This window comes from Dendrobates tinctorius, unplaced genomic scaffold (assembly GCF_039654945.1).
Source record: "Dendrobates tinctorius isolate UK_male_01 unplaced genomic scaffold, ASM3965494v1 ptg000111l, whole genome shotgun sequence".
NCBI classification, from domain to species: Eukaryota; Metazoa; Chordata; class Amphibia; order Anura; family Dendrobatidae; genus Dendrobates; species Dendrobates tinctorius.
In genome coordinates, this window is record NW_027361779.1 from 30,769,122 (window position 1) to 30,841,210 (window position 72,089).

Below are 72,089 nucleotides of genomic sequence, written 5' to 3' on the forward strand. Positions count from 1 at the left end.
CTGGACCAAATGCAACAAGTCAAACATTTGTGAACAGAGAGATTTGGCACCACAATACGCCCAGCGATGAACCTTTGGGACAGACATAGTGACCCCTGACTCGTGTCAATATCTCCGTTTTCAACTTGGCATATTCCCGGGCATCCTGCAAGGCCAAGCCAAAATATGTCAGATAGGGGGCCAACACTTCCACTAACTGCTCCAGGGGCAGCCTCTCTCGCTCTGCAACCCATTCAAAAACAGTCAAAAATGCCTCTAAATCATCCCCTGGGGTCATTTTTTGCATGGCTCGTTTTACTGCTTTCCGGACACGAGTCATCATTTTGATGTGGGGGAGGTGTGGTTTCTCTGCTGCAGACATCTCCTGCCAGGAGTCCCATCTGCCTTTGCTGTTGTTGCAGCTGTTGTATTAGGAGTTTATTTGTCTCCTGCTGTACCTGGTGCTGTTGCTGCTGGCTCATGGTCAGGTAAGCAGCTCCTCCATTTTGTCCAACTGCTGTTCTACGTGTTCCTGGAACGTTGCCCACATCCAAAACACCACTTGAGGAAGGTTGGCTCACTTAGCTGCTCCTCGAGGTAGACACCAGCACACATGTGGTTAAAGTGTCTTGGTGGTTTATTGCATCCTGAACAAAAAACCCCAAATGATAATAAAGAAACAGCCTTTCTGGCTCAAATGAAAATGAACAGTTCATACACAGTCCTGCTCAGGTCCTCTGGGACAACACATATGGCAGCTCTTGCAGGAGCTAGCAATCAGGATGCTTCCTACCTCCACACAACACAGAGAAAAAAGTGGCTGGACATTTAACTACCTCCAGCCACACCCTGGAGGTGGAGATATAGTGGGTAGTCCTCCCGCTCATCTCTGATCTACCCACCATAAAAGCCATGCCCATATAGCAACTGAATTGCTCTCAGCACATACAGTATCATGTTGGAGAAAACACTTTCACATCATGCAGGATAGCAACCATTGCAACCCATATCTGCCCTCATGTACAGCATCTACAGCAAAATGGTTTCTCATAATAACTTTAACCCCTTTCTGACCTGAGACCTACTATACCATCCATTTGCCCTTGGCCCGTATGACCATGGAAGGTATAGTACATCTCAGCGATTGGCCGGGTGTCAGCTGATTCTCACAGCTGACATCGGGCACTAAGTGCCAGGAGCGGTAACCGCTCCCGGCACTTCAATCCCCGGAATACTGTGATCGAACACGATCGCAGCATTCTGCGAGCAGGCAGAGGGCTGACAGCCCCTCTGCCTTTGGATCGGAGACCGTGCAGCGTGACGCAGGGTCCCGATCGCTGCCATGGTAACCCGATGTCGTCATGATACCGGAGCTGAGAAACTTCCTGTCATGTGCAGTGCATGTCAGGAAGTCTCTCAGCTCAGTGTACACAGACTGCAGCGCTGACAGCTTGTGTAGCATGCATATGCTGCTTCATCTGCATGCTATAGAAGTGATCAGCCTGCAAAAAATGAATGTCTCATAGTGGGACAAAGGGTAAAAAACAGAATGAAGTAAAAAAAATTTTTTTTAAATATTTTTTTTAAAAATAATAATGAAAAATCTATATTTATTCTATCACTAAATAAATATTTGAATAAAAAAAATCTAAATTATTAAAGTACACATATTTGGTATCACCGCATCTGTAACCACCCGATCTATAAAACTGTCCCACTAGCTAGTGGTATGATGATGCTTTATCATCATACCACCGAACAAAAAGTGCAATAACACGCGATCAAAAAGACGGATATAAATAAACACGGTACCGCTGAAAACGTCATCTTGTCCCTCAAAAAATGAGCTGCCAAACAGAATCATCAGCAAAAAAATAAAAAAGTTATAGCTGTCAGAATAAAGTGATGCAAAAACAATTATTTTTTCTATAAAATAGTTTTAATTATATAAAAGTGCCAAAACATGAAAAAATCATATAAATGAGGTATCGGTGTAATCGTACTGACCCGAAGAATAAAACTGCCTTATCAATTTTACCACACGTGGAACGGTGTAAACGCCCCCCACCGAAAAAAAAAGAAATTAATGAATTGCTGGTTTTTGCTCATTTTGCCTCCCAAAAATCGGAATAGAAAGTGATCAAAAAATGTCATGTGTTCGAAAATGGTACCAATAAAAGAATCAACTTGTCCCGCAAAAGCAAGACCCACACGACTCAGTGGGCCAAAATATGGAAAAATTATAGCTCTCAAAATATGTGATGCAAAAACTATTTTTTGCAATAAAAAGCGTCTTTTAGCGTGTGACAGCTGCCAAACATAAAAACCCGCTATAACGCCTCATTCACATGTCCTGATATTTCCGGTACCGGAGATGTCAGTGTCCGTGTGTGTAATATTTGCGGCACATGTGTGGCATGTATGTGCTGCATCAGTACCAGATGGACGGGCGCCAGGAAAGAAACATTACAGTAAGCGCTGTTCCCCGATGCCCGGTGCTGAACACGGCACTCATCATTCTCCCCTGCGATCGGCACAAGCAGGGGAGAATGATGAAAGTTACATTTAGCCCCTTAATGACCACCAAAGCGCGTTTTAACGGCAGCAGTTAAGGGTACTTAAACCACAGCGCCGCTTTTTAACGGCACTGAGGTTTAAGGTTATAATGCCACCCAGCGTTGGAATTTCTCCAGGGTCTCGGCTGTCGGGGGTAGCCGAGGTCCCAATGAACATGATTCGGGTTGGTTTTTACCGACCCCAGTGTTGCGGTCATCGTTATTAATGGTATAACGGCGACCACAAAAAAAGTCAGATTTTTCATTTAATTTCTCTTTCCTCTGATGTGATCGCACATCAGAGGAGAGAGAAATAGGGTCCCTCAGTCCCCCGATCACCCCCCCAGCACCTCCATTGTCCCTGCAGGCCCCCCTGAAGTCTCCCGGGCCATCGGCTTCTTCTTCTGGGAGAAAATGGTGGGCACATGCGCAGTGCGCCCGCTGAGATCTGCTGGCCAGCACTCGGCAACAATAGATTTTTTCCTATTGGTTCATTTTGATCACTGTGATAGGGTCTATCACAGCGATCAAAATAAAGAAAAGTGAATCAAATCCCCTTTATCACCCCTTTAGTTAGGGAAAAATAAAATAAAAATTTTTATTTATTTCCATTTTCCCATTAGGGTTAGAGTTGGGCTAAAGTTAGGGTTGGGGCTAAAGTTAGGGTTAGGGTTGGGGCTAAAGTTAGGGTTAGGGTTGGGGCTAGAGTTAGGGTTAGGATTACGGTTGGGATTAGGGTTAGGGTTGGAATTAGGGTTAGGGTTGGGATTAGGGTTAGGAGTGTGTTAGGGTTAGGTTTGTGGGTTGGGTTATGGTTAGGGTTGGGATTAAAGTTAGAGATGTGTTGGGGTTAGGGTTTGAGTTAGAATTGGGGGTTTCCACTGTTTAGGCACATCAGGGGCTCTCCAAATGCGACATCAATTCCAGCCAATTCTGCGTTGAAAAAGTCAAACGGCGTTCCTTCCTTTCTGAGCTCTGCCATGTGCCCAAACAGTGGTTTACCCCCATATAGAGGGTATCAGCTTACTCTGAACAAATTGCACAACAACTTTTGGGGTCCAAATTCCCCTGTTACCCTTGGGAAAATAAAAAATTGGGGGCAAAAAGATAATTTTTGTGAAAAAAAAATTGTTTTATTTTTTACGGCTCTATTTTATAAACTTCTGGGAAGCACTTGGGGGGTTCAAAGTGCTCACCATACATCTAGATAAGTTCCTTAGGGGGTCTACTTTCCAAAATGGTGTCACTTGTTTGGGGGTTTCCACTGTTTAGGCACATCAGAGGCTCTCCAAACGCAACATGGTGTCAGATTTTAATTCCAGCCAATTTTGCATTGAAAAGTCAAACGGCACTCCTTCCCTTCCGAGCTCTGCCATGCGCCCAATCAGTGGTTTACCTGCATATATGGGGTATCAGCGTACTCAGGACAAAATGGACAACAACTTTTGGAGTCCAATTTCTCCTGTTACCCTTGGAAAAATAAAAAATTGGGGGCGAAAAGATCATTTTTGTAAAAAAAAATATGATTTTTTATTTTTACGGCACTACGTTATAACCTTCTTTGAAGCACTTGGGGGTTCAAAGTGTTCACCACACATCTAGATAAGTTCCATAGAGGATCTACTTTTCAAAATGGTGTCACTTGTGCAGCGTTCCACTGTTTAGGCACATCAGGGGCTCTCCGAACGCGACATGGCGTCCAATTTCAATTCCAACCAATTTTGCATTGAAAAGTCAAACGGTGCTCCTTCCCTTCCAAGCTCTACCATAAAGAAAGAAAGCTTTTGGAACTTGGGTACTTTGAATCCTGAGGGTTTGAATTAAATGTGGCTAAGTAACAGTGGAAAGGATAAAATAAATGCACTGTATGATAATGATTAGCAAAGGATAGGAGGAGAGGACTGAATGTGCATTTCCTCATCAAATTGCAGATGCTAAGCAGGTTGATGCTCTGGGAATCCCTGTCTATGACATTAATAAAGAAATAAAAGATAAAAGGGACCAATCCATATTTCCTTTGTGTCCTTATAGTTTTTAAATAAGAATTTTATATGCTACAGTATAATCTGTTATTAGTATTTTAAGATTGTGTATGATAAATATTTTACAAAAAACATTTTGTAGGTGATTAGGTGGTTGAATCACTTTGAAATATATATATTATCTTTAGGTCAAATATTATATTTCATTTCATCATGATACGCTATATTTTACATATTTTTATATGTTGTATTTTATATCATTTTACTTGTGGATCATTTTTTAATTATTTTTGGATTTTTTAATTTTAGTTTTTGGTTTTAATTGCTGCATTCCTGATACCTAACCGCTCTTATACAAAGGGTTAATTGACATCATTGAATGCTTCCATCCTATTGGTCACTACCCCTAATGTGTCACTTACTACATGGTCTGTAAATCCACCTGAGGAAGGTAGCGGTCCGCTGCCGAAACGCGTAGTGGTCTAATAAAAGGTTTGTTTACCTCTAATCCATTGCACTGTGCTCTATAGCCATAGCGCTCCTTAAATTAACCACATGTATATTTTTTCCCAAAAAAAATTAAGTATTTTGACATATCTCTGTGATTTAAGGGCATGAAAATTCAAAGTTGGAAAATTGAGAAATTTTTAAATTTTTTGCCAAATTTCCATTTTTTTCACAAATAAACGCAAGTCATATCAAAGAAATTTTACCACTATCATGAAGCATTTAAGGAAACCAGGATGGATGAACACAGAACTTAAGCACATGCTAAAAAGGAAGAAAAAAATGTTTATAAAATGGAAAGAGGGAGGCATATCTAAAGAAGAATATAATGCTGTCTGCAGAACCTGCAGGGCACAAATCAGATTACCTAAAGTTGAAAATGAATTGAGGCTTGCAAGAGATGTCAAAAGTAATAATAAAGGATTTTGGGGATATGTCAAAAGTAAAAGAAAAGTCAAAGATGCTATAGGATTTTTACAGGATGAAAATGATGAAATGGTAAGACAGGATGTTGAGAAGGCTGAACTTTTAAATTCCTATTTTGCATCTGTTTTCTCTCAGAAAGGAAATGTAACATCAACTGTTATTCACTGTCCTATTAAGGGAATAGAAGAATCCAGGATATCTATAAACAGAAAGATAGTGAGGAAACACTTAGCTAACCTAAATGAATTCAAGTCTCCAGGTCCAGATAAATTACACCCCAGAGTACTGAAGGAGATAGCACAAGAAATTTTTGAACCCCTCTCCATAATCTTTGAAAATTCTTGGAGAACAGGAGAAGTGCCAGAAGACTGGAGAAGAGCAAATGTTGTTCCTATCTTCAAAAGGAGGAAGAAGGTGGACCCAGGCAACTATAGGCCGGTGAGTCTGACTTCTATACCAGGAAAGATCTTTGAACAAATTATTAAACAACATGTATGTCAATACCTGGATAAGAATGAAGTGATTAAACAGAGTCAGCATGGGTTTGTAACTAATAAGTCATGTCAGACTAACTTAATTTCCTTCTATGACGGTATCACTGATTGGGTGGATCAAGGAAATGCTGTAGATATAGTATATCTTGACTTCAGCAAAGCATTTGACAAAGTCTCTCATACAATCCTTATTGAAAAAATGACTAAGTATGGAATGGACAAGACAACTGTTAGGTGGATTCATAACTGGCTTAGTGATCAGACCCAAAGAGTGGTTGTAAATGGCTGCACATCCAGTTGGAAGAATGTCTCAAGTGGGGTACCACAGGGCTCTGTCCTGGGCCCTGTATTGTTCAACATCTTTATAAACGATTTAGATGAAGGAATTGAGGGTAAACTGATTAAATTTGCTGATGACACAAAGCTAGGAGGGATAGCTAATACTAGAGAAGAGAGAGAGAAGATTCAAAAAGATTTAAATAAACTGGAGAAGTGGGAAGCAACTAACAGAATGGTTTTTAACAGGGAGAAATGCAAAGTACTACATCTGGGCAATAAAAATGAAAAAAGCATATATAGAATGGGAGGAATAGGGCTAAGTGACAGCACATGTGAAAAAGACTTGGGTATACTAATAGATCACAGACTGAATATGAGTCAACAGTGTGATGCAGCAGCAAAAAAGGCAAATGCAATTCTAGGATGTATTAACAGAAGCATACAGTCTAGATCACGTGAAGTCATTATTTCCCTCTACTCCTCTTTGGTCAGACCTCATCTGGAATATTGTGTCCAGTTTTGGGCACCACATTTTAAAAAAGACATCAACAAACTGGAGCAAGTTCAGAAAAGAGCGACCAGAATGGTGACCGGTCTGCAAACCCTGTCTTATGAGGAAAGGTTGCAGGATTTGGGAATGTTTAGTTTGCAAAAGAGAAGACTGAGAGGAGACTTAATAGCTGTCTACAAATATCTAAAGGGCTGTCACATTGTAGAAAGATCAACTTTATTCTCATTTGCACAAGGAAAGACTAGAAGCAATGGGATGAAACTGAATGGGAAGAGACACAGATTAGATATTAGAAAAAACTTTTTGACAGTTAGAGTGATCAATGAGTGGAACAGGCTGCCACGAGAAGTGGTGAGTTCTCCTTCAATGGAAGTCTTCAGACAGAGGCTGGACAGACATCTGACTGGGATGATTTAGCGAATCCTGCTTTGAGCAGGGGGTTGGACCAGATGGCCCAGGAGGTCCCTTCCAACTCTACGATTCTATGATTCTATGATTCTAAGTACAATATGTCACGATAAAACATTGTCAGAATCATCGGGATCCATGGAAGCGTTCCAGAGTTATTACCTCATAAAGGGACAGTGGTCAGAATTGTAAAAATTGGCCTGGTCATTAACATGCAAACCACCCTTGGGGGAAAGGGGTTAAGCGGAGTCCATCCCAACTATGTCAAGAAGAATGACCTAGGCGGACTGCTCTAGAGTATGCCGTACCATTGGTAAGTCGCGTGGTTAGAAGACGCTTGCCCAGTACACCCAGTATTGCTTTTGTCGGCCACTCAGAGCGCAGTACCAGAGGTCAGTTACTTGTTAGATACAGACAGTAACTAGAAAAGGGTCTACCTGTCCTGTATATGTCAGTAAGACACAAATCTGTTATTTGAAATGTAAATATTTTACCGTTCACAACTTAGTAAGGACCTTCCTGCTCCCTCTATATAAAGTATTAAAGGGTGAGCATGGAGCCATAGACTCTAAGCTGGCCTCCCTCTACTAAGACTTTCGACCAAGTGGGTGTTGTGCCTGTCTTATTGGATTTCTTATGTTTACCATAGATGTAAATGAACAAGTTTCTCATGTGTTCAATATTTATAACTTATGCTGTGTTTATGTATCAAATTGGACTCGTGGACGTGCTAACTTTAAGAAGGAGGGAGTGTGGCACCCTGCAAAGTCAGGAATCACAAATGTCTGTGATCTCTGAGAGTGTAAGAAGCCAGCTCTTCAGCCATTCATAAACACACAGATGTAATTAGTGTAAGGGCCATTGTAAAGAAGCCCCTACAGAAAAACTGCGAAGCCCAGGAGAAGCAACCCTGCGCTTCTGGGACGAGTGGTGCTAGAGATCAAAGAGGCCAGCAAGTGTCTTTGCTGTGGGGACTCCAGTGAAATCTGTGCAGCCGCATGGAACATAGTGTCCTGCATTGTTCAAGAAGTGCTCAACTGCCAGATGCCGTTGTGGTGCCCCTGAGGATCCAGTCGCCACAGAGATGCTGCACCTCACCCAGAGGTGTGGTATCCCACAACCAGGTAAGGTGGAGACACCCAACCACATTCAATCCCACATCCCACACACACGTAGAATAGCAGAGCACCCTTTATGGCCCCTGCTTTGGAACATGAAGGGTATTGGGAAGTGGGCGGAGCAAAGTTTGAGAGCCGGAGAATTATAGGATGGGAAGAGAGTTCCCTCAGAGGGAGGGAAGGAGAAGGATGTGTCTTGTGCAGCTCCAGTCAGCAGGAGTTGCAGGACAGATTGGCTTATGTAGAAAGCTCCCTAAAAAGGAAAGGTGGTTCTTCTGAGACAGGGTTAGAGCGTACTCCCCGTGCTGCTCATTTCCACGCTGACAGACATCAGGTGGAGGAAGAAACTTGGTCACAAAGTGTCACGGCCCCTAGCCTAGTGAGAGTACTTCAAGGTGCTAATAGCAAGCTGATAGCTGTGGTGACTTTATGGACCACAGCCCCTACCACAGTTATTCCAACCGGAAAGGACGCTACATAGGATCACAGAAATGGAAGGGTATGCGTTGTCTGACAGGATTTGCAGCTGCTGGCCTGGAACGTTAACTGTGAAGTGCTGGAAAGGAAGGAAAGTGGAAAGCAGCATATTGTGTGGAGACGGCCAGGAAAGGGCACATACTGACAGGGAGTGCTGGAAGGGTGTACTTCATCTTACCTGGAAGTTGGCTGGACCCCTCAACAGGAGAGCACAGCACTGTAGTGGGCATCTGTGTGCACCAGACTGTAAGAAAAGCCTTGGAACTACATGCAATTGTGTCATCTACCTTCTTTCTGCGCTTTCCACCCAGCACTGCTACATCCTCCACTCTACGCTACATCACCATCTCCAAACTCATTTAAACTGCCCTAGGACTACAGCTCTGCCTGTGGAGAGCTTTACCAACTTTGCTGCATTATACCATCTGTCCCAGAGAAGCAACACTGCAGCGCTGGTCACCACTGACCAGAATACCACAGGTGGCGTCACGACTTATACCCAAACTTTATTCCTATTCAATTCCCTTAAATTTTACATGAACGCCTGGGGCCACGGACCGGGACACTGCCACACATCCCTTTAAGACAACCGGCACGGTACCGAGTAACCCACAGCCCCTGGGGCGCTTCACCGTCAGTTAGGGATCAGAAGAGGGATGTCTTGATACAATCCTTATTTGCCAGTGGTGGGAAGAGAGCCGAGGTACTTTCCTGTAAGCCTGAGGTGCCATGGATGCCAAGGTCCAGGCTGAGAGGAGAAGTTTTAGTGCACGGATAGTGCTATATGCAGTGGGAGTGAGAAGAACTGCTATACATTGCCAAAAAAGAGCTAGGTTCATCACACCATGAGGGGCTGTTGGCACAGTGTACTAAACAACTGTGAAGAGCTGTAAACATCATCATCATCAACTGCTCTAGTAAAAGCAAGTTGTTTTTTCTGATGCACTTGAGGTCTGGACATTGTTTATTGAGACGGACTGATACTACATCCCTTCCACAACTTCTCCCTTTTTACTCTGCGGAAGACGGCCCGCCCGCCGGTGAGACCACCATGACCATTGGCTGCAATTATGCCCCGACTCGGTGGAGGCTGACCTAGACATCAGCCTACCCTAACCTTGCTCCAAAAAAACGGCAGCCATGGGTTCTTCTAAGCAGCTGCCTAGCACTATGAAAATGACAATGGTGGAGGCCCACAAAGCAGAAGAAAACAAAGCATTTTCAAGATGCCCTTTCCTCAGTTTTGTAATTGAGAAATGTCAATTAAGGGCAGAGACACACTGCCGTATTTCTCGTGCGAGAATCGCATTGTAAAACTCATACTGGCTGTCGGCTCTCCTGACCTGAGCTTAACAGCTGCATAGTAATCCATCACGCTGTCATTCTCAGGTCAGGAGAGGTGCTGGCCAGTCGGTGCAGTGCGATGTGATTATCGCACAAGAAATACGACAGTGTGTCTCTGCCCTAACAGGAACAGTGGAAGTCAAGATAAGCTCTGGAAGACCAAACAAAATTTAAATAAGAGCTGCTGGTAGGATTGCTAGAGGGGCAAATATGAACCACATTTGACTACAAAAGTCCTTCAGAAAGATTTAGCAGACTCTGGAGCTGTGGTACATTTGAAATGTGGATGAGGGATGGCCACAGGACAAGGGGTACAGCAACAATCAGCAGACACGCACAAAGATTAGATAATATAATATGAATATTTGCTAACCAGTTTATTAATCAAACAAAAGGATGGTAGATAAACAATGTATACTGTAAGTAACAAATGCAATGACAGCAGTTACTCTCAATAACACTAAGAGTGTACGCTGGTACACTTAAACAGAATTAACAGTTATATGTGAGCAAAATATAACACGATTAACCCTTTCTATGCATATATCAGTAAAACAAAGGCGTTGTGCCAGTTCTTCGCCTACTCAGAGAAATTTTCGAAGTGTCTCTTACAGAAAATGAAAGATGGTAGCGGTACATTCTGAGACTGAAATAGAAGGGTACCTGCTGGGAATCAAAAACTTTACGTGTGAACATAGCCCAATGTGTGGAGGAGCATTGGTTATTTATTTTGCCTTACTGTATATACAAGTCTTTACCATGGAAAGGATGTTCCTTACCATATTTCCCAGGAAAATCCATTTTGATTTCGTTTTTGTATGTTTTATTGTGACTCTCTAAAAGTGGCGTATGACTCTGACAACATTGTTCACAGCAGTGACCTGGTAGTCAGAAATGCTTCCAGGGGTATTCCCCATGCTGTTCTCATGTCATTTGAGCACTGTTCCCAACGATTTCCACAATTTCTAGTCCCTCTAAAGAGCGCCTAGGTGGGCACACAAAATTGCTTGAGTTTCGCATAGACTTACAGTGAGCTCATTGCTCAGATCGAGCACTCGAGCATTCCAATTTGCTAAACCCGAGCTACGAGCACCCGAGCATCACTAGTAATAACCAGAAGCTCTAGGCAGCTAGGGCTCTGTCCTGCTAGATATGGCTGAGACCTATATTGCTGTCAAGTATGGCAGTATGAGTGCGTGTTGTCCAACAGGAGTAATTAGCTCTCTTTTCTGGCCAAAAGGATAGCATAAAAGACTACTTAAACTCTCTTCATTGATGATATTTTAATAATCTGGACGGAGTCTGAGCAACAGCTAAAGACGTTCCACGAACAGTTTAATCAATTTCATCCCACCATCAATTTAACACTCAACTACTCCAGTACCGAGATTAATTTTTTGGACACCATCATTAAGCTAAAAAACAATGAAATAGAGACATCCCTGTATCAGAAGCCAATCGACCGTCCAAAATACCTTAAATGGGACAGTTTCCATCCAAAACACATAAAGAACTCTATTATCTATAGCCAAGCCATCAGATACAATCGTATATGTTCCAACCCCATGGATAGAGACAAACACCTTGGTCGCCTCAAAAAGACCTTTTTGAATCAGGGTTACCATCCAAGAACAATTGAAAACCAAATTACAAGAGCCACCAGATTGTCAAGGAATCACCTGCTACATTACAAAGCTAAAGAAGAAAATAACCGAGTGCCTCTAGTAGTCACCTACAACCCAAATCTGGAGGTGCTAAGGGGAGCTGCACGGAAATTACAACCTTTACTACAAAAAGATGCCCGATTAAAATCCATTTTTCCAGACCCCCCACTGCTGTGTTTTAGGCAGCCCCCAAATTTAAGAAGCATCATTGTCAGAAGCTCCCTGTCCTCTCCAACAGCTGCAGGAACCTTTCCTTGCAACCAGAAAAAATGTAAAACCTGTCCATTTATAATGACCACGGACAAGATAAAGATCCCCAACTCACATCAGGACTACAAGATCCCAGGTACTTTCACCTGCATTACATCTAATGTGGTGTACTTAATTATTTGTACTAAATGTCCAACTGGGGGTCTGTATGTGGGGGAGACAGGGCAAAAGCTTAGAACAAGGATGAATGCTCATCGTCACACAATAAGAGAAAAAAGAATGGATCTACCTGTGGCAAAACATTTCTGTATCCCTGATCACAGCAGCATGGATATGAAATTACTGGTATTGAAAGGTAACTTCACATCTCAGAGAGAGAGACGAGTTTGGGAATACAAATTTATGACGAACTTTGACACTCTCAGTGCTGGAATGAATGTGTCGCATGGATTTATGTCTTTTTACATCAATTAAGGAATTTCCTTTTAAAACCTTGCGGGGCAACACAGAACTAGACCCCAATCAGAGGACCATAAAACATCCACACTCCTTATCTATGAACTGGTCCAATGTTTATATTTATGTTTCTCCCTCTCCCATATTGATAGTTCTGCTTCACGTCACTTGTCTTATCTATTGCATTTTTTCTAGGCTGTATTGTGCATAAATATGTGACTTCAGATTTTGTATTAGTCTAGCCTGATGAAGAGACCTGAGTAGTCTCGAAAGCTTGCAATGTATTACCATCTTTTCAGTTAGCCATTAAAAGGTATCAACTACTGAGGACTCTCAATCCTGAATACTTAAACTCTCAGCATACTGATGGAAGTTGACAGCTATGGTTCACCCCTGTAATTCATATCTTGCTCAGCCTGTTTGATTTCCATTTCTGAGCTTGGCCCATAGACAATGCTTTTCCCTGACCTCCTCTTAATGACTTTTTTGACCTCCCTCTGCTAGTTCGCTCCATCAGCCAGCAGTCGTTCTGAGGACCTAACCAAACGGCCCCTGTGCAAGTCCAGATACTTGTCCAGGTGTAAGCGAAAAGTCCAGGGTATTCCCTGGTATATGCTGAACTGTATGTAGCAGTTAGCACAAAGCTTGTCAGTGGAAGCACTATTTAATGTTCCCTGACACTCATCAGGACAAGTATTCTCAACTACCTGGCTGGCTGTAACTGCAGGAGCAGGACCGGGAAGATCAGCAGATTGGCCCAAAAGCAGAGTTTTTAAAGGGTTGCGCCTTGTTTTTAACAGTGTTGCATATAAATACATTTCGATCACTCATTTGCCTTCAACCATAATGCAGGGTTCTAGTACACGTACATGGGTAATTTATGGCACCTGTTTAACTCTAAAAATGAGTCTGGTACATTGACAAAATGACAGCAGGAATTTAGTTGGCTGCTTTGCACAACTATTCTACTTGTGCAATTTTAATACAATGTTTTACACTAATGGCTTTACAGTAACACGCTACTCTACCTTTCCACCATTGCTTATATCGTTCTTACAGCGTTACAGAACCTGTTACAACAAGGACCACTTAATTGCGGACTCTTTAAAGACAAAATTCATGCTACAGAATGAGCAGTCTTATACTACCAGCTTACGTAAATTGTTTAACCTAAACCTTCCGCAAGTAACACATCACAGAAAGGACATGATGCAAGCCGAAGATTCGGAAATTTATTCTGGGACTGTACATCTTGATAATAATAACCTGACACCGGTAGCACGATAGCAGGTACATTTAATATGAATTTTAAAAACACAAAATGATTAAAGGGATATAAATTTAATTACATCAAGAGCTACTCGGCAGCCAACAGACGGGGAGTTGATCCCCAGCTTATCTAGTGCATCTAGTGTTATAGGTGCAGACAGATATAAAAGGGAGAGAACAGACGTCAGTAACTGCAAGAGACGTCTGACATTAAGAGAAGTTCTGATAACTGGCGCACCGCTGCTCCAGAGGATACAGGTACAAAATTGCTTTTTTTATTCGGTGTCAAGCATATGTTGTATGTAGATCTCTCATTTTAGTTTGTAGTATTTACACTTTGATATATGCACGAAAGAGCTCATGCACACCGGCACAGAAAAGGATAAGAGATGGCAGGTGCATTAAGACTGAATTAAGTTTTTTTTGCATCAGTTATTACAAAATTGCACTAAAGAAAATCTTGCTTTGTGCAATCACATGGTTCACTTTAGCATTTGACAAGTGCAATTAACCCCACATTATGGCCGAGTGTCTTATGGCAGATGTAATGATGACCCAAACTGACGTGGCATGAAAATATACCAACATTACAGTCATATGAAATCAGCAATTGTCATGATTTCTCAATAGGTATGCCACAAAAACAAAATGTGTCTATATGACCTATGGCCTCATTCACATGTCCATTTATCAGGTACAGGTTCTAGCTGTGGTTAGCGCATGTACCCATTAGAGTCTATGGGGACGTTCAGAGGTCCATATTATTTTTTTGCTGTCCGATCAGAAATCACAGAGAAATGTCTAATTTTACTGGCAGCACATATAAAAAATAGCAGTACCAGTCGATGGGTCCATGAAAATCACGGACAACACATGGATGACATTAGTGAGCAGTCCGTGATTAGCATGGCAATAGATAGGAGACCCTTTGTAATTTATTTATTTTTTTCACATGTGAAAATCATTGATGAAACATTGATGGTAAAAATTGACACTGACCAAACACTAATGAAAATCGGATAAGTTTTTTTTTGCTTACGTGAGGAAGGACAGACGTTTGTATAAGGCCTATTCTCTAACCACCTAAAATGCTTTTCTTCTAGGCAGCAATATCTCCATAAGTAACACACACGGCAGAACCTAAAGAGCATTTTGCGGTGGCCTTGTTGGTCTATACTTAAAAGCCAAAAACTACCATGCGCTACGGTTTATATTCCATTTACATGAACCCTTAATTTGGCGCCCAATTTTCTAATAGGCCACAGATAAATTCAAACATAATATCCAAAATGATGAACTTAGATCTTTTTTTGTAGAAACAAGAAAAATTTAATTACAAGGTGTACGGAAAGGCAAGGTTCACACACGTGTGGCACCAAGAAGAGGAAGGTTTACTCTTTTAGATCATGATATATATATAATAAAAAAAATAGGCAGCACTCCAAATTAAATGTGAAAAAAGTGGATACTTTACTGATCCTCAGGTGGCGACGTTTCAACGGTGACCTCAAGCTGCTTGATAAAGACGGGTCACCGTTGAAACGTCGCCACCTGAGGATCAGTAAAGTATCCACTTTTTTCACATTTAATTTGGAGTGCTGCCTATCTTTTTAATTTTTTTATTTTATTAACTCGGCTGTTTGGACACTGCTGAATAGGTTTTGCACCAATTGTATAATTTTGGTAGTGCTGCCCTTTTTTTATATACTGTATATATATATATATATATATATATATATATATACATATATATATATATATATATATATTTAAACACACACAAAAATACACACTAATAAGCGCTCAAGATTTGCTTGTAAAAAGCCTGGCATTCTCTGCAAAGAAAATCTTGAAAAGCCTGTCTACAATGATCAAAGAGATCCTGATACTGTTTCACTTATATTTATGAGTGTATATTAGTTTGTGACCACTAGGTGGCAGCAAATCTCTTCTTCGCTGTTTAGGTGAGCGTAAAAAAAAACAAAAAACCTACAGAGTATTACTTTCTAAAGTTACAGTCTCCAAAGTCGATCTTTAGTGTAAATCTAAGGATGTAAAAATTATTTGGCAAACATTAGTCATTAGGCAACTTCTCAAACACAGAGATCATAGGACTTTATAAGCTGTTAGGTCTTTCTTCCCATGGATAGCATAAGCAGTAATAATCCTTATGCACAAACACATGATATTTGTTTTTTTATAGTTCAGAAATATATCATTTATTGAAGAAGTCAAACACATAAAATGGCACAATTCTATTTTGAATAGCACAGTAAAAAGTTTCTAGATGAATCATATAACGGCTTGCTATAATGCTAAGCGTTCAAGGATATAACATACTAGTTTGTCTCATAAACACATTGTAAAAGTGCGGCAGAGAAAGATCACAGGGCGAACCATACAGGGCCATAGTGATAAACAACGATCAGCCCGGTGTAATGTTGCATCAGGGTCCAAATTAATAATCAGTTGAATATTAAAGTAAAAAACTTTATTTTTATTCGTAAATATCAAACAGATTTTAATCAGAACAAAGTGCTGGAATAAAAGTAGGCCGAGCTCACATTCTTAAATGGCGAAACGGGCATAAAAACAAAGTTATAGAGGAAATGAAAAATTAGACCTATACGTTTTTTATATAGTCTATTATCTACTTAGAGCTCCACATAGCTATAGAAAAAGATGCTATACTAAATATAATATATATAAAAAAAGCCCGCAAAAATACAATGTGTCCTTAAAGAGTGTGCAAATATTCACCTCATTAAAGGCTAGAACCGAAGTTGTAAGCCATGGTCAGTTCTGCAGGTAACACAGGGCAGGTGACCAAGAAGGCAAACAAACCTCCCACCATATAGTATGGCTGCACCACCACAATCTATACGGACACATTGTACTTTTTGGCACTTTTTTGACATATATTATTACCCATTCTATAGCTATGTGGAGCTCTGAGTAGATAGTAGACTACTGTATATATAAAAATTTATAGGTCTATTTTTTCACTTAAAAAATGTTTGGCCCTGATGCAGCATTACACTGGGCTGATTGTCATTTATTGGTATGCTCCTAAGACATGTTTCCCACTAATGTAGTTTTTTGGGGGGACTTAAGGACAATTTTTGATATAAGGTTTTATAGTGAGGCCAAAGAACAGCGTATGATTTTTGAAAATAGGTAAAAAATATATATTTGATGTAACAAATGCAATAATATAATACTAGTACTATGAAGAACAACCCTTATATGCCATGAAGAGCAAATAGTTATAAAGTAACACCACTTCTACATGGCAGGATTTGGGGCAGGATTTCTCATCAGTATTTACAAGCCCAAACTAGGAGTAAATCCAAAACACAGAAGAGGTGTGAGTCATTACAATAAACTGGTTGTAAGGGTACATTTTTCTTTAAAAAGAACCTGTCAGCTGATTAATTCTGCCCAACCACTGGCAGCCTGAGTCGGAGCCTGGCTGAACAATTACAGACCGATATTTTTCTCTGAAATGCTGGAGCAATACAAGATCCTAGTGCCGTTCCAGGTGATTGACAGGTCTCTTACAATGGGACAGACCTGTCAATCACCTGGAGGGGTGTGGGGAGAAGCTGTCCAGGGCTTCACTGGTCCTAGTGACATCTCCGTCTATGGTCCCTGGCCAGATCATCTGTCTATATTTTCTCTAAAACACCAGAACTTTTCAGATAAAAATAAATAAATCAGTCTCCTCTCCATATATTGTCAATGAGACTGCTGAGCTCTGTATTTGGGACACAGGAGAGCCTTTCTCGGAATCTCTGGGGGTCCCAGCAATTGAAGCCAGAGTGATCAGCAAGTTATCTATCAGATAAGGGATAACATGCAACTTTAGGAGAACTCTTTGAAATATAACCAAAAAGAGTTTGAGTCACATTAACTTAAGCATGTCATGTCCCATTTTTTATTAACAATTCTTTAGGGCTATCCTGATATAGGGGCATGATGCCACAGACCTATGGAGGTGATCACCTTGAACCTATAGTAAAGAACAGTTTGAGATTTAGTAATGTTCAGTGTCAGCTTATTTTTCTCATATAACGGTATGAATAAATATTGCAGTCTAATTTTTGTCAAATTATAAAATGGTGAAAAACATTAAAATATTGCAAGAGGAGAAGAAGCCATAAAATGAGATTGCTCATCACCACCTTTCCATGTCCTTCCTTCCCATTTTTTCTGACTGAAAGTCATTTGCCTCTATGTTACATGTGAATTGAGTTTCTATTTTGTGAATGTAAACTCCATGATCGTGTACCATTTTTAAATATCATCTTCACAAGTCTGTTGTTTCCTCTCCTTAGTTTTATTACCATCTTCCAGATATTGTTCCTGTTTGTAAACCTTTGCTTATATTATTACTAATAAGGATTTATATACTTTTTACATATTTTTGGCTATATTCATTTTTTTCTTTGTAGGACATATTCATTTTTTCTGGTATTTATAGCATCATATAGAACATGTTGTTAATTGGTGCATTTGTACTTTTAGCCCCTTTTTTGCTGACTACAAATTGGTACGGTGAATTGATACGTCATATGAAACTGTTTGCTATTTTTTTTAAGGAAGAATATGGATTGGTATGGAAAACACATAGCAGTTGTCCTGGTGTTTTTCACAGTATGTATGCATGTCATTCATTCTATTCCTGAAGAGAATTTTCTGGCTCCAGGTAATGATGTCTGCTGTCTATTTCTTCTATAGTTAATGATATCTCCATGCACTCTTAAAGCTACCCTTCCCACCAATTTTTCCAGTAAAATAGAAATGTCAGCTTGGTTACCTAATCCCTACATTAAGTGCTGCTCAAGGTCTTTGGCAGATCTTTCTATAGTTGTGCTAATGAGATCTAAATTAGTACAAATAGGCAATACAGTTAGTAAGAGCAAAAATGCGTTTATTTCACTCTGCAAAGTTATATACAGTACAGCTTGTTATGGGACGCTGGCGCCCACATCGCCGGTGTATGACGTTACTGCCATGTGCCGGCCTGTGTGTGCCGCATATGGAGCAGGAAAAGGTCGCTGCAGGACCACAGACAAGTTAGAAGAACCTTTTTATTATTTTGTTACAGAAAAGCAGCAATATGGGGTACATGGGACCAGGATGGGGGACATATAGGGATCGGGATGGGAGACATATGACCAGAATGGAGGCTATAAGGGGACCAGGATGGAGGAGATATGAGGACCAGGATGGAGGCAATATCGGGACCATGATGGGGGACATATGGGGACCAGGATGGAGGATATACAGTATGTGGACCATGATGGAGGAGAAAGGAGGACCAGGATGGAGGCAATATGGGGACCATGATGGGGGACATGTAGGGACCAGGATGGAGGACATATGGAACCAAGAAGGGGGACATATGGGAACCAGAATGGGGGACAGATGAGGACTAGGATGGAGGCAATATAGGGACTATGTTGGGGGACATATGGAGACCAAGATGGAGGACATATGGGGACCAGGATGGGGGTAAATATGTTGACCAGCATGGAACACATATGGGGACCAGGATGGGAGGCAATATGGAGACCAGGATGGGAGGCAATATGGGGACCAGGATGGAGGCAATATGCGGCCCAGGATGGGGGTACATATGGGGACCAGGATGGGAGACATATGGGGATCAGGATGGAAACATGAGGTTCCCATATTACTTATATATTTGTGTTGGTTATGGGAGAATTGTATGGAAAGCACAACAGTAAAATTAAATAAGAGCATCAATTGTGCTAGATACATTTATAAGATTTATGTAGCACAGAAGAGCCAGCAATATACAAGGTGTATTGCAAAAATTCAATAACTCTGCAAATATGAAGAAGAGAAAATTAACAATAATACATAAGCAGAAAATAGAAGTAAATCTTTATAACATAGAGGAAAGGGGAAAACATGATCACTCCTGTATAGAGGTACAGACAGTTGGTGAACATAGAAAGGAAAGAAAGGAACCAGATGAATTTTTCAGTTTCCATTCTCATGTAAATAAGGAATCCAACACTTCTCTGTGTATCCTGCAGCAAGTCAGAAAATGTAACATTTATCATTAGTCAAGATGTACAGTATTTGAAAAGTTCAAAATGTAACCATTTTCCAAGATCTGGCAACTACTAGAAGCAAATGTTTTCTGACAGCATGACACATTAAAGATATTTTTCATGAATTGTGAGATATTTTGAAGAATAGGACTCAACGTGACGCTACTCAAATTAGTGACAGATTTCATCCCAGGCATGTTATTCAAACAAGGGCCCCATTGTTTTGTAATAGGAATATTAAAAGCTGAATTTGCTTTTGCTTTCAACACTTCTGTCATTTTTTTCTTCGCCAGGTTGTCCAGAATGCAGACTGAAGGAAAATGATTTTTTTTCTACCAAGGGGATAGGAAAAATATATCAGTGCAGTGGCTGCTGCTTCTCTAGGGCTTACCCTACCCCAATGAGATCAAAGAAGACAATGTTGGTGCCAAAGAACATCACCTCTGAAGCCAAGTGCTGTGTGGCAAAAACACAATACAGGGTAAGGGCTTTTGTAAATGTGAGAGGATGTTTTTATATGATTACATGGCTGTCACACAACTTGAAAGAAAATGGAGCATTTTGTTCCCGTTAGCTGCATATTTGCAGTGATCAATGTTAAAGGAGCCTAAGCGTCTGTTCACACGGACATAATACAGACCTGTGCTGTTTATAACAGCGATACCTTGCCTTTTGACTTGTAAAGGCCCATACTTAATTTTGATCTTACAGTTTCACACAGAATATGTACAGTAGCTGTGTAAAATAGCCAAAGGAACTTGGTGACCTGCAGTGCAGTCCTTAAAGGGAACCTGTCAGCAGGATTGTGCACAGTAACCTACACACTGTGTCAGGTCAGCGCCGTTATACTGATTACAATGATAACCTTGGTTGATGAAATCCGTCTTGTGGTTGTTGTTTAATCTTTATTTTCAGTTTGTAGTTATTGAGATTCTCGTGTCCTAAGGCGAGACTGGTGTATGTGTTCTCTAATGCAGACTGCTGACAGGTCACTGATCCCTCACTGACCTGCCCCCTAGTTTGCATAATGAATACCTAACATACTGAAGAAAGAGCCAAAAACCGCTTCTGCAGGCAGGTGCCAGCCATGGCACCTGCTTTGCAGCATAATCACATGTTTAGTGTGGCAAAAATACATGTTCTTGATGTTATCAAGCTAGGGAAAAAAAAACACAATTTGAAAATGGCGCCGCCTGCGAGGTAGCAGCTCTCGGTGTCTATAGCTGTCATCCGAGAGCTGCTACTGCATAGGCGCGGGTGGCTCCATCTTGGAGGAGGAATTTTTTTTCTTCTCCAGTAAGATGGCACTGTCGGTGCATGCGCAGTAGCAGCTATCGGATCAGAGCTAAACACCGAGAGCTGCTACTGTGCAGGCACGGGCATTGCCATTTTCATATTGTTTCTCCCCTCAGCTGGATAACATCTAGAAAATGCATTAGTGCCACACTAAACATGCGATTATGCTTCAGCGCAGGTGACACGGCCAGCACCTGCCTGCAGGAGCGTTTTTTTGCCTCTTTCTTCAGTTTGTTAGGTATTCATTGTGTAAACTAGGGGGCAGGTCAGTGAGGGATCTGTGACCTGTCAGCAGTCTGCATTATGAATATACAATCAGAGCACCACATACATGAACCCCGCCTTAGGGCGCGAGAATCTCAATACCTACAAACTGAAAATAAAGATTAAAGAACAACCATAAAATGGATTTCATCAACCAAGGTACCAATTTAGTCAGTATAATGGCACCGACCTGACACTGTATGCAGGGTACTGTGCACAATCCTGCTGACAGGTTCCCTTTAAAGGATTGTTATTTTTCGTATATGGCGCCATTATTTCCACGGCGCTTTACATTTGTCCCACTGGGGCTCCCAATTGAAATTGCCTATCAGTGTATTTTTAAAGTGTGGAAGGAAACCGGAGAACCTGGAGAAACGCAAACAAGGGAAGAACATATAAACTCCTAGCAGATGTTGTTCTTGGTGGGATTTGAACCCAAGACCCCAGTGTTTTAAAGATACAGTGCTAACTGCTGAGATTCTGTGTGGCTTATTCCTAAAGTCACAAGTTGTCCCCTATCAATGGAAGAGGGCATAGCTTTCTGAATGCTGGAGGTATGAACGCTTGACCCGTAAACGATATATTGATATTGGTGTTCTGTAACCCAGAGAACTGGACTTTGTAGTCATGCCTTGAATGCAGCAATGGTGTGCATGAGAGAGTAACTTGTGATTTTGAAAATATCACTTTAGTTACTGGGGAATTGCATTTTAAATATGTCCTTGTGCAAATCTCTCTTTTAGGGCAGAGACACACTGGCGTATTTTTCGTTCGAGAATCGCATTGTAAAACTCGCACTGGCTGTCTGCTCTCCTGACCTGAGCTTTACAGCTGCATAGTAATCCATCATGCTGTCATGCTCAGGTCAGGAGTGGTGCTGGCCAGTCCGCTCAGTGCGATGCGATTATCGCAGGAGAAATATGCCAGTGTGTCTCTGCCCTTAGGATTATTTTCACAAAAAGGTGTAATAGCCAACGCAATGTAAATTATGTGTTGTGAAAAGAGTCCAGCAGCATTTGGCTTGCACAGGTGTACTGACCTTGGCTACATCTGAGCACGGTGCATGCACCAGATGCAGTTGGCCTCTTTCCTGAACTTCTTTTAGGTGCAAGGTTACCTACGGAGATAATATGAGGAGACCTAAGACTAAACCCGACTGCGTTAGAAAAGGACAAGAGAAGCTAGCAAATGATACACTGAGTGAGAGAATTCACCATTTACACTGTACAATTAACATTTATTTCTTTAACTTTACAGGTCACATTAACGGACACTGTAAGGATTGAAAATCATACTGCTTGTCACTGCAGTACATGCCTATACCACAAATCTTAAATGCTAACATCTTATATGAAAAAGTCACTTCAAACATCTCTTTTGTGTTTTTTTTATAACTTCAGTAACGTTCCTAGTCCAATGTATCTGAACGTCAGTACATTTCTTCTTACTCACTATAATTACTGTCAGTGCATTAAAATAAATTGGTAAATGACTTTCTGCATAAAATAAGATAGAAGTGATATTTTATTTAGGTTTCTTTCCTTTATTGGGAATGTGATAATATAAGCATGTGGTGTGTCTTTTGTACATCTCCATAACCTGTCACTGTCTGCGATTGTAAATTGTAATACTTGTGAGAAACTCAAGATGATTCAGACTTTCTTCTCAAAGAAGGTGCTCAGCAAACATTTGGATATAATCACGTGTCTACCATTTACATATCATGACAAAAGGGTGTGCAACCTGTTGCAGAACTACAACTGCCAGTATGCCAGTATTCCCCTAAGCACTGGTTGAAGAACACTGATATAGATACATACACTATGTCATGGAGTCTGTACAAGCCATCCTAATGTTGTACATTTCTGTTTTGCATCACATTTTACTTCCCAGGCACACAAGGGACATATTCAATATGATCCATTACTAGGCTGCTTATTTTTTATCATTCTATTTCTTTTGGGATATTTGTAGAATGACTAGTCCAATATTTCCAATGGCACAACTATGCCTTAGGCAATGGAGTCAGCATTTAAGACAGAAATATCCACGGAACAGGGAAAAGCGATGAACTATTGCGATTTGGAGAAATATTGTAATTCCTCAATTTGCGACTTTGCAGTGCAAACCCTTACCTTAGCATGACCTTAAAAATATCGAAGCGTTTCCATATAGTTTAAGCCTCAAAATGCTGATAATTTACTCGGAATCATCTCAAGCTGCAGTATATACAGTATATAATGCTGGGTGACAGTGTCCCCCTAGCCTTGCATTTGCAAATCAGATTTTACCCTTGGGAGCATATATATATATATATATATATATATATAATTAAACATCATGTAAAATCATCATATGTCTTTGTTTTTTTCATATAAAGTATGAATAGTTGCAAATCAATAAGTGTAGTGTATAGGAGTCGCAATTCATTTTTGGATTTGTGGCAGCTTTGGTTCCGCTATAATAGAAATGTAGCTTTTCTCCTTTCGGGCCAGCAAGGGTTAATGTCAGTTTCCCTTGCTGGCAGCTGCTTCGTTGCTAGTCAGCTGGTGTGGGTGGTGACCACTTCCACCATCCTTTAAAAAGTCACAAGACCCATCAGCTGACTGCCGGTGATAGAGTATTCTATGTCGACCAAGCCTGGAGTAAAGAGTTCTTTGGTTGTAGTAGTGAGTCCACTGTTTTTGTGGAGTTCATTGTCCTGATGCCTTACCCTCTGCTGTGTGATGCTTTGCAGCAGAGACAGTTGTTAAGTATATTTTCCCCTCTATCTGTCTGTCTTGTGTTTTGTCACTCTTCCTGTGTTGTTTATTATCTGCAATGGTGATGCTAGCATCCTTGCCAGCCAGTGCACTAGCCAGGGATTAGTGAGGTGACAATCAGGGACTAGGCACATGACGGCGGCGGGGGGAAGGACCCGCTTAGCGTGTTAGGAGAGTTTAGGGACAGGCTCAGGTTGGAGTTCAAGAGGTATCCCCATCCCTCGTTCTCTACAGTTAGGGCCTTCCTCACCCCATTCCATCCCGTTGTAGGTATAAGTTGCATTGTCCGCTGGACTTTACCTTGTCGGTCGTGACAATAGGTACATCAAAGCGCCAGTTCGCCTTTACAACCATTTTTTGTTCAAATGCCTCTAAATTGTTCAAATGCATGTAAAATGTAAGGCTACTTTCACACAAGCGTTTCCTGGAGCTGCGGAGGGATGCGTGAAGCTCCGCCCACGGCCTAACCTCCTCCGGTCAGCTCCGCCTATGGGCGCATGACGCTGCATGCGACCTGCGTACCCTATTTTTAGCATTGGGTACGCAAGCCGTGCACAGGTATGCGTTTGCCGGCGCATGTGTCCTTTTGATGGTGCGCCGACCTGCGCCAAATGCACCGTGTTGCATTTTGGTGCGCTTGCATACAGAGAAAGACCATGCATAGAAATAGGATCACCACACAGGATACAAATACGTTCAAAAAAAATATTTTTATTGTTAACAAAAGCCAGAAAACACCACACAATAAAAACATTTAAAAACCATCAAAAGGTAAGACATGAAAACTCCTACAAAGATCAAAATGTCATATTCAGTGTTTAATAATAGTATAACACTATATCCACTTGCCGCTTATAATTAATATTGCACACAAAAAGGTATCATATATCACATAGAAATGCTGCTAGCATAGTACCCTGAGTAGATAACTAAGGGGAAAAAAAAATAAGGCAAAAAATGCAGCCCCTGTTCTCAAGAAAAATAATCTGCATATAAATGTGAGCCCAATAGGCACCATATATAATGCCCACTGCCGCTTGTAATTAATATTGCACAAAAGAGATATCACATATCACATCAAAATGCTGCTAGCATGGTACCATGAATGGATAACTGAGGAAATGCTCACCTTGAGAAAGACACCGTGTCGGGACGCGTGGGTCTCCTCCATGATCTCTTGATAACCTCTTTGACCGCACTGCTGCTATCTAGATGACGGGGTGACTGACTTGTTTCTCTGTCTGGACTTTTGTAGGGTGATGTATGCAGCCTGTTTAACCCTGACTCAGGTTAACCATTCCCTTACTATACATATATGCCATCTGCAGTGGCAGGCTGGGCCGGGTGGCAGGGATGCATTTGCCCCCCGGGCCGTTCCCCAGACTGTACTTTTTATTGCGGCCGCCAAAACTTCACTGCTCAGATACTCTCTGTGCACCTATGGCCCGAAAAGCGGCCACAAGCACTCCATTGTAACCCTTTGTGGATCTTTTGCTCACACACCAAAAGCATTCAGTACAATACAGGGTACATTGATGAAGGTCATAAGACCGAAACGTCACTGACTGTATGTACTATATCTTATTAAAATATCACCTTTCGCATCATTATTCCACGTGTGTGTGCCAAGTTTATATATTATTGATCACGGATTGGGCCCCTACTTGTGCACCACCTTTTGGAGTTGTGCCAACGTTTTTCATTACTAAAACTTCATTTGTGGCCGGGCTGGCAGACTCCTTCCTGATAGTGCATGAATGATGCATCCACATGTATTTGCGTCTTTGAGACGCGAATACATTTGAATGCATTATATCCGGCACAGAGCAGAGCATCGCTGTTGTTGCTGCTCCGCGGCCTAGCGTGCAGCAGAGTGATGAGGTCATCATGCTGCGACCTCCTCACACTGCTGCTGGCGACGCAGAGCAGGGCAGAAGAGGCAGGGACAAGGCAGCCGGCGGGAAGAATGGTGAGCAGCAGCGCTCCAATGAGGAGCAGGAGCTGAGCTGCTGAAGATTGGAGAGCTGTCATTTGCTGTGCATAAGGTATGGGGCATGAATCCATGGTGTTAGTCCACAAGGGCAGCCGCACAGCATTGTGTGTATGAGTGTGTGTGTGTATGAGAGTGTGAATATGAGTGTGTGTATGAGTGTGTGTGCGTGTTCAGACGGGCAGTGTGGAGGGAGGACATTATAGAGACTAGGGGCAGTATGTGGTGGACATTACGGAGACGAACATTATGGAGAGGGACGGTGTAGGTTGGATATTATGGGATGGAGAGGTATGTTTTGGAGAGGGGTGGTGTATGGGGTATATTATAGGGAGAGTCAGCGAATGGGATATTATGGAGATGGGTGGTGTAGCCAGGATATTATGGAGAGGGACATTTATCATGGGGAGGGGCGGCATGTGTGGGGGTATATTATGGTGATGGGCGGTGTAGGGGGTATATTATGGTGAGGGGTGATGTGAGGGTATATTATTGGGAGAGGAGTTGTGTAGGGGGTATATTATGGTGAGGGGTGGTGTAGGGGGTATATTATGGTGAGGGGTGGTGTAGGGGGTATATTATGGGGAGGGGTGGTGTAGGGGTTATATTATGGGGAGGGGGCTGTATGGGGTATACTATGGGAAGGATCAGCGAAGGGGATTTTAGGTAGAGGAGTTGTGTAGGGGGTATATTATGGAGAGGGGTGGTGTGGGGGTATATTATGGGGATAGGAGTTGTGTAGGGGTATATTATGGGGAGGTGCGGTGTAGGGGGTATATTATGGTGAGGGGCGGTGTAGGGGTATATTATGGGGAGGGGCGGCGTAGGGGGGTATATTTTGGTGAGGGGCGGCATAGGGGGCATACTATGGGGAGGTGCGGTGTAGGGGGTATATTATGGTGAGGGGCGGTGTAGTGGGTATATTATGGGGAGGGGTGGTGTAGGGGGTATATTATGGTGAGGGGCGGTGTAGGGGGTATATTATGGTGAGGGGCGGCGTAGGGGGTATATTATGGTGAGGGGCGGCGTAGGGGTTATATTATGGGGAGGGGTGGTGTAGGGGGTATATTATGGAGAAGGGTGGTGTGGGAGGGATACTATGGAGAGAGACAGTCTAGGGGGATTTTTTCTGTAGGAAGCACATTGATGGACAATTATTACAACATGGTAGATATTTATACTTTGTTGGCAGTATAATGATTTTACAACGGAGCAAAATTCTCCTGGTCACGATGAGAGCCACGCACGTTGTTTATAAAAGCTCGGCGGCTCTCATCGTGGCCAGGAGTATTTTGCTCCGTTGTAAAATCATAAGCGCACAGGAAAAGGGCTAAGCCTCCTGATGTACCCTAATATGATAGTGTAGGGCGAAACGCGTTGAAGCAACATTGCCGAGGTGTGAAGAGTTTAATATCACGGCTTAACATCTCAGGCACATTGTGGACATATGAATCCCATTATGAGTACGGGGATGAGGCAAAATTGCCGGGATGTGGTAGAGCCTTAAGTTTATGGCTCAGTATACTAGCAGACTATATTAATGTTACTCCCATGTGAATAAGGGGATAGCATGTGCATATGAGAGGTGACATCTACGGACTGAGTGAGTGAGATAAATCATTCGGTCACTGGCTGGCATCTGTTTCAATTGGGCAAAGGAGCCTTTGTGTAGTCAACGGATGACACTGTATTAGGGAGATTCCGTTATTCTATTGGGGACAATGTGCAATAGCATTAGCACTTTAGTCTACGGATATTGGAGTGCAAAATTGGCTATTAATGATTGGCAATGATGCAATGGTACAGTGGGGAAAAAAAGTATTTAGTCAGTGAGCAATAGTGCAAGTTCCACCACTTAAAAAGATGAGAGGCGTCTGTAATTTACATCATAGGTAGACCTCAACTATGGGAGACAAACTGAGAAAAAAAAATCCAGAAAATCACATTGTCTGTTTTTTTTTTCATTTTATTTGCATATTATGGTGGAAAATAAGTATTTGGTCAGAAACAAAATTTCATCTCAATACTTTGTGATATATCGTTTGTTGGCAATGACAGAGGTCAAACGTTTTCTGTAAGTCTTCACAAGGTTGCCACACACTGTTGTTGGTATGTTGGCCCATTCCTCCATGCAGCTCTCCTCTAGAGCAGTGATGTTTTTGGCTTTTCGCTTGGCAACACGGACTTTCAACTCCCTCCAAAGGTTTTCTATAGGGTTGAGATCTGGAGACTGGCTAGGCCACTCCAGGACCTTGAAATGCTTCTTACGAAGCCACTCCTTCGTTGCCCTGGCGGTGTGCTTTGGATCATTGTCATGTTGAAAGACCCAGCCACGTTTCATCTTCAATGCCCTTTCTGATGGAAGGAGGTTTGCACTCAAAATCTCATGATACATGGCCCCATTCATTCTTTCATGTACCCGGATCAGTCGTCCTGGCCCCTTTGCAGAGAAACAGCCCCAAAGCATGATGTTTCCACCACCATGCTTTACAGTAGGAATGGTGTTTGATGGATGCAACTCAGTATTCTTTTTCCTCCAAACACGACAAGTTGTGTTTCTACCAAACAGTTCCAGTTTGGTTTCATCAGACCATAGGACATTCTCCCAAAACTCCTCTGGATCATCCAAATGCTCTCTAGCAAACTTCAGACGGGCCCGGACATGTACAGGCTTAAGCAGTGGGACCCGTCTGGCACTGCAGGATCTGAGTCCATGGTGGCGTAGTGTGTTACTTATGGTAGGCCTTGTTACATTGGTCCCAGCTCTCTGCAGTTCATTCACTAGGTCCCCCCGCGTGGTTCTGGGATTTTTGCTCACCGTTCTTGTGATCATTCTGACCCCACGGGGTGGGATTTTGCGTGGAGCACCAGATCGAGGGAGATTATCAGTGGTCTTGTATGTCTTCCATTTTCTAATTATTGCTCCCACAGTTGATTTCTTCACTCCAAGCTGGTTGGCTATTGCAGATTCAGTCTTCCCAGCCTGGTGCAGGGCTACAATTTTGTTTCTGGTGTCCTTTGACAGCTCTTTGGTCTTCACCATAGTGGAGTTTGGAGTCAGACTGTTTGAGGGTGTGCACAGGTGTCTTTTTATACTGATAACAAGTTTAAACAGGTGCCATTACTACAGGTAATGAGTGGAGGAAAGAGGAGACTCTTAAAGAAGAAGTTACAGGTCTGTGAGAGCCAGAAATCTTGATTGCTTGTTTCTGACCAAATACTTATTTTCCACCATAATATGCAAATAAAATGAAAAAAAACCAGACAATGTGATTTTCTGGATTTTTTTTTCTCAGTTTGTCTCCCATAGTTGAGGTCTACCTATGATGTAAATTACAGACGCCTCTCATCTTTTTAAGTGGTGGAACTTGCACTATTGCTGACTGACTAAATACTTTTTTTCCCCACTGTATATCCATATATAGTATATCCATATATGCAACAATTGTTAAACACTTCCCTTAAAAAAGATGCCTAGTGAGATTTTCCCTCATTAAAGGGTGTCTTGGAGTCCATGAATACAATGTTGTATAATTATATTAGAGTCCTTTATGACCCCCTCTTGTGATAGGGGTTGATTGGACAGATTGCACACAAGCACGGTGGATGATTTGATATATTATTTATTCACAATTTATTAAAAGTTAAGTTTTATTATTTTTCCACCACAGTCAGTGATTTTTGCAATTATGGTAATTGGTTGGATTTGTATCTGGTGTAAGGGTGCCAATTCAGTGAAATCTCTAATACTGACTACATCTCATAAGTAGTGAGGTTCCTGTATGATCCGCTGTCTGATGATAAAGGTAGCAATAACTCCCAGTATCTTCTTACCATAGATAAGCACATACTGGGAGCTACATGTTCATGTCATACGAGTGTATCATGGGGCTGATCTAACACTGAAATTGACCACTGTAATAAGCGTGGTGCTGCATTCATCTACTGACGGTGGTTCTATTGTTACATTCATCTACTGACGGTGGTTCTGTCGCTGCATTCATCTACTGATGGTATTCATGACCCTGCATTCATCTACTGATGGTGGTTCTGTCCCTGCATTCATCTAGTGATGGTGGTTCTGTCCCTGCATTCATCTACTGATGGTGGTTCTGTCGCTGCATTAATCTACTGATGGTGGTTCTGTTACTCCGTTCATCTACTGATGATGGTTCTGACCCTGCATTCATCTACTGATGGGTGGCTGTGTCCCTGCTTTCATCTACTGATGGTGGTTCTGTCCCTGCATTCATTTACTGACGTGGTTCTGTTGCTGCATTCATCTACTGATGGTGGCTGTGTCCCTGCATTCATCTACTGATGGTGGTTCTGTCCCTGCATTCATCTACTGATGGTGGGTCTGTCCCTGCATGTATCTACTGATGGTGGTTCTGGCCCTGCATGTATCTACTGATGGTGGTTCTGGCCCTGCATGTATCTACTGATGGTGGTTCTGGCCCTGCATGTATCTACTGATGGTGGTTCTGTTGCTGCATTCATCTACTGATGGTGGTTCTGACCCTGCATTCATCTACTGATGGTGGCTGTGTCCCTGCATTCATCTACTGATGGTGGTTCTGGCCGTGCATTCATCTACTGACAGTGGTTCTGGCCCTGCATTCATCTACTGATGGTGGTTCTGGCCCTGCATTCATCTACTGATGGTGGTTCTGTTGCTGCATTCATCTACTGATGGTGGTTCTGACCCTGCATTCATCTACTGATGGTGGTTCTGGCCCTGCATTCATCTACTGATGATGGTTCTGTCGCTGCATTCATCTACTGATGGTGGCTGTGTCCCTGCATTCATCTACTGATGGTGGTTCTGTCCCTGCATTCATCTACTGATGGTGGGTCTGTCCCTGCATGTATCTACTGATGGTGGTTCTGGCCCTGCATGTATCTACTGATGGTGGTTCTGGCCCTGCATGTATCTACTGATGGTGGTTCTGGCCCTGCATGTATCTACTGATGGTGGTTCTGTTGCTGCATTCATCTACTGATGGTGGTTCTGACCCTGCATTCATCTACTGATGGTGGCTGTGTCCCTGCATTCATCTACTGATGGTGGTTCTGGCCGTGCATTCATCTACTGACAGTGGTTCTGGCCCTGCATTCATCTACTGATGGTGGTTCTGGCCCTGCATTCATCTACTGATGGTGGTTCTGTTGCTGCATTCATCTACTGATGGTGGTTCTGACCCTGCATTCATCTACTGATGGTGGTTCTGGCCCTGCATTCATCTACTGAGGATGGTTCTGTCGCTGCATTCATCTACTGATGGTGGTTCTGTTGCTGCATTCATCCACTGATGGTGGTTCTGGCCCTGCATTCATCTACTGATGATGGTTCTGTCGCTGCATTCATCTACTGATGGGGGTTCTGTTGCTGCATTAATCTACTGATGGTGGCTTTGTCCCTGCATTCATCTACTGATGGTGGTTCTGTCCCTGCATTCATCTACTGATGGTGGTTCTGTCCCTGCATTCATCTACTGATGGTGGTTCTGTCCCTGCATTCCATCTACTGATGGTGGTTCTGGCCCTGCATTCATCTACTGATGGTGGTTCTGTTGCTGCATGTATCTACTGATGGTGGTTCTGTTGCTGCATTCATCTACTGATGGTGGTTCTGACCCTGCATTCATCTACTGATGGTGGCTGTGTCCCTGCATTCATCTACTGATGGTGGTTCTGGCCGTGCATTCATCTACTGACAGTGGTTCTGGCCCTGCATTCATCTACTGATGGTGGTTCTGGCCCTGCATTCATCTACTGATGGTGGTTCTGTTGCTGCATTCATCTACTGATGGTGGTTCTGACCCTGCATTCATCTACTGATGGTGGTTCTGGCCCTGCATTCATCTACTGATGGTGGTTCTGTCCCTGCATTCATCTACTGATGGTGGTTCTGTCCCTGCATTCCATCTACTGATGGTGGTTCTGGCCCTGCATTCATCTACTGATGGTGGTTCTGTTGCTGCATTCATCTACTGATGGTGGTTCTGACCCTGCATTCATCTACTGATTGTTGGCTGTGTCCCTGCATTCATCTACTGATGGTGGTTCTGTCCCTGCATTCATCTACTGATGGTGGTTCTGTCCCTGCATTCCATCTACTGATGGTGGTTCTGTTGCTGCATTCAACCACTGATGGGGGTTCTCTCCCTGCATTCATCTACTGATGGTGGCTGTGTCCCTGCATTCATCTACTGATGGTGGTTCTGTTGCTGCATTTATCTACTTGTTGGTGGTTCTGGTGCTGCATGTATCTACTGATGGTTCTGTCACTTCATTCTACTACTGGTTCTGATCATGTTCACATGTAGCAAACCATAATGTGCTTCATGGCTATGTTAAAACTGAAAATTATATGGTTCCATATGTGATATTTGAGGTTCTGTAGGCATGTCCAGGTGTGACCAGTATAGAGCATTGTAAAAAAAAATCCTAGGTAATGATGAGAAGCATTGCATACTTTGCTTTACTACATATCTCAAAATGTATATCCAGTTTAAAATTAATAATACATGAGCATAATATGTGATTTGTCTGATCAATAGAAACGCTCATCTGAGCTGATCCAAGTACCATCAGGTTTTTCATTGAGCAGCTCTCAGACAGGCAATACAGTAGTAGGCATATAGCCTATGAAGCAGCCGGAGGTAAACATGTTAAAGGGGTTGTCCAGATTTAAGTTACAAGTCACTCTGTGACTGCAGACTCGTGAATCCTCACATTGCTCGCAGTGCTGTTGTGATTCGGCGGGCGTGTGACGGCAGGTATGTGATTTGCATACATGACAACTAGCCTTGCTCGGCCCCACTTATTACACCTGTATCGAGCAAGGCTAGACACAGTCTAGTTGTAATATGGCCGGGAATATACACATCACATACTTGATCACATAAGTGCCCGCTCCCACCGCCAGCACCAGAAAATCCTCACAGCGCACATGGTGTGAGGATTCACATATAGTGACTTTAGACTTGTAGCTTAAAATCGGACAACCTTTTTAACGATGGGCCGCAACTCATGGGCCACTTCTGTGTGCTTGCCCCCCTGGCTAAAATCTGCCAGCCAGCCCCTGGCCATCTGTGTTCTCTAGGCTCAATGAGCATTATATATGGTGCATACTAGGTTCACATTTATATGCAGATGATCTTTCATGAGAACAGGGGTTGTACTTTTCCTCAGTTATCCATTCAGGGTACTATGCTAGCAGCATTTCTATGTGATATATGATTCCTTTTTGTGTGCAATATTAATTATAAGCGGCAAGTGGATATAGTGTTATACTATTATTAAACACTGAATATGACATTTTGATCTTTGTAGGAGTTTTCATGTCTTACCTTTTGATGGTTTTTAAATGTTTTTATTGTGTGGTGTTTTCTGGCTTTTGTTAACAATAAAAATATATATATTTTTTTTAACTTATTTGTATACTGTGTGGTGATCCTATTTCTATGCATGGTCTCTTTCTCTGTATGCTAGTTCCTCATTTTTTCATGCATAAGTGATCCCCCAGTGATTATACATTGGATTCAATATTATTTGGATGGAGCCCACTTGATTTTGTTTTATTTGTATTTTGGTGCGCTCGGCGCCGTCAAAAGGATGCATGCACCGGCAAACACATACCTGCGCACGCTCTGCGTACCCAATGCTAAAGATAGGGTACGCAGGTCGCATGCAGCGTCATGCGCCCATAGATGACTGGAGGAGGTGCGGCCGTGGGCGGAGCTTCACGGCGGCCGTGCGCATCCCTCCGCAGCTCCAGGAAACGCTAGTGTGAAAGTAGTCTAAGAAAAAACACAATTTTACGTCTCCTGACGTTTTGTGTCTACAGTTCTTATGCAGATCTATATAATTCCATGGTAACATAATAACACGTTTGTGTTTTCTGTTCCCGCAGTTATGTTGTCATTTATCTGCATGATAATATTCACTAACATAAAATTGGTGGATTAGCAAAAAATAAAAAAAAATTTGGTGAAAAAAAAACAACAGACCGCAAAGAGATTATTTGCTGTCTGGTAGTACAGAAACCAGCATGCTTGCATAGGAGCCACAGACATAAAATGAGTTTCATTAATTTTACTACCAAAATTGCATTAACTTTTATGTTATACCCTGGATAAATAAAACTGTGAAGGTGAAGAAAGCCTTCATAGAGCAAATACAAAATGCAAATTCACAATACAAATAATTCCTTAGATTAAGATATTCACATATATATATTTAGACCCTGATTCATTAACACTGGCATTGTGCACGTCAGTATTAATAAGGGGTCTGATGGAGTAAGATGATGCAAACATATCAGGCGCATCTTTTAAATGCAGTGCAACTCTGCCATATATGTTCTCCAATCATGGACTGGAGCACATTTCTAGAATAAGTTATACCACCAGAGTGTTTGACATTTCATGAATTTAACCCCTTTGCAACATACGCTGTACTAGTATTGCTCTGTGGGAGGCGCAGCATCACACTGAGCGCTGTGACGATCGCGTGCGGGTGTCAGCTGTATGTGACAGCTGACACCCCGCAGCAACACCTATGATCGTGGGCATTTAACCCCTCAGTAGTGACAGCGGCATAGAGAAGCATTGCGCAGGGAGGGAGCTCCCTGCGCTCTTCCATCAAAACAATGCGATACGATCACGTTGTTCTGGTGGTCTCCGTGGAGACCCCCGGCATCAAGATGGCCGCGGGGTCTTTCTGGATCCTGCAGGGAAGGTGGCTTGTGAGCGCTTGCTGAGAGCAGATGCTGGCATGCTTCCTTCCCTGCCTGTCAGATACTGATCTGAAACTCTGCTGTGCAGAGTGTCAGATCAGCGATCTGTTGTAAAATAGTAATGTTCCATACTGGGAAAATGTAATTTAGTTAAAAAAAAAAATATGTGTAAAAATATATTTTTTTAAAATCCCCAAATGAAGAAAATAAAATAAATATTTTACCAATAAATACATTTATTTACTGCATGTTAATAAAAAAAACAATAAAAGTAGACATATTTGGTATCGTCACATCCATAATGACCCACTAGTTAACCCCTTCATTGAACATTAAAAAAATAAAAAGGAGGCAAAAAACAATGCTTTAACATCATACCACAGAACAAAAAGAGCAATAAAACTCAATCAAAAAGATGGATGTAAATAAAAACGGTACTGCTGAAATTGTCATCTAATCCCGCAAAAAACAAACTGCCATACAGCTCCATCAGAAGAAAAGTAAAAAAGTTATAGCTCTCAGAATAAAGTGATGCAAAAATAATTATTTTTTCTATAAAATAGCTTTTATTATGTAAAAGCTCCAAAACATAAAAAAAATATAAATAAGGTATCGCTGTAATCGTACTAATCCGAAGAATAAAACCGCCTTACCAATTTTACCAATGCAATGGTATAAAATAAAAATAAAAAAAGCAATTCATGAAGTGCTGGCTTTTGTTCATTCTGTCTTCCAAAAATTGGAATAGAAAGCAATCAAAAAATGTCATGTGCCCTAAAAAGTTACCAATAGAAACATAAGCTCATTCCGCAAAATCAAGCCCTCACATGACTGTCGGCAGAAATATGAAAAAATTATAGCTCGGAATAAAAAGCAATCAAAAAATGTCATGTGCCCGAAAATGGTACCAATAAAAGTCAACTCGTCCCGCAAAAAAAAAGATCTCACATGACTCTGTGGGTCAAAATATGTAAAAATTATAGCTCTCAAAATATAGTGATGCAAAAACTAGTTTTCACAGTAAAAAGCATCTTTTAGTGTGTCACAGCAACCAAACATGAAAACCCGATATAAATCTGGTATCGCTGTAATCGCACCAACCTGAAGAATAAAGTCGCCTAATCACTTATACCGCATGAGGAATGGCGTAAAAAATAAATAAAACCAATTCTTAACATGCTGTTGATTTTTTCATTCTGCCTCCCAAAGATTGCAGTAAGGCTTGGTGCACATTTATCCTGCTCTCTGCGCTGAGCGCTTACACTGGGGTTTCCAGGTAAATCTCTGAAATACATGATTCAGACAGAACCCCGGTGAGGTGAGGCAGAAGGAGGCACTGTGATCTGTGATCCGGCAGTGTCCGTCTTTTTAGGATTGCATAACAGTGCCGTTGGCCACAGTTTTGTGCACTTCTGAAAAGGGCACCGCAGAACAGAAGCCAGAGTTACTCTGCTGCCTCACTATAGTGAATGGATCCATCGGGGGTTTCATCTGAATCACATCACTCAGAGATTTGGATAGAAAGCCCAAAGTAAGTGGTCAGCGTAATGCGCCGGATAACTGTGATCCCAAACGTTATGTAAAATGTTCCCAATAAAAGCTTCCACTCAATCCACAAAAAAAGTAAGTCCCCAATCAGATTTGTCATATCTTAACGGAAATATAGGGGGCTTCCACATTACTGGTAGCACAAAGGCTCTGGAAAAGCAAAATGGCTCCTCACCCGCCCAAAAAAAATCAACAAATTCTCCGCTCCCAAATCCAAATGCCCCCCTCTCTTCTGAGGCCCAGTGTGCTTAAACAACATTGAATGTCCACATGTTTGGCATGTCTGCAGTGATGAGAGCCCACCTAATTTACAGATGTGTGTCTCCAGAAGCATAATGTACTGGTCACTACAACCTCAGTTTTCAATTTTCACTGAGCAACATCCACTGCTGCCTGTTTCTAGAAAACACCAATGGAGTCAAAATCATCACTACATCTGTAGATAAATTCCCAAAGGGTCATCATTTCCAAAATGGGGTCACTTGAGGGGGGATTCTGCTTTTCTAGCACTTAGGGACTCTTTATATGGAATCCACAAACTAGTCTAGGAAAATGTACTCCAGGAGGCAAAAAGCGCTCCATCCCTCCTGAGTCACTCCGTATGGCAAAGTAGTACAGTACAGCCACATATGGGGTATTTCTATATTTAGAAGAAATTGTGAGGCAATTTCTGGTGCCATTTTTATCCATTTCCCAGTGTGAAAATGTAAAACTTGGGGCTAACACACTATCTTGGTGGTAAAAATGTAAATTATTTTATCATCACTGAGCAATGGTATGAAAGTTGCGACACACCTGTGGTATCAATACACTGCACACCTAGATGAATTCATTGAGAGGTTTAATTGGTAAAATGGGGTCACCTTATGGGGGTTCTGCTGTTTTGGCACCTCAGGGGCTCTGCCAATGTATCTTCCATTCTGAACTTTGCACTGTGCCTCAAAAGTAGTTTTCAACCAGTATGGCAACAGAGTGGCTTTTAACAGGGAAAAATGCAAAGTACTACATCTGGGCAATAAAAATGAAAAAAAGCATATACAGAGTGAGAGGAATAGGGCTAAACAGCAGCACATGTGAAAAAGACTTGGATATACTAATAGATCACAGACTGAACACGAGTCAACAGTGTGATGCAGCAGCAAAAAAGGCAAATGAAATTCTTGAATGTATTAACAGAAGCATACAGTCTAGATCACGTGAAGTCATTATTGCCCTCTACTCCTCTTTGGTCAGACCTCATTTGGAATACTGTGTCTTGATTTGGGCACCACATTTTAAAAAAGACATCAACAAACTGGAGCAGGTTCAGAGAAGAGCGACCAGTATGGTGACCGGTCTGCAAACCATGTCCTATGAGGAACGGTTAAAGGATTTGGGTATGTTTAGGTTGCAGAAAAGAAGACTGAGAGGAGACTTAATAGCTGTCTACAAATATCTCAAGGGCTGTCACATTAATAATAATAATAATAATCTTTATTTATATAGCGCCAACATATTCCGCAGCGCTTTACAGTTTCAAACACAACAGTCATAGGTAACAATGTTAACGATACAATAATTAAAGCAAAATAAGACAACCCTGCTTGTGAGAGCTTACAATCTACAATGAGATGGGGGAGATACTAAGTACAGGTGTGTATTTACAATCATGTATTTACAATGATGGTCCAGCCATCTTGAGAGAGTTGGGGATAGATAGAGATAGTAAATTGGCTACACACACACTTACACATTAAATAACTTTGATTAGGGATCGTGATAGGCCGCTCTGAACAAGTGTATTTTGAGGGAGCGACTAAAGCTATGAAAATTGTGGATGGTCCTAATTTCTTTGGGTAGTGCATTCCAGAGGATTGGCGTAGCGCTGGAGAAATCTTGGAGTCGGGACTGGGAGGTATGGATTAGTGCAGAGGTTAGTCGAAAGTCATTTGCAGAGCGCAGCGGTCGGTTAGGCCGATAGACAGAAATGAGGGAGGAGATGTAGGGGGGTGCCATACTGTGGAGAGCTTTGTGGGTGAGAACAAGTACTTTGAATTGGATTCTATAATGAATGGTCAGCCAGTGTAATAACTGGCGAAGAGCAGACACATCTGAATACCAATTAGTTAGATGGACGACCCTGGCTGCTGCATTAAGGATAGACTGGAGAGGGCAAAGTCGAGTAATGGGGAGGCCAATTAATAGAGCGTTGCAGTAGTCCAGGCGGGAGTGGGTCAAGGCAACAGTGAGGGGTTTTGTTGTTTCCATGGTGACAAAAGGGCAGATGCTTGAGATGTTCTTTAGGTGTAAGCAGCAAGAGTGGGCAAGAGATTGTATATGGGATGTGAAGGAGAGATTGGTGTCAAACATAACCCCAAGACAGCGCGCATGCTGCCGGGGTGTTATTGTTGTGCCACCCACGGTGAAGGAAATGTCAGATTTAGGGAGGTTAGTAGACGACAGGAGCAGAAGAAGTTCAGTTTTGGAGAGGTTGAGTTTCAGATAGAGAGCGGACATGATGTTGGAGACTGCGGACAGACAGGCACTGGCATGCTGTAGTACAGTGGGGGTAAGGTCAGGGGATGACGTGTATTGTTGTGTGTCATCAGCATAAAGATGGTACTGAAAGCCAAATCTGCTGCTGGTCTGTCCAATTGGGGCCATGAAGAGAGAGAAGAGAAGGGGTAAATTTTCAAAACAAATTAACCTCAGTAAGGTCAAACAACTTCACTTGTATAAACCAGAGACCCTTACAACAATTTATGGATATAGATATGCATAAAAACTAAACCTTTAATGAAGCCTAAATAGTAGACAATACAACCAAACAAATACAAACAACTGTGTCACGTATTGTACCCTACTATGGGGTCCTGATATCAAAGCTGCCTAACAACGGAGGTTGGCACCCTAAACACAATCGAGATTGGCTCCACGGCGGCTGTACCCTAAAACTCCTAGATGGCCCTGAATATGTGCCACAAATAGTCAATCAATTATTCAGAAAAGGAGTGTACAGGGGTTGCCAAGTAGGTAGCTGAGTAGGCAACAATAGAAAAAGTGCAAAAATAGTGCAAAGAAGACAAGACAAAAAGTGACAAGTGCATTTAGAGTATCTCACTATCTGTCCCCTATATCTGAATACCTTCCTGTCAGCGGAGGTTGGCACCCTACTGGCCAGCGGAATGGCGCCCCCGCTCCATGATGGCTTACCTTGGGAATACCCTGATATAACCTTAGATACAACATCGGGTAGCAAAACCATACATATGGAAGGCCAAGTGATCCTTATTACATCAATATAAAAAACATTGTTGATAACAAATAGAGGGATACTCAGAATTTTGATGCAAGATAGGCAAAAACCTATCCAAAAAAGGTTTTTTGCCTATCTTGCATCAAAATTCTGAGTATCCCTCTATTTGTTATCAACAATGTTTTTTATATTGATGTATTAAGGATCACTTGTCCTTCCATATGTATGGTTTTGCTACCCGATGTTGTATCTAAGGTTATATCAGGGTATTCCCAGGATAAACCGTCGTGGAGCTGGAGCGCCATTCCGCTGACCAGTAGGGTGCCAACCTCCGCTTACAGGAAGGTATTCAGATATAGGGGACAGATAGTGAGATACTCTAAATGCACTTGTCACTTTTTGTCTTGTCTTCTTTGCACTATTTTTGCACTTTTTCTATTGTTGCCTACTCAGCTACCTACTTGGCAACCCCTGTATACTCCTTTTCTGAATAATTGATTGACTATTTGTGGCACATATTCAGGGCCATCTAGGAGTTTTAGGGTACAGCCGCCGTGGAACGGGGGTGCCCATCTCGATTGTGTTTAGGGTGCCAACCTCCGTTGTTAGGCAGCTTTGATATCAGGACCCCATAGTAGGGTACAATAGGTGACACGGTTGTTTGTATTTGTGTGGTTGCATTGTCTACTATTTAGGCTTCATTAAAGGTTTAGTTTTTATGCATATCTATATCCATAAATTGTTATAAGGGTCCCTGGTTTATACAAGAGAAGAGAAGGGGGCCAAGGACTGAGCCCTGAGGTACCCCGACAGTGAGAGGAAGAGGAGATGAAGTGGAACCAGCAAATAAGACACTGAAGAGCGGTCAGAAAGATAAGAAGAGAATCAGTAGAGGGCAGTGTCCTTAATGCCTAGTGACTGGAGCCTAGAGAGTAGGACGCGGTGGTCAACACTGTCGAACACTGCAGAATAGTCAAGAAGAATGAGCAGAGAGTGGTAACTGTTACATTTTGCTGTCAGAAGGTCATTGGTCACTTTGATAAGTGCAGTTTCTGTCGAATGTAGGGGGCGGAAGCCGGACTGTGAAGGGTCTAGGAGGGAGTGAGTGGAGAGGTAATGGGTAAGGCGGGAGTATACCAGGCGCTCCAAGAGTTTAGAGATGAAGGGGAGATTTGAGACTGGTCTGTAGTTGTTTGTGCAGGATGAGTCGAGAGCGGGTTTCTTTAATAATGGAGTAACAATGGAGTGTTTGAAAGAGGATGGGAAAATGCCTGAGGAGAGGGAAAGATTAAAAATTGTAGTTATGTGAGTGATGACTGGAGAGAGAGACTGGAGGAGATGTGAGGGAATGGGGTTAGTGGTACATTGTAGTCGGACGAGAAGAGAGGAGTCTGGAGACTTCTTCTGTGATGGGATCAAATGTGGAGAGTGAGTCAGGGGAAATGCAGAGAGGGATGGGAGTAACAGCACTTGGTGGTTGGGACCTGATTTCCCGATGGATGTTATCTATTTTCTCTATAAAGTGGGAGGCCAAGTTATCAGCACAAATATCTGTGGGGGCTTGTGCTTTCGGCCTGAGGAGGGAGTGAAAGGTGTCAAAAAGTTTCTTGGGGTTGTTGGATAGTGAGGAGATCAGGGTGGTGTAGTAGGTCTGTTTGGCGAGGTGAAGGGCAGAGTTATAGGTTCTTAACATAAATTTGATGAAGTCTTCTGGTGTGCGAATTCTCCTCCATAAGCGTTCAGCACTTCTAGAGCATCGCTGGAGAAGTCGAGTTTGCAATGTGAACCAGGGCTGTTTTACTCTGTGTTTGGAGGTTCTGAGGGTGAGGGGAACTATTTGGTGCAGGGTGCTTCGAAGAATGTCGTTCTAGTGATGTACAGCCAGATCAAAAACCGCAGCTTGCTCATTAATTTTGCGGAATCACGGCGATCCCGCACCCATAGGAATGCATTGTTCTGCTTACTTTCCGCATGTGGCAGTGCACACCATGCGAAAAGTAAGCAGAACAATTGCGGATGGTACCCACGGTCCGGAGGAGAGGAGACTGTCCTCCGGGCTTTGGGTACCATATCCCTGTAAAAAATAGAATTTAAAATAAAAAATCTTGTTATTCTCACCTTCCGACGTCCTGCGCAGCCTTCCCGCCTCTCTCCACGCTCTCGTTCCCAGTAATCCTTTGCGAAAATGCCCGCGATGGCGTCCGTTCTCGCGGGATCGCGAAGTCTCGTGGTCATTCGCGCGACGTCATCGCGAATGACCGTGAGTCGTCGCGATCCCGCGAGAACGTACGTCATCGCGGGCATTTTCGCAAAGGCTTACTGGGAACGACTGCGCGGGATGTCGGCAGGTAAGAATAACACCATTTTTTATTTTTTTTTACATTTTATCTTTTACTACTGATGCTGCAGAGGTGGCCTCAGTAGTAAAAAGTTGGTCACACTTGTCAAACACTGTGTTTGACGAGTGTGACCAACCTGTCAATCAGTTCTCCAAGCGATGCTACAGATCGCTTGGAAAACGCTAGCATTTTGCAAGCTAATTACGCTTGCAAAATGCTAGTTTTTCTGCGGGAAAATCGCGGGAATTTAAAATGCGATTTTCCCGCGGAATGGAATTCCGGAATTCTCGCGGTAATTTCCGCGAGAGTTCCGCTACGTGTGAACTTAGCCTAAGATATGTTGCTAGATGGTAAAGTGGCAGATGACAGACAGCAGACAGCAAGCAGAAATGGATACCATTAGAGGCTGCTTGCTGACATAGAATAGAGTGAAGACATGCAGGATCAGTTAGGCGTCTGGTTTCTGCGTCTGCTCTGCAGGAATCCAGAGCCTCACATTCTGCGGTCTCCTGCTGTCTATCTACTGCAGAGAAAATTACTTTGCAGCAGACCGATCCAGAGACTAAGTTCTTCTGTGCTCCTACTGGGCATGCTCACGAGGCGATCTCCCATTGGAGATCGGGAGTCATGTGCCCAGGTCCTGCTCCAGATCTCATTGGTCCATCTCAGAGATCTGGAAGGTCCCGCACGGCTATAAAAAGCGCGCATGACCGTTCGGCCATGCGCTAGTATAGACTTTTCAAGCTAATGTGTGAATGGTTACGGATGCATGACTCTGGTGACTGTCTCATTTGAAACCCCTTCCCTCTGGTATTACGCATGTGGATAGGGAATTAGTGCAGCAGTCAGCGCCAGTCAGTGGCAAGCCTTAGGCCACAGTGCACACCGCACCTCTACTCTAGCGTCCGACATTGCGCCTGCTTCCTAGCTTTGTCGACTAGCGGCCGTGCCCTACGCCGCACTGCAGTTGCAGCCCTCCTTGGCGTCCACGGTAGCAACGCCGCACACACGGTAGGTCTAGACGGATGCAGCTCCTCTGCCTTTGGTCCTGCTCCTGTGACCAGATACTGTGTGTGCATTTCCCTGTGGTCTGTGACACTAACAGGCTCAGCGTTTTCGTATGTTTATGTTGCAGCGCCTCTGTGTGTGACCAGAGCCAGCTTTGCGCACTTCGGGTGAAGTCTAACCCGTGCGCATTATTCCGCCATATTGCTCATCTGTCATTACCTAGCAGCGGTGTAACATCTACTGCACGGTGGACCCCGAGCGGTGAACACACTTTACTATTTATTTTTATTTAGTGCGTTCCGCCGTTCCTAACAGGATCAATGTAGGGGTTGAATGAGATGGATACCATTAGAGGCTGCTTGCTGACATAGAATAGAATGAAGACATGCAGGATCAATGCATGGGGTCCCCACAATATTTTTTTAATTATTTAAATAACTAATTAAAGAAATGGAGTTGGGTTTCCACATTTTTGACAACCACACCGTGTTTAAATTATTTATTTAAATAATTATAAAAACAGTGTGAGGACCCCTCTATTCCTGATATCCAGTCTTGCTGAAGCCGACACCTGAGGGTTGCAGCCTCCATCTGTCAGTTTTGCTTGGCTGGTTATCAAAAATACAGGGGAATCCACGCTGTTTTTTTTTATTATTTATTTAGAGTGCAGGAGCCGGCTGATGAATACTCTCAGCCTCTGCCAGCTCTCACTGTTATTGGCGGCTGCAGGCATCGGCTGATAGGAGCAGTAGTCTCATCAGCTGACCCCAGTGACCGGAGGTAAACTTTATAACTTTAATCACAGCTGTGGGCTCATGCTGTCATTTGACAGAGTGGGAACCACGGCTGTCTGACCGGTGGAAATGATTTTACCGCTGATCAAAAGAAGTGTTTGCCATGCTGTCATGCACATGACAGCGTGGCAAACACTGGATGCTCAGTCCCAAAATTCATCTGAATGGGGTCTGAGTTCAGGTTCGGTTTTGAGTACTGTTCTGGTAACCGAACCAGAACTTTTTTAACTGTTCTGCCGAATCTGCTGGACCCGAACATCCAGGGATCTGTCCATCTCTAATCATCTACCTAGACCTGCATAAGGTCTACCAAGTCACACCCTTGTGTCTAGGTATTAAGACTTTTAGTTAGTTTGTGCCCCATGACCTGATCACCACCTATTCCAGCACCTTTGCTACCTGTCTGTGGTCACCAGAACCTGTGTTGCCTGTCTGCAGCCTCAAGGGGCTCTACTACCTGTCTGCTTTCTCCAGGACCTCTACTACATGTCTGCAGTTTCCAGGACCTTTGCTACTTGTCTGTGATCTCCAAGACCTCTGTTACCTGTCTGCGGTCTCCAGGACTTCTGCTACCTGATTTGCACGTGCATCTACTGCCTGCTGCACAGACGCCCATCGGCCAACCCTGACCTTTTGCTTTGATGATCCACCTTTCCTGCTGAGCTTAACAGACCATTTTTGGAACCAGAAGCAGAGCAGAGGTTACTATGAATTCCTACCACAATGTAGTCCAGAGCTCATAGATTTTTTTTTTTTACTAGAAATGGACAAATACTCCCATGTAGTAACTTAGGACGGGGTCACACGAGTAATATGGATGAGTGCTATGTGATAAAACATTGCATAGCACTCGGACCAGTGTTAATCTATAGGGCAGCTTGCATAAACGTTATTTTTCTCAGCCGGTTTCAGCGTCCGAGTGAAATTGCAGCATGCTGCGATTTGCACTGACACTCGGCCGAGTCTCGGCGCACTCACACCGATATAAACATATAGGTGTGAGTGACACAGCGCACATCACTTGGATATCACCTGAGTGCTGTGCGTTATACGCCGACGCCGGCAATGGAGGAGATAGAAAAATTAGTTTCTCTGCCTCCTCCGCAGCTGTGCTCCAATCCTCTCTGTGCGAGAGGCTCAGAGCACTGTCGCATCGAATGCCATACGCAAGTGTGACCCCGGCCTTATAGTTACACTGCCGGGGTGCAATCAGATGAGATATTGATATACAAATTAAAAATCTGTGCATTAATAACGATCAAGCATTTTAAAGAGTTTCTCCATCCTTGTATCTTTAATACAAAAATAAAGTATACTCACATTACCAGTTTAGGCCTCGTCCAAGACTCTCTGCACTTCCAAATGAACATGTACCACTGAAGTCAATCATTGGCCACATGAGTCACCAACATGTCACTGTTGCTGTCACTGATTGGTTGCTGCTGACACATGTCTATGAAGTTGAAACAAGATGTACACAGTCAATCTCTGAACATACTGCTCTAAAAACATTAAAATTTGACCACTGCAGCCAATCACAGGTTACGGCGGTGACGGGTCTTGCTGCAGTGGTCACATGTCTATATTAATGGGTGTCCACAATATTGCATTGTGCCTAACAAAACAGTTTGAAAGAAAAACAATTTTGTTACATTTAAATCTTAAAATTCATATTTGAAAGCAATTGTTCTGTATTGAGAAAATAAAAAGTGAAAATTGAGCAAAACACTTTTACAGTCAGAGTCTATTGAAAAGGCAAGGAAAATATCACAGGCACAGACTTATGGTTACTATGGAGACTTGAGAAGTTTTTTTCTGCAGTCGATATGCATTAATCCCACATCTGTAGCCTTGACTTGTACTCTGTGATGCTTGGGTTATTTACTAAGTCACATACTTTAATATATACAGTGGCTAAAATAAGTATTTGATACAGTGCCGATTTTGCAAGTTTTCCCACCTACAAAGAATGGAGAGGTCTGTAATTTTTATCGTGGGTACACTTCAAACGGTGAGAGACAGAATCTTAAAAAACCCCCAGAAAATCACTTTGTATGATTTTTACATAATTAATTTGCATTTTATTGCATGAAATAAGTATTTGATTCAATAGAAAAACAGAACTTAATATTTGGTACAGAAACCTGTTTGCAATTACAGAGGTCAGACAATTCCTGTAGTTCTTGACCGAGTTTGCACACACTGCAGCAGTAATTTTGACCCACTCATCCATACAGATCTCCAGATCTTTCAGGTTTTGGGCCTGTCGCTGGGCACCAGTGAGTTTCAGCTCTCTCCAAAGATTTTTAATTGGATTCAGGTTTCAGGTCTGGAGACTTTCTTGGCCACTCCAGGACCTTGAAATTCTTCTTACACAGTTACTACTTACACAGTTACTACTTAGTTGCCCTGGCTGTGTGTTTAGGGTCATTGTCATGCTGGAAAACCCACCCACAACCCATATTCAATGCTCTTACTGAGGGAAAGAGGTTATTGGTCAAAATCTTGCGATATATGACCTCATCCATCTTCCCTTCAGTTTGGTACAGTCGTCCTCTCTCCTTTGCAGAAAAGCACCCCCAAAGTATGATGTTTTCCCCATCATGCTTCACGGTTGGAACGGTGCTCTTTGGGTTGTACTCATCTTTCTTGCTATAAGCACAGCGAGTGGAGTTGATACCAAAAAGTTCTATTTTGTCTCATCTGACCACTTGCCCTTCTCCCATGCCTCCTCTGGATAATTCAGATGGTCATTGGTGAACTTCAAACAGGCCTGGACATGTGCTGGTGTGAGCAAGGGGACCTTGTGTGCACTGCAGGATTTTAATCCATGAAGGCATAGTGTGATACTAATGGTAATGTTTGAGACTGTGGTCTCAGCTTACTTTAGGTCATTGACTAGTTCCTCACATGTAGTTCTGGGCTGATTGATTACCTTTCTCAGAATTATCCTTACTCCACGAGGCAAGATCTTGCTTTGGGCCTCAGACTGAGGAAGATTGACAGTCATCTTGTGTTTCTTCCATTTTCTAATAATTGTGCCAACAGTTGTGTTCTCACCAAGCACCTTGCCTATTGTCCTATAGCCCATCCCAGCCTTGTGCAGGTCTACAGTTTTGTGCTTGGTGTCTTTAGACTGCTCTTTGGTCTTAGCCATTGTAGAGAAGTTGGAGTGTGATTGATTGAGTGTGTGCAAATTCTCTCTTCAGAGAGGAAGAGGACTAAAACTCTAATGCCATCTATAGGAAGTAGCAATTCTAGATGTCAATGTTGATCCTTTAACGAGCTTTGTCACATGACTTAGGATAAAAGCCAAACCAGAATCTCATTTTTCAGACACTGTGTTTCAGGGTGCTGCCCTTCATCAGTGCAGTGTGAGATCTACTATGGCTGGGTGAGAGGCGTCTGACCGGGATCCAAGGGGTAATGTTTCTCCTTACTGAGAGACTGAGTGTGTGGACAGTTGTCTTTTACACAGGTTACGAGTTCAAACAGGTACAGTTAATACAGTTAATAAACGCAGAGTAGGTGGGCTTCATAGAAGAACTAATAGGTCTGTGAGGACCAAAATTCTTGCTTGTTGGTAGGTGATTAAAGACTTGCCATATTTTTCGGACTATAAGACCCATCGGGCCATAAGACGCACCAAAAATTTTGGGGTGGAAAATAGCAGAAAAAAGATTTTTATAAGATGAGGGTCCGTCTTATTGTCTGAATTTAAGGTATCTTACCTGAGGGCCAGCGGTGGTAGAGCGGGGAAACAGGAGGCATGGTCCCTTCCTCAGGATGCCGGCAGAGGCAGAAGTTTTGCAATGCTGCAGTCCTGGTGTGCGATGCTGCGGGTCCAGTGTCGGCGGTGAGGCAAAGCATAGAGCAGGGTTCCTTCCTCAGGATGCTGGTGGCCGAAATGCGGCGACACCGTGGTCCAGTGTCCACAGCGAACAGAACTGAGTGCATCACCGGTTTCTCGATGGCCATCTTCCTGAGGCCGCCCGTGCGCAGATTGAGATCTTGGCGGCCCTCATCTTCAGGAAAATGACCGCCTAGATCTCAATTTGAGCGCGCACGGCCTCCGGTGGCCATTTTCCTGAATCCAAAGGCCTCAGAGATCTCAATCTGCGCATGAGCTGCCTCGGCTCCAGGAAGATGGCCGCAGGGAAATCGGTGATGCATTTGACTCTGCTCACCGTGGACACTGGGCCGCGGCGTTGCCACATTTCTGCCGCCGTCATCCTGAGGAAGGGCCCATGCTCGGGTGCACTCCGCACGACCCACCACCGAGCCTCAACATCGCCACACCTCTGCCGCCGCCGGTTCTGCTGCTACACCACTGCTGCAACCCCCCTGCTTTCGGTCTATAAGATGCACCCCTCATTTTCCTCCCAAATTTTTTGTGGAAAAAGTGCGTTTTATAGTCCGAAAAATACGGTATTTAATGCAATAACAAGCATTTTAATTATTTAAATATCATACAATGTAATTTTATGCTTTATATTTTTCGATTCTGTCTCTCACAGTTGAAGTGTACCTACAATAAAAATGACAGACCTCTCCATTTTTTGTAGGTGGGAAAACTTGCAAAATTGGCAGTGTATCAAATGCTTATGTTCTCCACTGCAGCTTATTCCTACAAATTTTGCTCTCCATTCATGAATCTAGCTTAAAAAAACAACAACCCTATAATAAATGTGTTCTCTAGGAGAAGAAAAAAAGTGTGTAGGGTTATTTTTTAACACTAAAAACAGCACTTGGCATCTGGTTTTGCTGCTAAGCTCCCGTTCAGATTTAGCTCAGCCACACATATACTTTTGGACTTATGAAGCATGGCAGTTATCTTTACTAGGGTCTAGGAATATAAAGTTATGCTAACATTTTCAATCTAAGTACACCAGCCCTCTCAAACCTAATTTTTTTGTATTTTATATGTACATTTTGTATAGTAAAATCTGGGACAGATCCCCTTTAAATTTAACCAGGGGCTACATCTGCATGGAGCTTCTGAGTTCAATATGCTCGTTTCCTCTCTAAATGAAGAGCTAGAATATAGACTGAGCACTGCTCTATAATCATGCTGTGCATTCAGCAGTAATGATAGAGCCTGGGCAGGAAAGGATGCATGCTTCATATCTTTTTAATGTTGATTTCATGACCTGCCATTTCAGTGTGAGTCATTATTCAAATGTCAGTTCATCCTGCACATGTCTCAAGAAGTACCACTTACATTCTTTGCTAGTATGACATCTTGCCAGCCATGAGATCTAACAGATTTTTGGAATTCATCTATTTTTGACGGAAAAATGCCATGCAACAATGCATTGTACAAAGTGTCAGTCAAAATTGGGTTTCCACAATCAGGCTTTGCGCTGGCTAGTCTGTGTAGTGGAGACTAAGAAGTGCCATAGTGTTCACCTTTTATCTCCTATGCAGGGAACTAGTCTTTGTTGCAGGGGCCTACAAGCTGCATCTTGAGAATAGTTGCTGACTGGTGTGGATGTGTGAAACACAAGCAAGAGCAGAAATGAATCAACAACAGTCATGAATGGAAGAATCAGGACCCAAGGGGGCAGGCAGAAGAAAAACAAAGAAGAGTAGTAAGATAGGCCAAGGTCAAACCAGAATGGGCATCCAGGGGTTCATCTAGAACAGTGGTTCCCAAACTTCAGTCCTCGCGGACCCCAACAGGTCATGTTTTCAGGATTTCCATAGTGTTATATGTGAGAGAATTCCTGATGCCTTGATGATACTTCCATCATCTGTGAAATACTAAGGAAATCCTGAAAACATGACATGTTGGGGGCTGTGAGGACTGGAGTTTGGGAAACACTGATCTAGAAGAATCGTCATGGAATGAGCCAGTTTTGTACACTAAAATAGTCCAAAGGAGAACACAAGCTGGCACAACTTCTACTCCTAGAGAAGTTACATTGGGAGCTAGAACCACTGGATTGCTATCGAACCTGCCCTGCATTACAGTGAGTCTGCTAATTGGCTCCCCTGATTGATTGGTGTGTCAGTCGGACATTCAAATTGCTGAATCGTCAGATGCAGTGTGCCAGAGCTGCCCAGCTTCTCTGCCAGCAAGCCTGAGAAAAAGGGATTCTTGGCGGGGATAATCAGCACTGACATATTAATTTTTTCCCATACACATAAAGACTTTAGTCTAAGAGATATTTGGTAGTGTTAGGTCCTGAAAAGCGAGAATTGCCTTAACGAGGCTTCCAGGTACACATGGATTGGCCAATTTATGCGCTATGCATTCTCAATTTTTCATATTTCTAATGCAGTTATGCAGTTCAACTTTCATATTTCAAGTTTGCAAGCTATGGCGCATTGACATATTGCCAGGCAGCTTTGTGGCACCAAGGTGCTGCATGTGATACTGTTTAATATGATTCAATGACCATGTCAAATGTGCACGGGAAAGACTGTTCTCATGCTGCATTTTTACAGCAGTTTTTTACTGAAATTGAAGACTGCTTTTTACCGTACCAGCAATATCTGTGAGATTTCAGAAATCTCATGCACACTATTGTTTTTTTTTTCTGGTTGAATGTGAGAACTGCTGAGTTTTTAAAATTTGTAGCATGTCAATTCATTCAGCATCTTTCACTCATAGAAAGCAGTGAGAAAGTGAAAAAATCAATGTAAAGAACGCAATTCCGTTTTTTGCAGCAATTTCTTGGCGTTTTTTAAGTGTTTTTTGTGAATAAAACTAACTTTATTATTCATGTACAGGAAACGAAGTACCTGTAATTTCTTTAATTGGTTTCTTTGTCCTCTATAGTTCAGCAAAATGGAGGCCGCAGTAGTCCCCCATTTTGCTAAATTTGTGTGACGCAAATTGCACAGACATCTGTATTCTGGAGAAAAAGGATTTTTGTAAAATTTGAGTAGAATTCAATTCTGCTTTGTATAAATTCAAGTAAAGTGCTGAAGGGGAGACATGTTTCATTGCGTTTAATGGCGTCAGTGATGTGAAGCCCAGAGATTTTCCTTCAGCACACCAAGTGCTGTGAGGGGTTAACAGATAATTTACATAATGGCCTGGGCTTTTGTGGACAACCACAGAGTTGGTGGGAGGTTGTCCACCTTATCTCCAGCCCAGGTTGTGGTTTGGGGCTTAAATAACTGAACTCCAGAAGCAGTCTTTGTTCAATAGGGCTGGAAAGAGGATCTCCAGTGGTTCATGTGCTGAGGAGGTGTGGTAATTGCAGGTACGCAGGATGCAGTGACGAGTCGTGAGACAATGCTTTCTATAATAACGTTTATAAGACTAGAGGGAACTTTCCTCAGTCACGGCTTGATCACCAAAAGGGGTAACATGGGTTGCCCTCGCTGGGGCTCTAGAACAAGCAAACACAAATGGGTAGAACACGACTACTTCCGGCAATAGCTGCTCACTATAAGGCCGCGGTATGGCCGACTACGGGTCCGTAAATATATAGTCAATTTAGCCGTCCAGACGTCCCTCGCCGTTCAGGATGGTGGTCTTTCGGCGCAGTAGTCGCTGGGCCCAGTTGCTGAGGCGTCGGCGAAGTCTTCGCGCGCTCCGGCGCGCTGATGACACTGAAGCCCCACAGGCCCCGGCGGAGTCCTTGGACAGGTGGGCCGCAGTCCCCGGACTGGGGCAAGCGGCAGCGATGTAGGGTGGCGAATCACAGACCACCTGTGCAGCTAATGGCTGCGACGGGGAGTCCACGGCCAACAGAGGCTCGGCCCCTGATGCGGACCGGAGGAGCGGGACAGTGGTGGCCGCCAGCGGCACTGTAATTGCCACGGCCACTGGTGAGAGCAGGGCAGCTGCGGGTGGCAGGGAACAGGCCGCAGCCGTGGGCTGGAGCGGGATGGCAGTAGCCGGGGGCGACCGCTGGTAGGCCGCAGCCGCGGGCTGGAGCGAGATGGCAGCGGCCACGGGTGACCGCGGGTAGGCCGCAGCCGCGGGCTGAGGTGGGGCGGCAGCGGCTGCAGGTCGAACTGGGGCCGCAGTGCCTGCGGGCTGGAGCGGGGCAGCAAATCTCGGATGATCGCCCTGGCGCAGTCCCTCTGGAGTCCACAGTCGGCGTCTTCCCTGGCACTGGTAGGTCACTACTACTTCACTGGCACTCTGTCCCGGTCTGCTCACTCATCGTATCGGGGATTCCCCGCCTCCTTTAAACTGGTCCCTGCCAGCCCATCTGTCTGTCACAACGGTCTGTCCTCGATTTCTGTTCCCCAGATGATGGCTCCCTTGGTTCCGGCCTGGACACTCGACGGGGGCCGTTCCTCCCACACTCCCCCGCCCTGTATGCTCGCCAGTCCTCGGGCGAGGGTTTTCATAGACTCGGGTTAGTTTTTTGGGACGACAGTCCTTGTCGCCATACGAACTGGTCCTGTTCGTAACATTCAGGGGGTTTGCCAGCTGTTGACCGCCCTGGAGCGTCAAAGCTCGGGTGTAGTGGAGTCTTCAGGGGTGGTGGAGGGTGGTCGCATAGTTGGTTCTGGTGGAATTCCCAGGTCTATTGTCGTGCCACTACTGGGGCGACCCGCAGCTGCGATGGGGAAGTCCTCTTCGTCATCCAGGTCCCAGACAGTGGGCGGGGGGGTCGGGGACCCAGAGGGTCGGTTCGAGCTGTGGGGGATCGATAGACGAACAAGGCCGTAAGATGTTACGGTGCACAACCCGAGTGAGGGGCGCGTTGCTTCCTTCAGATTGTATTTCATACACAAGCCCGCCAGGGCTTATTCAGCGCAACACTCGGTATGGGTTCACCTCCCACCGTGGTTCTAACTTGTTTTGGGGACGTTGATCAAGTACGAGTACCCGATCCCCAGTCTGAAAGTCAATGGGCGGGGGCAGTGCTCCCCCTTGGTGTTCTAGATCCTGGAGCTTCGTATGGACGATACAGTGGAGGGTCTGCAGCCGGTGCTGGTGGTTGCAGAAACACGAGGATACCCCGGTCCAGGGTTGGGGCTCCTCTGGGTTCAATTACACTTCTGTAATTCATTTGCCTTCCCAGCCGAACAGCAATGAGTAGGGGGTGTAATCAGTCACTCGATGCACCCAATTGTTATATATCCACACCAACTTGGGGAAATATTCAGGCCAGCGGGCCTTGCGGTCGCTCTCCAGGGTGCGCAGCATTTGGATTAGCGTGCGATTGAATCGTTCGCAGGCTCCGTTTCTCTGCGGGTGGTACGGCGTAGTCCGCGATTTATCGATACCGTAAAGATGGTGTAGCTCTTCCATGACTTTTCCTAGGAAGCACGCTCCTTGGTCCGAATGTATTCGTTGTGGACAGCCATACACTTGAATAAAGTTCTTACAAATCGCATAGGCGGCCGACTCCGCTGTTAGGTCTCGAGTGGGGGTGACCACGGCGAACTTGGTGAAATGGTCCACCATAGCGAGACAATGTTCATATCCTTGATAGGCAGGACCTATGGTCAGATAGTCCACCGTAAGAAGCTCCAGAGGAGCTGATGTTACGATAGTTTACATCGGGGTTCATTGCGCGGGGGGTTTAGCGAGCTTGCACGAGCGGCAGGTTCGGCAAACTTCTTCTACAGCAGCGTGCAAGCGTGGGTGGTATGCTATCTGCTGCAACCATTGTAAAGTCTTTTGAGCCCCAAAATGAGCCCCCTTCTCATGGGTTCCCGGGCCAGTTGATTGAGATGGGCTCCCGGCACGATCACCTGCCATATCGTAGCTGACGTGGTTCGTGACATGGCTTTTCGATATAAAAGTCCCTTTTTGATGATTAGTCTTTCCCACTGGTGCAACATTAGCAACATATCTTGGGTCAAAGCCTGTCTCTGTGAGCCCGTGGGCAATTTACCGGTGGCCACCCATTGGTGCAGGAGTCCAACTTCTGTATCTTCCTGTTGCTGCTGAATCCATTTGTCACTGGGCTGTTCCAGCATCCCTCCTAGGAGCCCCGGATGAGGCACTTCCTGCATGTTGACTGTAGGTGCAGCGGTGGTGAGGGCGAACGGCGTCTCGTCTGCTTCTAATTCGTCATCTCGACTTCTTCCTGAGGTGGTGTGTCGGATTCTGGAGAGTGCGTCGGCGTGCACGTTTTCAGCACCCCGTTTGTAGATGATATTATACTTGAATTTGGCCATCCGAGCCACCCACCGCTGCTCTAGGGCCCCCAGTTTGGCATTCTCCAAATGGGCTAACGGGTTGTTATCGGTCCACACTACTACTTCGGAGTCCGCCAGGTACTCTGCGTACCTGGCGTAATTGTCCGGATTACGTTCTGAGTCGTGCAGCGACCGGCTACCGTAGGCGATCACTTTCTCCCGGCCATCCTGCACCTGTGACAACACAGCTCCTAGTCCCTGGAGGCTCCCGTCGGTATGCAGGATGAACGGTTGCAAGAAATCCGCATACACCAGTACCGGGGCGTCCGAGAGAGCAGCTTTAAGATCTTGAAACGCATCCTCTTGCGGTTGCTGCCACTGAATCTTCCATCCATTCGCCCCGGCGGGAGCGCCCTTCAGCAGGTCTTGCAGGGCTCGAGCTCGGAGTGCAAAATTCTTCACAAATCGACAGTAGTAGCCGGCCAACCCCAAGAAGGCCCGCACGTCCTTTACCGTTTCGGGGGTAGGCCACCCCTGGATGGCAGCGACCATTTACAGGGATGGTCGGACGCCCTCTGACAAGACGGTGTGCCCCAGGTATTCTATCTGGGTGCGGAACAGGTGGCATTTCTGGGGCTTTACCTTTAACCCGTACTTCTGCAGCCGGCCGAGCACCTGCCCCAACCGCCTCAGGTGGTCCTCGAACGTGGCGGAATAGATGATAATATCGTCCAGGTATATCAACGTGGCTTCAAAGTTGAGGTCTCCTAGACACCGCTCCATCAACTGCTGAAAAGTTCCTGGGGCGTTGGCCAACCCAAATGGCATCCGATTGAACTCGAACAGTCCCATGGGAAGGATGAATGTCGTCTTGGCTCTGTCTTCCTCCGACATCGTCACCTGCCAGTACCTACTGGCCAGGTCTAGGGTTGAGAAGTATGTCGCGTTCCCCAGGGCGGACAGAGACTCTTCTATGCGGGGCAATGGATACGAATCCTTGATGGCGCAGGCGTTCAACTTCCGATAATCCACGCAAAAACGCAGAGTGCCATCTTTTTTCCAAACCAGGACAATAGGGGCCGCCTAAGGGCTCTGTCTTTCTCATATGACCCCCTTCCGGAGCATTTGGGCTAATAGAGTCTTCACTTCCTGGTATAGCTGCAGTGGTATTTGCCGATATCGCTCCCGGATGGGGGCCGCTCCTGCCGTGGGGATCCCAATGCGTGATGGCCGTGGTACATCCGAAGTCGTCCTCGTGGCTGGCGAAAACACTGTAAAATTGTCCAAGAAGTGTCTCTACCTGGAGAAGTTGGGCTGGCGCTAGGCCGGAAAGTTCGGCCCGCATTCTCTCCAGGATGGCTCGACCTTTCTCCTGGGTCGAGGATACGGCAGTCTGTTGGGTTCATACCATTACTGCCCAAGGATCTTTGGGCTGCACCTTCAACTGGACCGCGGGGTCCGGCAGCATCTCCTCCAAAGGCCTCACTAGTTTGGCCATTTCGGCCCGGGGCTTCAGGGCGATATCTTGGCCTTCCAGGTTGACACAATGCACCAGGACGATCCCCTCCCGCACCGTGGCCAGGGAGCAGGCTACCAGTATGCCAGGGTGCAGGCGCTCCGAGTAACATGGTTCCACCTGCACCTCCACGCCCTCCAGTGGCATCGGGGCGCGGATCGGCAGAGCTACTACCGTCTGCCCTGGAGGAAGCACGAGCGCCTCACCCTCCTGGCACTCCTGGAGCACTCGCACCTCCCGCACCAACCGCTGGAAGACCTGCCCTTGGGCCGTGCGAGAACCCCAGTGGCTCAGAGTCTCTTGTGTGGGTTCATTGAGGAGGAGGTTGCCGAACTCTTGTAGTATGTTCATACCCAGAATAACCGGATGTTTGCTGTTTGTGTCTCCCTGGGTCAGGACCATTCCCCAGCGGCCCGAGTGATTTGCCGCTTATTGAAATCTGCATCCAGGCTACTCTGATGACTGGAACTGGTAGCTGGTTGGCGGCTACCAACTTTATCACTGTCCCCCACTGAGGTCTCACTGCTTCGGGAAAATGCTGCCGCACGGCACGGCCTTCGATCTCTGCCCATACCACTGGGCACCGCATGACCAGGTCTTCGTGACTTCCTCCACCCCGTGTGATGAGCTCCAGGTCCGGGCAGCGTCCCCACGGCTCAGGGTCCTCTGCTCCTCTTGGCCAGCGGGGCAGGCTCCCCCTGGAACGTGGGCACACTCAGGCGGAGCGTCCCAGTTCTCCACAATCGTAACAGGCAAATGGTCGTGGGGACTGACTTGGGTGGGGGCCGCGATGGTTCATGACTCCTTTACCCGGCCCTGGCCGACTCCTTGTGGCCACTTTCTTGGCTTCGGCCAGTTCACCCTTAATACTCTGTATCTCTTGCTTCACCTCTTGTACCCAGTGGGGTTCGCTCAGGGCGCTTACGGATGTTTCGATACTCCGAGCCATCACCACGGGGACTTTCACCTCTTGCTCCTGCTCCCGAACCCGTGCCTCCTTCTGTATCTCTGAAAAGGTCAGATGTGGCTCCACTCGCACCCGCTCTTACAAAGCCTGTCTTGTCAGGGTGTCTCGTAACCTAGTCACTAACAGGTCACGTAATGTTACATCCACGGTCCCCACACCGACTCCATGCTTCCTTTCAATTGCTAAAAACAGTTCCTGCAAAACATTCATATACTGGGTCACTGTTTTCCCCTCTTTCTGCATGCGTCTAAACATCTGGGTTCTCAGTTCCCCCACATCGGTCGGGTCCCCATAGGCCTCTTCTAAGATCTGTAACACCCTGATGAAGGTGTTTCGCTGCCCCCGGGGCCTCAACATTACAGTATCCCAGGCTTCCCCGTCCAATGCCATCAGGGCCACTTCTGCCTCTAGGTCAGGGGTAAGTGGATGCATCCTGAATAACCCACGCATTCGCTCCGTCCAATTCCACAGCATAGTATTGCTGCCGGAGAACCTGGGTAGATTGCTTAGCATGGCCCCCAAAGAAATGCTGGGCCGGGGGCCCTTGTTGTCCGCGCTCGGAGACTGCATCCTGCCGACTACGCCAAATGTGGTAATTTCAGGTACGCAGGATGCAGTGACGAGTCGCGAGACAATTTGGTGCTTTCTATAATAACGTTTATAAGACTAGAGGGAACTTTCCTCAGTCACGGCTTGATCACCAAAAGGGGTAACACGGGTTGCCCTTGCAGGGGCTCTAGAACAAGCAAACACAAACGGGTAGAACATGACTACTTCCGGCAATAGCCGGTCACTATAGGGCCGCGGTATGGCCGACTACGGGTCCGTAAATATATAGTCAACCCTCGCCATTCGGGATGGTGGTCTTTCGGCGTAGTTGTCGCTGGGCCCAGTTGCTGAGGCGTTGGCGAAGTCTTCGCGCGCTCCGGCGCGCTGATGACACTGAAGCCCCACAGGCCCTGGTGAAGTCCTTGGATGGGTGGGCCGCAGTCCCCGGACTGGGGCAAGCAGCAGCGATGTAGGGTGCGACGGGGAGTCCACGGCCAGCAGAGGCTCGGCCCCTGCTGCGGACCGGAGCGGGACAGTGGTGGCCGGCGGCGGCACTGTACTTGCCGCAACCATAGGTGAGAGCAGGGCGGCTGCGGGTGGCGGTGAACAGGCCGCAGCCGCGGGCTAGAGCGAGATGGCAGCGGCCACGGGCGACCGCGGGTAGGCCGCGGCTGCAGGCTGGAGTGAGATGGCAGCGGCCGTGGGCGAGGTGGGGAGGCAGCGGCAGCGGGTCGAACTGGGGCCGCAGTGCCTGCGGGCTGGAGTGGGGCAGCAAGTCTTGGATGATCGCCCCGGCGCCGTCCCTCTGGAGTCCTCAGTCGGCGTCTTCCCTGGCACTGGTAGGTCACTATCTTGCAGTCGCTCCCACGGTCTCCTGCTGCCACTGTCCCGGTCTGCTGACTCATCGTCCCGGGGATTCCCTGCCTCCTTTATACTGGTCCCTCCCCCAGCCCATCTGTCTGTCACAACGGTCCGTCCTCAAACTCTGTCCCCCGGGGACAGTTTTCCCCAGAACCCAGATGACGGCTCCCTTGGTTCCAGCCCGGACACTTGACGGGGGCCGTTCCTCCCACAGAGGAAATACTGAACCTGTACTATCCCTGTGTTGCTGAAACGCAGTGCGTGGACTGGCCGGCAGCTCTCCCGACCCGAGTGTGACAGCTGCATAGAAATACATGAAGCTGTCATGCTTGGATCATAAGAGCTGGAGCTAGTCCTTGCACTGTATTCTATTCTCGATCCAAATTACACGGCCATCTGACTGCGCCCTTAGATGACAACTCCGTCTTGTGTTGTAATGAATATATGTAAAGTGTACATGAAATATCGGTCCTAAAAGAGAATAGCGTTAGATGTGTATGCATTAGAGGAGGATTGAAATTTGTACATGGTGTAAGGTAGCGCTCACTGAGTGTATTGGGGGACACTCACTTGGCTGCAGATAAACCAGGTCCGGCACAGGCTTTTCCACAAAAAAACGTCCATACGGTTTATTATAAACGGCATAAACCATAGCAGCATGAACAAACGATCACAGTCTTACAGCAGACCAAACAAATATTCACAATGGAGCTCCGCTCCCTTAGCCCTGTGTTCACACAGGCGGTGCTTTGTCCAGCAATCAGGCTCTACAGTCTCTCGGTTAATTCCCCCTGTCCCCTCCTGGGGACTGTACAGTACTCACAGGCTATTACATACAGGCCACACACAGTCAGCGGCATCCACATGTGCGCTTCAGGAAGGCAGCACACCTTCTAGCACATCGGCCTTTCGGGATCTTCCACACAGACCAATCAGTTCCAGGCACTCACTCATGTGACCTACCCTGGTCACCTTATATGGTTCGTAGCCACACCCACAGCATCACATGGCTATGACCTCATTGCAGGTCCTTCAGATTCACAACCACACACATAGGCTTTAATTCAGACACACGCCCCTGGGTGGGTTTGTAGGTGACTGGTCCCACCCGTCTCACCAGCCACCTGGAAGCCTTCCCTGATACACCGAAACAAAAACCTCAGCAGTACCTCTGCTGATTAACACACATTCAAGCTTCTATCCCATGGCCACCCACCCTGCGATACATAACGGTCATTTACCATCCTATCTCCATTGCTGTAATGTTAAGATATGTCGGTAAAGTATGATGTTTCTGGAACATTCTAGAATCTCCCATTTGACACTACTGAGGTCATTGTGGCCTGTCCTAGCTGCAGCATCCCCCCTTCCCCCCTCCTTAACAGCTCTGTGTCCGCATTGGTAATAGGACACTTCCTCTACAAGCATTTGGCCCCTCTCCACAGCTAGGAATGTTAATTAAGCTGAGTGGAGAGCATGTCTTTGTTTAAAACCAGGGGCTTGAATTCAGCTATGGGAAGTATTAAAACAAGTCATATTGCAAAAACCATACACTGCAGAGATATAATAATCACATTTCTGCGTAGGCAACGAAAACAGCTTTCTAACCCCTAATTTTCATGGTTCTAACTCCTCCAGAAACTGAGATATGGATTGCTCCCAAATGGAATGTCTTAATTATGGCATGTTTGATGTTGTTTTATTGTATTCGATAAACTACAACCAATGAGACCCTCGGCATGTCTATACGAGCTTCCCTAGTTAAGATATGGTTATTATAAGTTTTTAGTTAAATGGCAACTTGGAGAAAGGGGGGTGGAACGTCTGCAGACTGCCCCTTTCGTGATGTAACCGACCCTAGGCTATAAGATATCCCTTCCTTGAAATTCCTCAGTTAAGTTGGAGTTTGGATGCTGAAAAGACCTGCAGATGTCTGGGGATGTGTGGCTCCGCCTTCTTTCCCCACATGGCTTGCCTAAAGACCATTAAGCAACTGTAAGTGTTGATCTATGTTAATTCCTTTTATGGTATACTTGCATTGTACATATTTACTGTCTCAACTATGTAACAACTTTTTTCTATGTAATCACTGCCCACCTTTTGGGAATAAATGATGAAATTATCAGTTTGTCTCCATGCTCTAAGAAACGAACTATGCCCTTTTTTAGATAATCGCTACTAATTTGGGGGTTTGCCACTGACCCTCTTAATTAACTCTTTGATTAAGTGAATCGTGGCTGGTGGCAGCATGGTATGTTCGGTTGGTTGGGCTAGTTGGCAGGACGGAAGGGTCTTATATGCTGAATGAGTGGCGGTAGCCAAAGCATTGATAATTCCCTTACTGCAGTAGTCTAATTGCCCGTGCACAGCAAGCAGCCCATCTGGCGACTAATTATCCTAGGTGCGGTTCCCTGACTTACCTGAGGATAAAGGGGGCATTTGAGAGCTGCGAGCTCCAAAGTGGAACTGAGAAGGTGGGATATCCATATATCCCCGCAGTTCTTGGAAGGTTGTTAGCAGTGGTGGGGCATCCAAAATAACCCCCCTGCGATAAATTGTTAGAGCAAGATTAGCTTGCTGTATATTTTTGTCACATGGTACCAGTAGCGGGATAACTAAGATAAGCCCCCACTGTGCCAGTGATAGCCGTGGGCCGGCAGTGCGTCGCATCCCTCCGTCCACTGACATACCCGTGTCAGTGATGGGATCGTGACATATTGGTGGCATAGGGTGCCCTTTCGTCACAATTACCTCAATGGATATGCCTGTGTGCATGACCCATACAGCGCCCTGTTATGATTGGGTCACCGAGGAGGAAAACAAGACCAAGTTAAGCCACAGAAAACCAGAGAGGTTGGTAACTAAGCGGATTGCAGACCCCTGATCCTATCCACACAACTAGCAGTAACCGTGGAGCGTACCTGCGATGATTCTAGATGCCTCAACACAGCCGGAGGACTAAATAAGCCTAAAGCAAGAAAAGGGGAAATCTAAACTGCCCCAGAGCAGACCCCTAAGGAATAGACAGATAGACAGCCCCCAAACATATATTGTCGGTGAGACAAGATGAAAACACAAACACAGGTAGGAAAATAGGCTGAGCAAACGATGGGACCCACACTAACTAGAAAGGACAGGGAAGGAAAGATACTGTCTGCAATCACGCCAAAAAACCCTGCAAAAATGTCCAACACTTCTGATAGCAAAAAACCCTGAAGTCACTAGACTTCACCCACTATATCAGCACTCTGGCATATTCTGAAAACAGCAAAAAGAGGCCAATCTAATAAGGGACAAAAAGCAAACTGGCACAAACAGTAACACAAGAATGGAAATTCAGCACAGCCACAGCCGGGGCTGGCTGACCACAAAAAACTGAATAGACAAAACCAAATCAAATGTGAACAATAGCAAAGAACACTTAGCTTGAGAATGCAGGGACTGAACTGGAAACTAAGACCTCAGGAGGCAGGAAAAATCACCAGCAGGGATACAGGGAGTCGGCTGTCTTAAATCCAGTCAGAGACTCCAGATGTCCAATTGTCATCCTCATTATCAGGTGTCAGGTCTCTTTTAATTAGATCAGCTTCATTACCTCCTGAACCACCAGAGGGAGCCCGGAAAGAGAACTCACGATTCCTCTGTCAATACAACCAGCTCCACCACCCTCACCAGCAACCAGAGGCAGACCAGAAAGTGAATTCACAACAGTACCCCCCCTTGAGGAGGGGTCACCGAACCCTCATCCACGCCACCAGGCCGATCAGGGTGGGCCCGGTGAAAAGCGCAAACCAATCTATTGGCATGTGTTAGGAGTCTGATTTCTTCCTTCCCTATGATGAAATCTAGACTCTTACATTCTGCAGTCTCCTGCGTTTCATCTGCTGCAGAAGAGATTGCAGAGGAGAGTGCCTTGCGGCAACTCTCTCCAGAGGCTAAGTCCTCTGTTCCCTCCACTGAGCATGCTCATGGGACGAACTCCCATTGGAGTTCGGGAGTCACATGCTCAGGTCCTGTGTCTAATCGTATTGGCGCCTCCTGGAGCCTGGGAGACTTCCGGAAGGTCCCGTTTGGTATAAAAAGCGCGCATGGCTGTTCCGCCATGCGCTAGTATTTCATACTTGCTGCTGTATGTATGGTGATGGATGCTTGGACTGGTGACTGACTTATTAAGAAACCCTTTCCCTCTGATAATACGATTGTGTGAGTGTTTGGGTTCAGCCAGTAGCAGCGCTAGCGCCAGCGTGCATATGCTCCATCTTGCTCAGCAGCTTAGCGTCTGTATTGCGCCAGCGTTATTGCAGCGCCTTGCCAGTGGCTCAATTCTTGCCATGCTGAAGTTGCAGCTTTCTTTGCGTCAGCGGTTGCGACGCTTCGCATTTAATTTGACGATAGGTCTAGACGGAGTAGTCCTGCTGTTTAAGGTTACTCCTGTGACCGCGAATACCGCGACTATATCGCTGTGTGTCTGTGACTCTGAACAGACTCAGCGTTTAATTTGAGCTTATTTACGTGCAGCTCTGTGAGTATAACAGAGCTTGCTTTTGTGCACTGGGTGCCGTTTAACCCTTGTGCACATTATCGCCACAGTGCTCTGCCTCTCTAGCAGCAGTTTTTCCATCCACCGCACGGTGGACCCCGGGTGGCGAAGGCACTTTATTTATTTTTTTATTTTAGTGTCTTCCGCCACTCCTAACATAATACTAGTGCCAGGGTCTGGCTAGAGATGGCAGCAACTGGTGCAGTGTGTGCGACAGCTCGAGGCTCACTTGGCTACCCTTGAGAGAGCTCTCGCAGCTGCGCAGGCCACAGATGCTGCTGTTCAGGCACTCACAGATGCCGTGGGGCGCATGTCCGTGTCCTCCCTTGTGCCGACAGTTACCCGCCTCCCGTTGCCCGAAAAATTCTCTGGGGATGGCGCCTCCTGCAGGGGTTTCATCATCCAGTGCTCTATACACCTGGAGCTGCTGGCTGCGCAATTCCCTACAGAGCGGGCTAAGGTAGCCTTCATTATCTCCCTACTGTCGAGCAAGGCTCTGGAATGGGCAACGCCTCTATGGAAACGTGGTGACCTCGAGATTTGGACTGCGGCCAACTTGCTAACAGCCATCAAGAAAGTATTTCTCGGTCCTCGGGTCACGCACGATACGTCTCTGCAGCTGCTCGCCCTTACTCAGGGGTCGCTCTCGGTTAGCCAGTATGCCGTCCGTTTTCGGACACTGGCGTCCGAGTTGGAATGGTCCGACAGAGCGCTTATCCCTGTTTTTTGGCGAGGTCTAGCAGAGCTCGTGAAGGATGCTCTCTCCACTAGTGAGATCCCCACCAGTTTGGAAGAGCTAATTTCCGTCTCTTCACGTATCGACCTCCGTTTTTCGGAGCGCGGTATGGAGAGGGCTCACTCCAAGCGAAGAGCTGTCTCAGCTCCTAAATTTTTTGTTCCTCCTGAGCTGTCTTTGCAAGGTGTTATACTCCCTGATCCCATGGAGGTGTCTCATATCGATCTCAACACAGACTCTGATCAGGAATCCATTTGCGGTTGTCCCCATGTATGTGCGGTTTCTCCGGAAGCCAGCTCCCCGCAATGGTCAGAATCTGAACCGGTCACCGAGACTTTTGTCCCTCCTCATCTTAGGGCTCAAGTTCTTGCATGGGCGCATGCTTCCCATGCGTCTCAACATCGAGGTTACATGCAAATCTCGAAGCTCCTGGCCGGAGCGTATTGGTGGCCTCATAGAGCCCGGGATATTAAAAAGTTTATCCAGGCTTGCACTTCATGTGCCCAGATTAACCTTCCTAAGCGGAGAGTGGTGACGGTCGCTGATTCGTGGCGGCGTTCAGTTGCATCGCCAGCTCCTGCCATCTCCCAGGTGTCTCTGTTGAAACCTGGTGACTTTTCTTCTCCTGATGCCTTCCAGGTGTCCCGGTTTACTGTAACACCTACCAGGACATCAAGCTCACCTTCGGGTGAGTTTGAGCCCAGGTTGATGGTTCGGAAGGCTCGGGGAGGAGGGGGCCCTAGAAGGGGGGGGTAATTTTAGGAGTCTGATTTCTTCCTTCCCTATGATGAAATCTAGACCCTTACATGCTGCAGTCTCCTGCGTTTCATCTGCTGCAGAGGAGATTGCAGAGGAGAGTGCCTTGCGGCAACTCTCTCCAGAGGCTAAGTCCTCTGTTCCCTCCACTGAGCATGCTCATGGGACAAGCTCCCATTGGAGTTCGGGAGTCACATGCTCAGGTCCTGTGTCTAATCCTATTGGCTCCTCCTGGAGCCTTGGAGACTTCCGGAAGGTCCCATTTGGTATAAAAAGCGCGCATGGCTGTTCCGCCATGCGCTAGTATTTCATACTTCCTGCTGTATGTATGGTGATGGATGCTTAGACAGGTGACTGACTTATTAAGAAACCCCTTCCCTCTGATAATATGATTGTGTGAGTGTTTGGGTTCAGCCAGTAGCAGCGCTAGCGCCAGCGCACATATGCTCCATCTTGCTCAGCAGCTTAGCGTCTATATTGCGCCAGCGTTATTGCAGCGCCTTGCCAGTGGCTCAGTTCTTGCCGCGCTGCAGTTGCAGCTTTCTCTGCGTCCGCGGTTGCGACGCTTTGCATTTAATTTGACGGTAGGTCTAGACGGAGTAGTCCTGCTGTTTAAGGCTACTCCTGTGACCGCGAATACCGCGACTATATCGCTGTGTATCTGTGACTCTGAACAGACTCTGCGTTTAATTTGAGCTTATTTGCCTGCAGCTCTGTGAGTATAACAGAGCTTGCTTTTGTGCACTGGGTGCCGTCTAACCCTTGTGCACATTACCGCCATAGTGCTCTGCCTCTCTAGCAGCAGTTTTTCCATCCACCGCACGGTGGACCCCGGGTGGCGAAGGCACTTTATTTATTTTTTATTTTAGTGTCTTTCGCCACTCCTAACAGCATGAATGTCAGAAGCAGAGAACCAAGAATTATTCTCCTGGCCATAACCCTTCCATTTGACCAAGTACTGGAGTCTCCATCTAGCCAAACGAGAATCCAATAATTTCTCTACCTCATATTTCACATTGCCTTTAACCAATACAGGGTCAGGAGGTGCCGCCATAGGAACTATTGGCTCAACAATCCTCTTCAACAGAGATTTATGAAACACGTTATGGATCTTAAACGTAACTGGAAGAACCAATCGAAAAAAAACAGGATTAAGAATCTCCAAAATCTTATAAGGTCCAATAAATCTTGGCTAGAACTTTGGAGACGCAAGCTTCATAGAGCTATTCTTTGACGACAACCAAACCATATCACCCACTTTAAACCGGGGACCAATGGTCCTATGCCGGTTGGAAAACTGCTGGGCCTTTTCCCGAGAGAGGGACAGCTTATCCACCACTTGATCCCAAATCTGCTGCATTCTCTCTACCACAGTGTCCACACCTGGGCAGGCTGAAGATTCCACTTGCCCTGAAGAAAATCGAGGATGAAACCCAAAGTTACAGAAAAAGGGCAACATCAAAGTGGCAGAACTAGCTCTATTGTTTAGCGCGAATTCGGCCAAGGGCAAAAATGAGACCCAGTCATCCTGATCTGCAGATATAAAACATCTCAAATAGGACTCCAAAGTCAGGTTTGTTCTCTCAGTCTGCCCATTGGTCTGAGGATGAAATGCAGAGGAGAAAGATAACTGAATTCCCAGATTGGAACAAAAAGCTTTCCAGGATCTGTAAACAAACTGGACTCCTCTGTCCGACACAATGTTCTCAGGAATTCCATGCAACCGAACCACCTGTTGTAAAAACAAGGGCACCAACTCTGAAAAAGATGGCTACTTTGGGAGTGGTACAAGATGGACCATCTTAGAAAATCTATCACAAATCACCCAGATAACAGTCATTCTCTGAGAGACAGGAAGATCAGAAATAAAATCCATTGAGATATGGGTCCATGGCCTCTTGGGCACCGGAAGGGGCATCAACAACCCACTAGAACGAGAACAGGGTTTAGACTGAGAACAAGTCCCACAGGACTGCACAAAATTCCTGACATCACAAGATAAGGCAGGCCACCAAAAAGACTGACTCACCAAATCTCTGGTACCAAAAATACCTGGATGACCAGCCAATGCGGAGCAATGAACTTCAGACATCACTCTCTTCCTCCACTGGTCAGGAACATACAATTTTCCAATAGGACAACACTCAGGTTTGTCCTCCTGAAATTCCTATAGGGCGCGTCTCAAATCGGGCGAGATGGCAGAAAGAACTACCCCCTCACCTAGGATGGTAGTAGGCTCGGTCACAATAAGAGAATCAGCAAAGAAACTCCTAGAAAGGGCGTCCGCCTTAACATTCTTAGTGCCCGGAAGAAAAGAGACCACAAAATTAAAACGCGTGAAAAACAAAGCCCACCTAGCCTGTCTAGGATTCAAGCGTTTGGCCAATTCAAGATAAATCAAATTCTTGTGGTCGGTGAGGACCACAACTTGATGTCTAGCTCCTTCCAACCAATGTCTCCACTCTTCAAATGCCCATTTCATGGCCAACAATTCCCAATTCCCCACGTCATAGTTACGTTCAGATGGGGAGAACTTTCGAGAAAAGAAGGTACAGGGAATCATTTTAGAAGTCACCGGATCTTTTTGGGACAAAACAGCTCCTGCACCAATCTCAGTGAGACATCAGGTTGCCGTAGAACCAGAGCAGAAGTGAATCTCCGCTTAAGCTCCTGAAATGCCGAGACAGCCTCTGGAGACCAATTCAGCACATCAGCGCCCTTCTTGGTCAGATCAGTCAGTGGTTTGACAATACCAGAAAAATTACCTATAAATTTACGATAAAAATTAGCAAAACCCAAAAACTTCTGGAGAGCTTTCAAAGAAGTGGGCTGAACCCAATCATAAATGGCCTGTACCTTGGCCGGGTCCATTTCAATAGTCGACGGAGACAAAATAAATCCCAAAAATGAAATCCTCTGTACACCAAAGAGGCATTTCGATTCCTTAACATACAGGGAATTTTCCCTCAAAATCTGGAACACAGTCCGGACATGTTCCACATGAGAATCCCAATCATTGGAAAAGATCAAAATATCATCCAGATAGATGATCAAAAACTTATCCACAAAATCCCTGAAAATATCATTCATAAAGGATTGGAAGACAGAAGGGGCATTAGTGAGCCCAAAAGGCATCACCAGGTACTCAAAATGTCCCTCCGGAGTATTAAACGCCATCTTCCATTCATCCCCGTGCTTGATGCGAATAGGAATATACGCCCCCTGAGGTCAAGTTTGGTAAACCAGCAGGCACTTTTAACTCTGGAAAATAAATCCGAAATCACGGGTAACGGGTACTGATATTTAACCGTAATTTTTTAAGGGAACGATAGTCAATACAAGGCCTTAATGAACCATCTTTCTTGGTCACAAAAAAAAAAAACCCAGCACCTAAGGGTGAAGAGGATGGTCTAATATGACCCTTCTCCAACGACTCCTTGATATAAGATCGCATAGCATCATGTTCGGGTACCGATAAGTTGAAAAGCCGACCCTTGGGAAATTTAAACTCGGGCATCAACTCAATTGCACAGTCATAACTCCTATGAGGAGGCAAAGACACAGACTTAATTTCAGTAAATACCTCAGAAAAATCAGCCTAATAATCATGAATATCATGAGACCGAGGAGAGGTGGAGAAAACAGGAGTGTCACTAAGAACACACTGACAACCCCAACTCACCACAGACACAGATTTCCAATCCAAAACTGGATTATGAGTTTGCAACCAGGGAAAACCCAGAACAATAGTATCATGCAAATTGTGCAGCACCAAAAATTTTCAATTTTCTTGGTGGTCTGGGACGACCCATATTATCACCTGGGTCCAAAACTGAGGTTTATTCTCTGCCAAAGGAGTAGCATCAATACCCCTCAAAGGAATAGGCATCCGCAGAGGTATCATGGGAAAACCACAACGTTTAGCAAAGTCCAAATCCATCAGATTCAAAGCTGCTCCTGAATCCACAAAAGCCTTATTGGAAAATGTGGATAAGGAGCAGATCAGAGTAATTGCCAAAAGGATCTTAGGTTGTACACTGCCCACAGCAAATGTGTGTGCAAAATGTTTCTCTCGTTTAGAGCAGACAGAAATAGTATGAGAGGCGTCTCCTCAGAAAAAACACAGCTTATTACGCCTTCTAAACTCCTGACGTTGCGCCCTAGACAAACCCTATCACATTGCATAGGTTCAGACGTTCGTTCAAAAGGCGGCAACGCCTCTCGTGTAGTTTTACGTTCAGGTAAACGCCGATCAACTTGAATGGCTAATGACAAAGAATCATCAAGACCAGAAGGAACAGGAAATCCCACCATAACATCCTTTACGGTTTCTGATAAACCCTTCCGAAAGAGAGCTGCCAAGGCACCCTCATTCCATGTAGTAAGGACCGCCCACTTTTGGAATTTTTGACAGTATAACTCTGCAGAATCCTGACCCTGGTTCAATGCCAATAGGGTTTTCTCAGCTCAGCTTGATCAATAGCATTAGGTTCATCATACAACAATCCCAAGGCCTGAAAAAATGCATCCACATTAGTCAAAATAGGATTTTCAGGTGTCAGAGAAAAAGCCCAATCCTGGGGATCGTCTCGCAGCAAGGAGATGACAATTTTAACCTGCTGCACAGAGCTCCCCGGTGAGTTAGGCTTCAAGGCAAGAAACAATTTACAATTATTCTCAAAATTCAAAAATTTAGACCGATCCCCAGAAAACACATCAGGAGTAGGGATTTTTGTTTCAACATCATGTGATTGAGCGAGATAGGCAGAAATTCCCCGCACTTCAGCAGTGAGCTGCTCAACACGATCAGACAATTGCTTAATCTCCTTTAAAGAAGAAATCCTCCCACGGCCCCAGAGAAAAAGAGGAAAAAATACATATATAAAAAAAATTCTGACACTTTTTTTTTACAATTCTTTCCTGCTTTTGAGTACCCTAGAATCTGCGGTTTAGGTTGGTGATTCTGTTATGTTTGGGTCACCGAGGAGGAAAACAAGACCAAGCTAAGCCACAGAAAACCAGAGAGGTTGGTAACTAAGCGGATTGCAGACCCATGATCCTATCCACACAACTAGCAGTAGCCGTGGAGCGTACCTACGATGATTCTAGATGTCTCGACACAGCCGGAGGACTAAATAAGCCTAAAGCAAGAAAAGGGGAAATCTAAACTGCCCCAGAGCAGACCCCAAAGGAATAGACAGCCCCCAAACATATATTGTCGGTGAGACAAGATGAAAACACAAACACAGGTAGAAAAATAGGCTGAGCAAATGATGGGGCCCACACTAACTAGAAAGGACAGGAAAGGAAAGATACTGTCTGCAATCACGCCAAAAAACCCTGCAAAAATGTCCAACACTTCTGATAGCAAAAAAACCCTGAAGTCACTAGACTTCACCCACTATATCAGCACTCTGGCATATTCTGAAAACAGAGCAAAAAGAGGCCAATCTAATAGGGGACAAAAGGCAAACTGGCACAAACAGTAACATAAGAATGGAAATTCAGCACAGCCCAAGTCGGGGCTGGCTGACCACACAAAACTGAATAGACAAAACCAAATCAAATGTGAACAATAGCAAAGAGCACTTAGCTTGAGAATGCAGGGACTGAACTGGAAACTAAGACCTCAGGAGGCAGGAAAAATCACCAGCAGGGATACAGGGAGTCGGCTGTCTTAAAACCAGTCAGAGACTCCAGATGTCCAATCGTCATCCTCATTATCGGGTGGCAGGTCTCTGTTAAATAGATCAGCTTCATTACCTCCTGCAACCACCAGAGGGAGCCCGGAAAGAGAACTCACGACTCCTCCGTCAATAGAACCAGTTCCACCACCCTCACCAGCAACCAGAGGCAGACCAGAAAGTGAATTCACAACAGCGCCCCCTAGCTGTCACAGTGGTCACTGCACCACATACCTCCCCCTCTGTTCAAACTTGTGGGGTTGAACTCATGATATCACCCAGAGATCTCGAGACCGGGCACCCATGTCACCTTGCCCTACAAGTCGAGAGGACCATCTCCGTCTGTTTTGGGAGTCATACGGTATCATATTTACGTTAGGCCTCCACCGCCCCCAGCGGTCAGTATATCGACCTTGGGTTTTGGCCTTCCAGTCAAAGTTAGTCTGCGTCACCAGACACTTTTTTGTCTCCACACTTTCCCTGTCTGCTCCGTTTCCCGACTTTTCTCTCCACGACCACGACCGGCTCTCCCAGTTGGTACAGTCAGAAGTTCCGCCAGTGTGAAAACAGCCTTAGGCTTTCCATGGAGCCAACCACAATGATAGGAACCATACCATCTTCACTGGATACCTGGACTTCATCATTAGGAGGGACCCTCACCCTCTCCACACCAGAGATATCCACAAGATCTTGCATCACTTTACCGAGCCTTCCAACGACTCTCTCCACCAGATATTTGGGTACGGGAATTATATCTTCTCCCAAGCCCAGCCGATTCTTAGCTTCCCTTGTCAGCTCTAGACGTCGAGCAGCTTTCATATTACTCCGCATGAGCATCTGTTTAGCGTGGAGACATTGCAGATGCATATCTGTCAGGATAGCTACCTGCTTTGCTGTGTCTTCCCTGTTTAAATAGTACCACCAACTGCCGAGTCTCAGGTGCCCAGTGCACCTTACATGCTTTGACCGCCTTTTTAAAAGCCTCATGCACACCTTCATCGGTACAAGCTTTTTGCACGTCTTCGGGTATGTCAGTCACGCACTTGAAGGTTGTGGATTTGCTCTCTTCCTAGATAGAAGGCTCTGGGTTTACCACGGACACTTCCCTCAGTACAGTTGTCCCGACCGGGGGAATATCTTGTTCAGCTTTCTGCTCCAAATCTTCAGGAGATTTTACCTCTTTGAGACCCCTTGCCAAGATGGGTACTGGTAGTTCCGTCTTGTCATCACTCGGGCCCGGCCGCTGTAAATCTTTGTCCACCAACTTCTTCTCCTGCAGAAGACCTCTTACAGTTTCTTTGAGCACTTCCACATCTTCTCTGAGGGCCTTATTCATACCTTACCATGTTGACAGGTGACCTCTGAGCTTCAAGACTTCTTTCTCCAGCTCATCCACTCTGTGCTCGGCCGTTTGTCTCAGGGCCTTGACTGCCGAGAGCTTGGACTCTAGGTGGCGCAGCCGCTTCAACTGTGTGGAGTACTCCACACTCCATACTCGTCACCTTTAAACATTCCTTCGCCAGCTGTTGACAGATCTCTTGACGCTCTCTCTCCGAGTTTCGTATGTGCGCTTCTACCTGGTGAAAACTGTCAACTCGCTCTTTCCACATGCACACTTCCTTGGTCAGGTTGCCAACTTGACCCTCTAGCTGTCGGGTGATAGCGGTCAAATTGGAGTCACCACTCATCCTGTCATCCAGTACCAGCAAGCCCCCATTCGCATAGGTGTCGGACCCCTTTTCTGGAGGTACCCCATTTCCCACGGTCACACGTTTGGTCACCCCAGCCAAATTCCTGAGTTGGTCAGACCCACACTTTCTCTCGGTCACCCGGAGCTCTGGACTACCGACCTTAGGTGGTGCTACCTCCTCCTTTGAGCCACCCCACACTTCATCAACTTCCCATGCATCTTCAAACAAGACAAAGTCCTGGCCCCTCTCAAAGGGATACACTAAGTTTGGTGGTATACTGCCACCTTGCCACTCAACCCTTTTGGACCCCTCAATCATTACTCTGTCCACAGTATAGTCCACAGTGACCCCATAGTGGCAGCGACCCTTGACCTTTTTCTCGGTCAGACAGAAAACGAGAGGAGCTCCTGTCAGAGTCACCTGACTCTTTGAGTCCAGCCGTCCAGAGACTCCTTCACAGTGTAGCATCACGATACACACCTGTGGCCCGTTGTCATCCAGAAAGAATGTGCCGCACTCAAAAAAAGTCAGACACAAACACTGCTGTTCCCCAGACATGTCCACTGAGGTAACCAGTGCTGCCCCTTTTGAAAACTCCTCCCCTTTTTTGACCACTATCCCCTTTTTGACTTCGCCTCCCCCTGGGACTCCACCTCTTTTTGGGTTACCACCCTGATTTGGGTCATCGCCCCCTTTCGGGATTTCCCCATGTCCCTTCTACAGGCCTTCTTAGACCAAAGTTCACACTATACAGTTTATGTCTTTCGGGCTTGTACTGGCACTTTAAGCACGACACCACACCAGCTCCTACTGGCACTGCTACAGCTCCTGCTGTCCTGTCTTCGTGGACCCGCCGATCCACAGCAACCTTCGTAACCCCGCCGAGTTACATCAAGCCGCTTGTCACCTTCATGATCCCACTGAGTCACCGCAAGCTGACTTGAGGAGAAAAAAAAACACAACACAAAAACAAACGTGGCCTT

At 45.0% G+C, this 72,089-nt stretch overlaps 1 protein-coding gene across 2 annotated transcripts; it reads left to right on the forward strand.

Moving 5' to 3' along the window:
• Positions 1-13,846: 13,846 nt before the first annotated feature.
• CGA (glycoprotein hormones, alpha polypeptide) lies at positions 13,847-22,845 on the forward strand. Of its 2 annotated transcripts, none has more exons than XM_073589621.1 (4): positions 13,847-13,937; positions 18,285-18,387; positions 20,059-20,246; positions 22,583-22,845. In XM_073589621.1, exons 2-4 carry the CDS (start codon positions 18,288-18,290, stop codon positions 22,658-22,660), a joined length of 366 nt encoding a protein of 121 aa, XP_073445722.1. In that variant the 5' UTR covers positions 13,847-13,937; positions 18,285-18,287; the 3' UTR covers positions 22,661-22,845. The 2 variants fall into 2 exon arrangements, with proteins under 2 accessions (XP_073445722.1, XP_073445721.1); XM_073589620.1 differs by having other exon boundaries at positions 13,860-13,937; positions 18,281-18,387.
• Positions 22,846-72,089: the final 49,244 nt, after the last annotated feature.

Coding starts and splice junctions, on each gene's coding strand:
- CGA (XM_073589621.1), top strand. CDS start 18,288: ATGGATTGGTATGGAAAACACATAGCAGTTGTCCTGGTGTTTTTCACA. Junction 18,388..20,058: donor AGAGAATTTTCTGGCTCCAG/GTAATGATGTCT, acceptor TTTCTTCGCCAG/GTTGTCCAGAATGCAGACTG. Junction 20,247..22,582: donor TGGCAAAAACACAATACAGG/GTAAGGGCTTTT, acceptor TTAACTTTACAG/GTCACATTAACGGACACTGT.